The following is a 72,089-nucleotide window of genomic DNA, read 5'->3' as shown; positions in this document are numbered from 1 at the left end:
ACAGAGCAAGTGTGCAAGTTAATAAACTGGTTGTAGGTCACTTGTGAAGCATCTTCTGGTAGCTCACTGGAGTAAATGGAGGACATCTTGCTGGGGTCCTGCCATTACACAGATGGGGGCTACTGAGCTGTTTGACATTGCTTTACAGGGATTTGTGTGTTCATCTATATTCGTTGGGATATAAAGTCGGCCTCTTCAACAAAGAGACCTAAATAGTGATTTAAATGAAAAGTTAACTTCTTTTGTGGGTCAAAGTTCAGGGAGATGGTCCAGGGCTGGTATGGCAGCTCCATAATCATCAGGGCCTTAGTTCCTCCTATGTTGCTGCTCTTCTGTCCTTACGATGCGGCTTCCACCTCATGGTTCTAGATGGTACCTCCCGCTCCTGCCATCACGTCTGTATTTCAAGCAGCAGGAAGGAAAAGAAGGGGAAAAGGCGAGGTCTTTGCTTCTTTTTAAAGGTACAGCAGGGAAGGTGCACAGAACATTTCTAAAGTCCCACTGACCAGAACTTTGTTACAGGGCCACCCCTAGCTGCAGGGGAGGCTGAGAAGTACAGTGTTTGGCTCGGTAATCATGCACCCACTTAAAAATTCTCTCTCTCTAGGAGAAGGGAAGAATGAATATTGGATTTCAAATAGAAGTCTCGGCTACAACAGCTGTCTCTACTAGACTGGAAATTCACTAATGACCAGGTCTTTGGCAACATTGATTCTACCAAGTGCTAGCATAATATGTGTGTGCATAGTTGACGGCTCATTAACCAGATCCGCCATGAAATCTGCTCTTGCTACCTTTGTCCTACAGGCTAGTCATGGAGTTAGTGCCACCCCATGGCAATGTCAGGGAGGGGCTCTACCAGAATCCCCTAATGCACACCGCTGCTAATGAAGACAACAGAAAAGTTCTGGGTAGGTGTGTGTTTGCTCGAAGAAACACTATTTATTTATTTATTTATTTATTTAAAATGTTTATTTTTGAGGCGCGGGGGAGGCAGGGGGAGAGGCAGAGAAAGAGGGAGACACAGAATCTGAAGCAGGCTACAGCACAGCTATGTGGGGCTCAAACTCACGAACCGTGAGATGGTGACCTGAGCCGAAGTCAGGGGCTTAACTGACTGAGCCACCCAGGTGCCTCTGGGGAAACCCAATTTCTATTCATCTTTAGAAAAACCAAGGAGAAACCTCAGCCAGTAAAATCAAGAGACAGCTTGCGTTTCTCCACTGATTTATGGCACAGGTTTCCTCAGCGTGGCTCCTTTGCCACTTACCAACAGATAGATACCGGGAATGTCTTCTTCCATGGCCTAAGGCTATTAGTGGAGAGCAAAGAGCTTTTCAACTAAAGATTGTGCACTGCAAAATTCCAATCCTACAGGAGATTTGGCTGAAAGGCTCATTGCTTGAGGGTTTCCAGCCTTCCTTGAGGGCCTTGTTTCTAGACAATAAGGATTCCTGGCCCCAGGGCTGAGGTGTGTTTGGGGACTTTAGAAGGGTGAGTGTACTGACCTCTCAGTCCTCGCTTTAACTGTGCAGCCCGCCATTCCCCGAGGTGTTGCCAAGAATTTTTTTCTGAAGTACATGGTTTCGAGCATATCTTCTGTAAGAACAAGAGTCCTATTGACAGCCACGCAGCGACGTGGAAAGAGCATGGATTTAGAATAAGACTTTGTTTTTTGTTTTTTAAGTTTATTTGTTTATTTTGAGAGAGAGAGAGTGGGTGAGGGGCAGAGAGACTGGGAGAGAGAATCTCAAGCAGGCTCCACACTGTCAGTGCAGAGCCCAACACAGGGCTCAAAACCAGGAACCGTGAGCTGAGCTGAAGTGAAGAGTCAGACCCTTAACTCACTGAGCCACCCAGGCACCCCAGATTCACTTTGTAGCAAGCCCCCGCTCGACCACATAGGTAGGGGACTTCGGGCAAGTCCTCTAACTTTATAGACCCTCAGTTTCCTCATCTATAAAGTTGGATGCATGCCTCAGCAGGATCGTTAAAAGAATGAGATCAGCTAAAATCATCTATCAGAAGAGCACCTTGTACATAGAAAAACTCTGTGATGATGTTATTTTTATGCTGCTTTGACTGATGAGGAGGCCGTGCCTCGGATCCTTCCCACTGTGTGGGAAGGAACATTTGAAGAAGAGTCGCATTAGCTCCCTTCTGATATTGCAGCCCCCACGTCTGGCTCATTGTTTCCGTGGCTCTCCTCCACAGCCACGAATGGTCCATTCTCAGGTTAGTCAGCAGATTAGAGCTTGGCATTCAAGTCAGAGAGACCTCGCTTTGAAGTCTGCTCTGCAGTTCTTGAGTGAGTTACTTAGCTGTCTGCGTCAAGACTTCCAAGTGGGAAAATACAGCAGTGTATCAGTTAGGGTGGTTTTGGCTGCAAGTAGCAAAACGATACGACTCACATTGGCTTAAGCAGTCAGGACATTGATTATCTTACATAATAAGATGTCCCAAAGAATGCAGATTTCAGGGCTCTTTGACTCAGTGGCTCAACTGTGCTAGCTAGGAAGCCAGTCTTTACCTCTCCTGGCCCCTTCCGCCCTCATGCTGGCTCTGCCCGGTTAGCTATATTCTTGCAGCTGATCTAAGCATCAAATATTAAGGAAACTTTTCTAAGAAGTGCTCCAGGAGCATTCTCCTCCCAACTCACTTTCTAGATGAGAGTACACATGGCTGTGGTGTCTTTCTTGACTGGATGGGGGCCCCAAAACATGATGATCTGTGGAATCCAGTGGCGTGTGGCAGGTGGTGAAAGAATTCACCTGAGGCAGAACAAAGACGGTAGAAGTGTATTGAATACACCACAAGGGAGTGGCCGGCAGGACAGCAAAGAAGAGACTGTGTGCAATCTCTTGCACACAGTGCAAAAGTGCAAAAGTGCAAAAAGAGGCAGTGGGTGGGGCTGTTTTTAAAAGAGGAAGGTCAGGGGGTATGGGGACATACGGAATTTTTCCTTTTTTGGTAACTGCCTGGTTGTAAGTAGCCCATTGATCAGCTAGGGCTTAGGGGTATTTTGAGGTGGGTTGCCCGATGGGTCTGACAGTATTCAGCCAGGGAGTCACCGTGGATCCTTCTCCCCTACTCAGGTTTCCATTGCTCAAGCCTGTTCCCTAAAAGTGGCCTCTACAGTGGCCATTCCTGAACCAAGTACTGGGAAGGGGATAGGCTTACCCTGAGATAGATCAGGCCCATTATTGGAGCAGGGATGCGTGTGGTTTTCCGGAGGCTGCACTTGGGGAAAACAAAACTGACAGTGATAAAAGAGAGGGGAAAATGGATGTGGAGTGGTCCCTCTGCCAGGATTCCATCAGCCCATCAGGGTTATAAGAAATATGGTAATGAAAAGGAAAACGCTCCCTTTATTCACTACTCACTGAATACTTCTGTACTCCAAGTGTGTGGGGTGATTTTTTCCTTTATACCAAGCAATTCTCTGATTCTTAGTGGACACCAACTAGGTGTCCTACAAATTTAACTCAATTTCATTCTATTGGCACGATCTACCTGGAGACAGTATCAGATCTCACAGGTGAAGGGCACAGTCCCCCCCAGACTGTCCCCAGTTCCCATTTTGAATGCCAATCACCAGAGCAGGTGACCACCTGTGCCTCTGGGCTATAAATCTGGGGTTCTCATGACCCCCCTCTTGGGTTTGATAAGTTGCTAGAGTGATTCATTGAACTCAGAAAGACAGTTTACTTACTAGATTATTGGCTTATTATAAAAGGATACAACTCAGGAACAGCCATATGGGAGAGATGCACAGGTAAGGTATGGGGAAAGGAGTGTGGTTCCATGCCCTCTCAGGGCTCACCACCCTCCCAGCACCTCCATTTTCAGCAAACCGGAAGCTTTAGGGATTTTAACAGAGGCTTCATTACATAGGCATGATTGATGAAGTCATTGGCCATTGGTGATTAAACTCTGTCTCCGGCTCCTTTCCCCTCCTGGGAAGCGGAAGTAATGTGGATAGTGTGGGGCTAAAAGTTCTGACCCTCTAATCACATGGTTGGTTTCCTTGGCAACCAGCCCCCATCCTGTGGGCTTTCCAAAAATCACTTCATTAACATAAACTCAGATGTGGTTGAAAGGGGCTTGTGTGGAGCAAAAGATTCCCTTCCAGCCTTTATAGCACTTATCACTTAGCAAATTACACGGGTTTGAAGAGCTCTGTGCCAGGAACGCAAGACCAAATATGTACTTGCTTTTGTATCACAATATCACAGGTAGTGAGTGCTTAATAAAGAGTACTCATTAGTATTATTGCTCTCTTTTTTCCCTCTGCCATCAGGCTCTCTTTATTCTGGATCTAGCTGCCTCAAGATCCAGATATGTGCTCATATGGACATTCCTAAAACGTGGCAGCTTCTGGTATCAAGCAGAACTATGGGCACTTTTTTTTCTTTAAGTTTGTTTATTTTGAGAGAGAGAGAGAGAGAGAGAGAGAGAGACTCCCAAGCAGGCTCCACACGCTGTCAGTGCAGAGCCACGAACCATGAGATCATGACCTGAGCGGAAATCAAGAGTTAGATGCTTAACCAACTGAGCTACCCAGGCGCCCCAGAACTGTCGGGACTTTTAAACAGAAGGGACAAAACCCCTTCATGCATAACCATACAGAATTCTCCTTAGGACCTTTATTAGTCACATGTGTCCTTGAAGCAACCCCGTGGGCCTCTCGCTGTGCTTGCTGTGTTCGGGGAGCAGAGGGCCTGGCACAGTCCTCAGAGGTTGATGTATGGCTGCAGGAGCTTGGCCTAGCAGGTGACGAGCTCTCGGCCTTTATCACTAACCCCAAGGCCCTCACTCCTCTTTCTTTGCTAAATCCAGCGAACGAAACCATGTGCTTATGATTCACAACATCCTTTTTGGCAGTTATCCTGAGCAAAACTGACTGTAATAGGAACAATATTATGAAAATATTAATCTGATATAGTTTTCATTTGCCTGTAGTCCTTGAGTCATAAGTCTGAGCATTAAGCTTATTACTCAGAGAAAGAGGGCGTTTGCGTCTAAAAATAGCAAAATGCTGTTTCTCATAGTCCATTCTTGGGTATGGGTTTCCACTTTAGAACATTCCAAAGCATAGAATGGGTTATTTTTTACAAGGCCATCTGGCTCAAATGCCTGCCCTTAAGACACGTTCCTCACATTTCCTAGTTGGAGGTAAAGGAAAACAGCATCCCATAATAACTCCCTGGTGAGGGTCCTCTTACCACCCACTCCCCAAAGTAGGTTCCTTCACTCTTTTCTCTGGTCTCGTTGCTTTCATTGTACTATTCCCTCCACCTGGCTTTGCTTTCTCCTTGCCTACCACTTTTTTCACCCTTCCTTCAAAACACAGCTCAAAGTTCATCTTGAGGAAAACTTTCTTGAACAGCCTTGAATTATGCAGGTCATTTTGTTGCCGGGTGGACTGCCGGGCCCTGAGACCTCTGCCCAGCCCAGCCAGGGATGTCGCTGGAGGCTCCTGGTCGTCCTAAGAAAGAATTAGAGGACAGACCAGACACCAGGGGTGAATGGAGCAAGCGGGGATGTTTACTAAAATGGAAGTACACCCTCGAGATGTGAGAGCGGGTGAGCTCAAGGGAGGTCTGAAAGAAGATGTCTGGCGTGCAGTTGTTTACTTCTGCCATATGTATCTACTCCCAAGACAACGCTATAGTAATAGCACACGTGATGCGTAGAAAAAAATGGAGGCGCGACCAACCTTGTTAATTGGACGTTTCATTCTAATCACATAGATGGTATCCTAGTGAGGACAGAAGTGTCAGGTGACAGAGACAGAGGTGTTCAGAAATTTGTTGCTTCCTTTCAAAATGTAGTAAAACCTGCCAACCAACCAGGAGAAATTCCAGCCGTTGCTTCCAGAGGTTCTCTTGTGGCCTTTGAAGTTGATGACTAGGTGATACACAGCCTCATCAGTGTTCTGACCTTGTATAACACTAGCCAGGAGTACTGGTCATAGAGGCAAGAATCTGCTTTCTTATCTAGCTCTAGTGTTAAGAACAAGCCCTCACATGGGTAGGAAAACAAAGAAGCTGTCTATTAGAGGCAAGGCAGCACCCAGAACTCATCTTACTTGGCCCCAAAAGTCCTTGTCACAGATTCATTAGCCTCCCTTTGGGGTGTCTCCTTAGATGTAGCTAATGAACATTTTTAACCCAATAAATATAATTATATATATATATATATATATATACACACACACACACACACACGTACATATGTATGTATATTCCAATTATCCAATCTTTTCAACATGCTCAAAAATATACAGAGATTCCACAAAATTAAAACAAGACACCACCTATTTCTAAAGCAAACACTAAATATATATTGTGTTGAACTGATTAATTCACAGGATTTACCAAATCCAAAGAGGCAGAGGGGCACGTTAGAATAGCTGAGATTATGAGATACTGAAGTTATAGGATAATAGACTTTTGATTGAGGTTCAATATGGCTTCCACCCCAGATATTAGTAATCAGACTAGCATTTTTGGACTGGGTCCTTTGTTTTACACAGACTTCATTTATCCTGCCTACAGGATTGTCCAAACCTTCTCCCATCTGCTGGGACTTTCTATCTAATATTTTAAGTTTCCTTTTCTTTTAACCAAATGCTTTACAGGAATATGACCTTCTCAACGTTTAGCATTTGAGTTTCTTGTTTTGTATGCCTTTTTATGAGGAGTTATTTTTTTTAAATATCAGTTCTGTAATGCTTTTCATTTCTTTACCTAAGCATTTAATGTAATTAATAATCAATAACTGCCTATTAGGTAAGTTAGTGACTACTTCATCCCCTCCAAACCCTCTTGTAAGTAGTTAAGTCTTAAGATATTGTTCCATGAATAATTCAGTGAAAATCTGTCCTTTTGTTAAATGTAGATAGATGAGCATGTTTAATAAGAGAATAACATGGGGCACCTAGGTGGCTCAGTCGGTTGAGCATCCGACTTTGGCTCAGGTCATGATCTCACAGTTTGTGGGTTCGAGCCCTGCATCGGGTTCTGTGCTGACAGCTCAGAGCCTGGATCCTGTTTCAGATTCTGTCTCCCTCTCTCTCTGCCTCTCCCCCACTCATGCTCTGTCTCTGTCTCAAAAATAAATAAACATTAAAAAAATGTTTTAAAAAAAGAAAGAGAATAATGCACGTGGTTTCATCCAGTTCTCTCCAAAGGTCCACATAGCAGCTCTCAGCCAAGTGACCTTTCCCTTTTGTCTCACCTTGGCTCCAGAAAAGGAATGTGCCAGTGACAAATGATATAAGATTCTGATTTGCAAGTTTCCTAAACTTTCTGGAATGAAATGCTGACTCACCGTTAGAAATGACCATTTTTTTTTTAATGTTTATTTATTTTTGAGAGAGACAGAAACAGATCGTGAGTGGGGGAGAGGCAGAGAGAGAGGGAGACAGAATCTGAAACAGGCCCCAGGCTCTGAGCTGTCAGCCCAGAGCCCAATGTGGGGCTGGAACTCACGAATCCCGAGATCATGACCTGAGCCGAAGTAGGATGCTCAACCGACTGAGCCACCTAAGCGCCCCAAAATGACCATGTGTTTTTTGTTTGTTTGTTTGTTTGTTTTTTAATGTATGAAATTTATTGTCAAATTGGTTTCCATACAACACCCAGTGCTCATCCCAACAGGTGCCCTCCTCAATACCCATCACCCACCCTCCCCTCCCTCCCACCCCCCATCAGCCCTCAGTTTGTTCTCAGTTTTTAAGAGTCTCTTATGCTTTGGCTCTCTCCCACTCTAACCTCTTTTTTTTTTTTTTCCTTCCCCTCCCCCATGGGTTCCTGTTAAGTTTCTCAGGATCCACATAAGAGTGAACACATATGGTATCTGTCTTTCTCTGTATGGCTTATTTCACTTAGCAAAACACTCTCCAGTTCCATCCATGTTGTTACAAAGGGCCACATTTCATTCTTTCTCCTTGCCACGTAGTACTCCATTGTGTATATAAACCACAATTTCTTTATCCATTCATCAGTTGATGGACATTTAGGTTCTTTCCATAGTTTGGCTATTGTTGAGAGTGCTGCTATAAACATTGGGGTACAAGTGCCCCTATGCATCAGTACTCTTGTATCCCTTGGGTAAATTCCCAGCAGTGCTACTGCTGGGTCCTAGGGTAGGTCTATCTGTAATTTTCTGAGGAACCTCCACACTGCTTTCCAGAGCAGCTGCACCAGTTTGCATTCCCACCAACAGTGCAAGAGGGTTCCCGTTTCTCCACATCCTCTCCAGCATCTATAGTTTCCTGATTCGTTCATTTTGGCCACTCTGACTGGCATGAGGTGATATCTGAGTGTGGTTTTGATTTGCATTTCCCTGATGAGGAACGACGTTGAGCATCTTTTCATGTGCCTGTTGGCCATCCAGATGTCTTCTTTAGAGAAGTGTCTATTCATGTTTTCTGCCCATTTCTTCACTGGATTATTTGTTTTTCAGGTGTGGAGTTTGGTGAGCTCTTTATAGATTTTGGATACTAGCCCTTTGTCCGATATGTCATTTGCAAATATCTTTTCCCATTCCGTTGGTTGCCTTTTAGTTTTGTTGATTGTTTCCTTTGCTGTGCAGAAGCTTTTTATCTTCATGATGACCATGTGTTTTGATCCAGGGTCCAATAAACAGGCAGGGATCAGTTGGATTTCAACAACTACCTAGTATGTCTGCAAATAACTGACACTATCTGAGATTGCAAGAGAGATCTGAGGCAGAAATAGTGGCATATGGAGTTCAGAAAATAATTCCCCAATCCAAATTGTATTCTGCTAATCTGCCTCAAAGTACTCTATCTTTTTTTAATCATATATAGCATTTATAATAATTTTAATAACATGTTTGAGTCTTTAATTTGTTAATGGTCATCTCCCCTGCCCATCACAAAGCTCCAAGAGAGCAGGAACTGTTATTGTTATTATTTTTGAGGTATTACTTACATATATAAAAATACACAAATCCTAAGTACGTAGGTTGATGGAAATTTTTATGTGCATATACACTCACATATCTACTACCCACGTTAAGATATAGACCATTTTCACCACTCCAAGAAGTTCTTTTTTTTTTTAATTTTTTTTTATGTTTACTTATTTTTGAGAGAGAGAGAGAGCACAAGCAGGGGAGGGGCAGAAAGAGAGGGAGACACAGGATCTGCAGAAGGCTCCAGGCTCTGAACTGTAGGCACAGAGCCCAAGGCGGGGCTCGAACCCATGAACCGCGGGATCATGACCTGAGCTGAAGTCAGACTCTTAACCGACTGAGCCACCCAGGTGCCCCAGCCAAGAAGTTCTTTTATGTAAGCTCCCAGTCAATATTTCTATTTTGTATCACTGTAGGTTAATTTTGTCCGTTCTTGAATTTCATGTAAATGGAAACATATAGTATGTTTATTCTCTTTTATGTCTGGCTTTTAAAAATTTAATATAAATGGTTTAAGATTCATCTGTATTTTTCTGTCTTTAGCTTTATTTTTCCTATTAGCATATAAGATTCCATTCCACTATATATCACAATTTACATACCATTCTCCTGTTGATAAACTTGGGAGTCATTTCTCACTTTAGCCACAGTGAATAAAGCTGCTATGAAAAAGCCTTGGAGAAGTCTTTTTGTGATGTACACATTCATTTCTCTGAGGTAGATGCCTCGGGTAGAAATGCTGGGTCATAGGGTAAACACATGTATCACTTTGTGCATACTGCTAAGGAGTCTTCCAAGATAGCTGTGTCATTACACGCCTCCCCAGTCCCAACTGAGAGTTCTCATTGCCCCACATCCTTGCCAGCACTTGGTGTTGTCATTCTTTGGGTTTTAGCCATTCTGTTTGGCGCACAGAGGTATCTCATTGGGGTTCCAATTTGTATTTCCCTAATGGGTAGTTACGTTGAATGAACATCTCTCTCAGGATTATACTTTCTTTCCCACAGTCCATAAACACAGCTATGTGTTGGTTGAGCAGCAACTACTTTGACTAAATATAAATGCAGGTATAATGGAGTTTATACTTCTTGGGTTCTGCTGGCCCAGTTTGTAAGAGCTGTCTACTCTAAAAGCACAGAATTTCTATTAGAAGTTTTACCTTTCGGGGTGCCTGGGTGGCTCAGTTGGTTGAGCATCCAACTTCAGGTCAGGTCATGATCTCATGGGTTCGTGGGTTCAAGCCCCGTGTCGGGCTCTGTGTTGACAGCTCAGAGCCTACAGCCTGCTTTGGTTTCTGTGTCTCCCTCTCTGCCCCTCCCCTGCTTGTGCTCTGTCTCTGTCTCTCAAAAAGTAAATAAACATTAAAAAAATATATATATATAATTAAAAAAAAGAAGTTTTTACAGTAAATTTCATATATTAAAAAATAAAATAAAAAAAAAGATCCTAGTTTCAAAAAAAAAAAAAAAAAAAAAGAAGTTTTACCTTTAATTTCTGTGACATGTGGAGAGAGAATCTCACCAGAAGGGATTTTCCTTGTGCCATTATATCTGAAAGTTTGGTTCCACAGAGAGGTTTTGGAGGATGGTACACTGGGTTGAATAGTTTCCTCTTCAAGTTCATGCCCACCTGGAACCTCAGAATGTAATTTTCTTTGGAAATAGAGTCTTTGAGGATATAGTTAAGATGAGGTTATACTGATTTAAGGATGGGCCTTAAATCAAGTGATGTTATGTATATAAGAAGGCCGTGTGAAGACAGAGAAGCACACACAGGGGAAAGAAGACCATGGAGCAAAGACTGGAGCGATGCATCAGCAGCCCAAGAAACACCAAGGATTCTGGAGCTGCCAGGAGCTAGGAAGAGGCTAGGAGGGATGCTTCTCCAGAGCCTTCAGAAGGAACATGGCTCCACAGACATCTTGATTTCAGACTTGCAGCCTTCGGAACTGTGAGAGATTAAATTTCTGTTCTCTTGAGTCGCCTGGCTTGTGCTAATTTGGTATGGCAGGCCTAGGAAGCTAATACACATGGATTTATGGAGAATTTCATATGCAAGATGATGGAGCAGGTTCAGCCGAGAATTCTTAAAAGTACCACGCTATGGTGCACTGATATAGAAGCTATGCAATGGAAAGAGTAATGCTTCAGATGTGTATTTCTTTTTTGGTTAAACTAAACAATATGATGGGTGCATCATGGAAAGTATATCCTTGATGTGTCAAGATTCACTGACTATCCAGGAATTCAGTCAAGCAATATTTCTGCATTCCATGGGCTCTTAGAAGCTGACTCATTACTGTTGAAGACTTTCCATTTCATTTGCCTCAAAGTAGAATGAAATTTCCTCAAGACAGGGCACAGCACAATGCCTGGCACAAAGATGGATATCAAGGGGCGCCTGGGTGGCGCAGTCGGTTAAGCGTCCGACTTCAGCCAGGTCACGATCTCGCGGTCCGTGAGTTCGAGCCCCGCGTCAGGCTCTGGGCTGACGGCTCGGAGCCTGGAGCCTGTTTCCGATTCTGTGTCTCCCTCTCTCTCTGCCCCTCCCCCGTTCATGCTCTGTCTCTCTCTGTCCCAAAAATAAATAAAAAACGTTGAAAAAAAATTAAAAAAAAAAAAAACCAAAAAACAAAGATGGATATCAATAAATATTACTCAAAAGACTGTAGTAATTAGGTCTCTTTCAGTTGTAAAGCAGCAGAAACTAACTCAGACTTACTTTTATGGGCTCATATAACTATAAAGACTAGGACACAGGTTGTTTCTGTAGGGCTAGATCTGGGGGCTTATAAGGTTCTCTTTCCATTTCTCAGTTCTGTGTTAGCATCATTCTTAATTGCCTTTCCCCCACCACTCCTTGTAAAGGCAAAGAGAGCCACCAACCGTTCTAGGCTTACATAACTTTCACAGTTAAGGATCTTCATGAAAAAAGAAAGGAGTGCTTCTTTTGTTACTAGTTCCAGAAAAAGTCCAGGGGGCTCTGATTTCTCCTGCTTGGGTTACAATGACTGTGACCAGGGGAGTGGAGAACTCTGGACAGGCCCAGGTCACGTGTGGCTGAACCACAAGGATTGAGAATGGGGAGAGTTATTTCTCCCAAGAGACCTCTGTAAACAAAAAACATATCCATCACTTGCCTGAGCTGTCATTAGGAGTCATCTTTGGAATGGAATGCCACTGCTGGTAATTGCTCAGCCTTCTTATTTATAGACTTCCCTGGTGTCTCTAGAAGTTTCATTCCTATATCACTCAGCAGGCAGGAGAAAGAAGACGATCTGTGACAGTCTTTTTCTGGAGCAAACTTTCCTGGGCCACCCCATCCAAAATCCAAGTAGGCTACAACAGCAGGATCTCAAAAGGTAGAAAGACATGAATGGAAGTTAAAAGGAACAAAGCATTAACATTGAGCCTCATTCACTGCTAGCACACAAAGACCCACTTTAAGATTGGCAGAGCCAATGTAGCCTTGCAAGGACTCTCCAAACTTCTGAGCCCTGGATGAAATCAGATAGGGCGATCGGTTTGAAACAGAAAGGAATTCATGCCTGAGGAATCAAATTAAGCATGACCGAGATGCTTAGCCTTCATCTCTTTGATGACTGAGAATTTTCTTTCTCTGTCTCCATAGGACAAAAATCAATCAAACCAACATTTTAACTCTTCAATATAAGTAGGATTTAGAATATAAGCAAGTTTACGTTGTATTTTTTAAGGAGAAACAACTGAGTTAGACATTATTAGCAGTGTTGAAATAAGTTTCTAGGCTCCAGATGGAGTCACTCCTGCCCCCGGGGTACCACATCAGCAAACCAAAACTTACATAATTTCCATGTCCCTGTAAATGCTCTGCTTGACCAGAAACTCAGCATATACATCTGGTCAGCCAACCCCTAAATGCTAAGCCAGTTTTGAGCTGGCTTTATCCTCATTTCCTTGTTCCTTCATTTTCTGTTTTTCTCTTTCTTGTTCCTTATTCTTTATTCTGTAAAAGCTTCTTGCTTTCTGCCCCATTTTGCAGTTCCCTGAACCCCTGGGAACTGAGACTGACTGCTTCATGAGGTGTTAAATAAAGTTTGTTTGTAACCCCTAAACTGTCTTTTAAAATAATTTTTTTTAAATATTTATTTTTGAGAGGGGGAGAGAGAGAGAGAGAGAAAGAGAGCGTGCTCGCACACAGGTTGGGGAGGGGCAGAGAGAGGGGGACAGAGGATCTGAAGCTGGGTCTGTGCTGACAGCAGAGAGCCTGATGCGGGGCTTGAAACTCACGAACTGTGAGATCATCACCTGGGCTGAAGTCAGAGGCTTCACTGAGCCACCCAGGCGCCCCTTTTAAAATAATTTTTAGGGGTGCCTAGGTGGCTCAGTTGGTTAAGTGTCTGACTTCACCTCAGGTCATGATCCCGCGGTTTCTAAGTTCAAGCCCCAGTGGGGCTCTGTGCTGACAGCTGAGAGCCTAGAGCCTGCTTTGGTTTCTGTGTCTCCCTCTCTATCTACCCCAACCCAGCTCGCACTCTGTCTCTCTCAAAAATAAATAAACACGAAAAAAGTTTAAAAAAAAATAATTTTCAACAGCAGCAAAAATAAACTCTAAAAGATTGTTTAAAAATAATTTTTAACAGCAGCTAGCATTTATAATATGATTTATATGTCAAGCACTATGCTAATTTTAATAGTTAATATCCCCAACATTCCTGTAAGATAGTTACTCATACCATCTCCGAGATACTTCTAGGATTTTCCATGCAGCAGTTTACAAGGTTTTTTTTTTAAATACATTACAATTTTAAAATTCTATCTCTAGGGTTCTTTGAGTATAGAATGGGGAAGGAAAAGCCAGGTGGCTCCACATGGATCACAAAAGGATGAAACCCAATTACACACATAAGGAGAGGAGTCTTGTCCAGGGCCCCACGTAGCACCTTGGCGCGACCCCCCAATTCCGTGTCCACTTTTGTCTCCACGTCCCGTCTACCGGTCTAGTGACAGACCCCCAAGAACAGTGCGGGTGAGCAGCCGCAGTGATTCAGGAACAGACCAAAACGAAGATACTCTCTGAAAGGGCACTTCCTGGGAACCCTGTCACTATGGGCTCCAGAGAGTGACAGGAAACAGGCAGTGCCGGTGGCTTCCCGGTGTCCTCCTGTGCCATCTTGACATTTCTCAGAGGGCATGTGCCCTGTCTGACTTGTTTCAAAACATACGCTCAATCTCAAATGCTTCTCAGGGATCCTCGAGCCTCTGGCTTATTACAAGAAGTATTCCTGCTATTCCAGAAATAATTTTTTCAGATCTGAGTGCCTGCTAATTAATAGTTGAGACTTGGCCTGTGAAGCCATGTTGGACTACGTCACGACTGTGGAAAATTCTGTTACAGCGGCCTTTTCCCTGACGCTATTATTGTTTTTAAAATGTTATTTTTTGTTAACTGTACCAAAGGATATATAGTCATTTTATAAAAATTAGAAGTCAACAAGTAAAAGGGGGAAAAAAAAACAAAAAAACAAGAAACACAGTGCCACTTACTTAATTAATACACTAGCTCATGTCCTTGTAAATATTTTTGCCTTTCCCTGCAAAGGGTTCACACGATGCAAACTATTTTGTGATTTGCTTTTTGCATCTAATAACATTCAACTAAGTGTTTTCCCATGTCTGTAAATGCACTGCTGTAACTCATATACCAGCATAGCGTTCCGCTCGCGGATACAGCTACTCTTAAAGTGAACCCGGTAGGTGCCATATCTTCTGATAACTCCGTACCAAAGCAGACATTCAAACACTTGGTTGGAAAAACTAAGAAAATCATGTTTAATGGTTGTTTGATAACAGTACATCAAAGAATCGGTTTGGTTACTTTGTCCCCTGAGACCAGTGCCTTTTTTTTTTTTTTTTTTTTACTGCATTAACTTAATCGGTCAGGAGCTCCGAGGTTCTGCGTCTAGATCCTAAATGTCCCCGGAAAGCTAAACAAAAATGTGAGATAAACATTTGAGGTAGGTTTTCCTGACGACAGTCAGAGCTGTCTGCTTTGTACTCCCCTCGCAGTGCGGGTGCTGACAGGGACCCTTCGGCCTTGTTGACTGTTCCATCCCCCATGTGACGTCATTGGACGTGGGAGGGAGGCGTGGAGGGGCGCTTACAGCCTGTTGCTCTTCAGAGGGCTCGCTCCTTGAACACACTTTATCTTGTCGCCGAAATAATCTTCTGTCATTTGTAAGGAGACTTCCTGGCAGTAATAGACGCAGTGCCTTCCTCGGTTTTCTTTCTTGTTTTACCGCGTCATGTGTAAGAGGATGTTCCCTTGCTTGCCGCAGCATTAGGCTGTTGGGGAGGGTGGGAAAGAAAGACAGGAGACAGTTGGCTAGAGCTTTTGGCACAAGAATTATCGTCTTCCCTTTCAGGAGATGTAAATGGCCGTTGCTGCTGGAGGTGTGACAGGCAGCTTCAGAACCCATCACCCTGCAGGGCAGCAACACATCTACTTTGTGAGCTTTCTCCCCAGCCTTCCAAGTGTGTGCTGTTGACCCCTGCGCCACCATCCTGGAGAGCTCAAACAGCAGGGCGACAGGTTCCCTGGAGGTCTGTCCTCTCATCTTGACCCCAAAGGCAGATCCCATGCTGCCGTCTCTGCCTGGCGCTGGCTGTCACAGAGGAGCCTCTGTCTGATGTGGGTACCTCTGTTTCAGATCTGCTTAAGAGCTTTGCCTCTCTGGTCTTTTTTTTTTTTTTTTTTAACGTTTATTTATTTTGAGAGAGAGAGAGATAACAGGGGAGGGGCAGAGAGAGAGAGTGTGTGTTTGAGAGGGAGAAAGAAAGAACCCCAAGCAGGCTCCAGGCTCTGAGCTGTCAGTGCAGAGCCCGACGTGGGGCTCGAACCCAGGAACTGTGAGATCAGGACCTGAGCCAAAGTCGGACGCGTAACCGACTGAACCACCCAGGCGCCCCTTGCCTCACTAGTCTTTAGACTCCTTGTGGTGAAGTAGGTGAGTTGGCAGTGGGAACAGAGCTGACTGTCAGGGACAAAACTGATGGATAAATTCAGAGGCAGAGGCCATGCGAGGAACGGAACACTCCCTTACAGCAAGCTTTCCCCGACACCTTCCCCTGGGGCACACGGCCCATCATCAGGAATGGGAATTAGCTTGTCACTTCTGGTCTGGACCTCCCTCTGGCTGATGGCTCTCAACCTCTCCCTCTAGGTCTAAGCTCCATTCTGTCTTCTCTTAGCTCACAGGCTTTTGCTCTGGACTCTAAAATTTCCCCCAAGTGATATTTCAGCAACTGCCCTGGACTCTTTCCTGTGTTTTGACTGCGTCATATTTGGCCTGTTTGTCATTGCCACCTTTTCTGACCTTGCCACCTTGGGCTGCAACGCCTTGCTCCCTAGGGAGGGTCCTCCACCTCCAGGCCACCGGCTAGACACCCGATTCTCTGCTGCTCTCTAGCTGTCCCAGAGGGAACTGCAGCGTCTGGGTGCAGAATTAATTCCTGGTGGGCTGGACCCCCTTCTAAAGACCTACCAGGATCCAGGTTCTGTGCAGGCCCAAAGCCCACTAGGTTTTCTTAAAAGCACCACCCTGGTCTGAGACAGCAGTGCCCGGGCCTAGGGCTTTTCTGCACACGTGTTGCATAAGCCCTGGATAAGTTCCGATTACCGGCAACCCTTTCCCACACGGGATTCTGTAGGACAGAAATAGAAAGGTAGAAAGGCAAATGAATAATCATGGGAGCATAATCTTCTCTCTGAATAACTGAAAACCACTGGATTATATCTGACCTCCTTTTCCTGTATCAGCTTTTGTCCTGAGGGAGACCATTACACAGAAGGGAGGGAAAGATCCTTTGTTTATTGCGTTTACCGTGTGGAATCAATTATTGAGAAGTGGTACATTTCTTGACTGGACGGTCACTAACGAGTAGCACTATAGTAATCCTCATCACAAATGATTCAGAATTTTCCATGAGAAGAGCATGAGACTCTTTGAACCACCAAATTGGAATGAGGGTCCATCTATAATCTCAGTGAGAACGAACAAGTCCCCAGTTCCACCGATAATATGGAAATTACCCACTTAATTATGTCAGCCAGAGAGAAGTGGCTTTTCCTTAGCCAAATTTGCATTTTATTTTGTGCTCTGATGACTGTGGCGGAGGTCATGGAATGTCTAAGAAGCGTTCTGTTCTCTGTGTGCGGATGTTGTGACGGAATCACTTTTAGTTATTCACAAAACGATCTTTAAAAGTAATAAAGAACATAAGACTGCTACCCTCATCCAAAAAATAGACAACGATGTAAATGGTCTTGTGTTCGGATTCTGGGTCAGACTGCACTGTTAGCTGATGACTTGGGACGGCTATTACATCTTGTTAAGAATTAAAAGGAATAATGCAAGTAAAGTGAGCACAGAGAGACACGGTGGGCACAGCAAGCCCTCAACAAAGAATGAGTTGAGGCAAGTATATTAGCTTCCTATTGTTGCTGTAACCTTAGTGGCTTAAAACAACACAAATGTATTAGCTTATAGTTCTGGAGGCCAGAAGTCTTAAAATCAAGATGTTCTTCTGGGGGCGCCTGGGTGGTTCAATTGGTTAAACGTCCAACTCTTGAATTTGGCTCAGGATTCCAGGGTTGTGGGATCGAGCCCTGAGTTGGGCTCTGTGCTGAGTGTGGAGCCTGCTTAAGATTCTTTCCCTCTCTCTCTCTCTCTCTCTCTCTTTCTCTGCTCCCTACCTCCTGCTTGAGCACGAGTTCTCTCTCTCTCAAACAACAAAAATTCTTCTGGAGGTTCTGGGGGAGACTTTATTTCCTTGCTCCTCATAGCTTCCAGAGGCTGCCCGCATTCCTACCCCTGGACCTATGTCACTCTGACTGTGCTTCCACTCTCACATCTCCTCTGACTCTCCTGTCTCCTTCTTTCACTTAGAAGAACACTTTTGGGGCGGCTGGGTGGCTCAGTCTGTTAAGCATCTGACTTTTGATTTGGGGTCAGGTCATGATCTCACAGTTCATGAGATAAAGCCCTGCATCAGGCTCTGTGCTGTCGGAGTGGAGTCTGCTTGGAATTCTCTTTCCCCCTTTCTCTCTACCCCTCCCCCGTTCTCATGAGTGTGCTCTCTTTCAAAACAAACAAACAAACAAACAAACAATCTAAAAGTAATTTATTTTTATTTTTATTTTTTTTTAATTTTTTTTTCAACGTTTTTTATTTATTTTTGGGACAGAGAGAGACAGAGCATGAACGGGGGAGGGGCAGAGAGAGAGGGAGACACAGAATCGGAAACAGGCTCCAGGCTCTGAGCCATCAGCCCAGAGCCTGACGCGGGGCTCTAACTCACGGACCGCGAGATCGTGACCTGGCTGAAGTCGGACGCTTAACCGACTGCGCCACCCAGGCGCCCCTAAAAGTAATTTAAAAAAGAAGAACACTTGTGATTGCCTTGGGCCCATGCAGAGAATCCAGGATAATCTCCTATCTCAAAATCCTTGATTTAACCATACATGCAAAGTCTCTTTTGCATGTTAAGGTAACAAATTTACAGGTTCCGAGGACTGGGACAGGACATCTTTTGGGGCGGGAGTGAAGGCACTATTCTGCTCATCTAGCAACTTATTTCACTCTTAGGTCTTTGAGGATATTTTGACTGCACAGACAATGGCACAGCTTGGATAAAACATAGGTTGGAAATGTACAAATGCTCAAGGGTTTTTGAGTTTGGGAGCATAAATGAGAAGCTGTTACCGGCATGCAGGTTGACCACTTAATTCAAAAATGGTTATTTCCCAAACTCCAATTGCGAAAGAACAATGGGGGTGAGCAGATAGGTACAGAATAAAGCTTTTTTGATTTGTATCACAGTCACTGGATTGAAAATGCTGAAAAGTTAGTGGTTGGGCTTGACTTGTGAGTGTTACAGTCCTTGGCCAGGTTCAGCCCTCAAGCATATTCTTCCATGGCCAGTGGTGGCTATAACAGTCCTGACTCCACTCCTGTGATGTCAACCTCTCATGCACTCCTGTATTGTCAAAAGGCATCAGCCAGAGTGGAAGTCAATCAACAACATTAGCCTCCTATCTTTGTAATCGGCACCAAAAAGGAATAGTCATATTTGGAGAGCTGTCTCATTGGTTACTAGGACTATAATGAATGATCAGAATCCTGGGTGATGAGGCTGGGAGGAACCTTGGAAATACTCTGCTCCAAACGCTGGTTTTCTAGGTATGAAAACAGGATTTGGAAAGGTTATGCAACCTGCCCAAGTCACTCAGGATTCTAGGAACCTGGGCTTCCATTGAAGTGTTCCTTCCATTGCTACAAAGAGTTGCCAACCTCTCCTAATTTGCATAATTAATGTATTCTTCTCCTTTGCATTTTTTAGTATAGTACAAGCCCTATATGCTGGTCCAGTGTTTCTCAAAATTTAGTGGGTATCAAAATCTCTCAGAAGAATTGTAAAACTGGAGATTCCTGGGCTCTACCCCCAAAGATCTGATTCAGTAGGTCTGGGGTAAGGTCTGAAAATGTGCATTTCTTTTTTTTTTTTTTAATTTTTTTTTTTAACGTTTATTTATTTTTGAGACAGAGAGAGACAGAGCATGAACAGGGGAGGGGCAGAGAGAGAGGGAGACACAGAATCGGAAGCAGGCTCCAGGCTCTGAACCATCAGCCCAGAGCCCGACGCAGGGCTTGAACTCACGGACCGCGAGATCGTGACCTGAGCTGAAGTCGGACGCTTAACCGACTGAGCCACCCAGGCGCCCCTGAAAATGTGCATTTCTACAAGCTTGCAGGTAATCCAGATGATGCTGGACCTTGCTTATGGAAGCACTCCTCTAGTCCCTCCTCCACATCCTAGGAGAGAGGGTGGCAGAAATTAAACAGGGAGGAAGATCACGGTCAGTTTCCACCATGCAAAGTACAATTATGCAATAGGACAGCAGTCTTACAAGCCATGCTATAGTCCTGAGAAATAATTTTCAATAAATTTCAATATCTGGAAATCTCTTCTTTTAGCACATAAAAAACACTTAGCAGATATACCTGTCTATAGAGTAGGGGGAATTGCTCTCCTTACCATTATGACTTAGATGGAACACAGAGCAAGGAGGATATGAAATAAGGAAGCCTTGTCTGTTTCCAGGCCCAGTCATTGCCGGAAGAAGATGGAAAATGAGAGCTAATTAACGAATGCCACGCAAGGGACTACCTTCTCCAGTCCTAGAACATCCTGGGCCTTTGCTAACTTATGTGGTATCTTCGCGCATGTTAGAATAAGGTGTCTTTTGGATAAAGGGAAGACAACAGGTACCCCTCTGGGATGATCAGTTGGAAAGAGGAGCCCCTTCTCCAAGCTGATGCAGCTCTAGCCAGGTCATGGCTTGGCGAGCAAGGCATGGGCTAGAATGAAACCCCTACTCCAACCACACTGAGGCACCTTGTTCAAGACACAGACTAACCACAGCAGCTTACTGTGCCTCTTCTCTGCCACATCCCTCCCCTTGGATACCGTCTTAGAATTAGGAAGCATTGAGGCTATCTATGAGCATTATGATTCCAGAGAGACTCAATATACCTAAATGGACTATTTAAATGATGAGAATGCACTAAGCTTTAAGCTGAGATAGGCCTATGATTAAAATTTTTATTCCTCCTGCTTAAAGAATAGGAACTTGGGGAAAAACCAGGCTGGCAATAGACTGAAATCTTTGGGAGATTGTTTGCAAAGATGGCCACAAGGACTCCTTCCACCCCTGTATGGAGGCCCCTCTGCCTTGTGACTTAGCTTCTCCTCCCCTCTAGAGAAGGAGCCTATTTTCTACCCCTTGAATCCGGGGTTGGCCATCTGACTTTCTTTGGCCAAGTTAGCAAACATGAAGCAAGCAGAAGCTCAAAATGTACTCGAGCACTGGGGCTTACCTTCTCTTTCACCTGTGGACTTTGAACACCATGTGAACAAACCAGATGAGCCTGTTGGAGGATGAGACACTAGGTGCAGGGACCGCTGAGAACTGCAAAAACTCTGCACACAACTGACTCAGACCAAACCCCTGCCCGAGTTGACTCGACCAAATACTAGCATGGCTTCTAGCAGGATCCTGCTCCTCTTGAGTTTCTATCTAGAAAAGCTCAAGGCTGCCAAAAGAATTGATGCTTTGTTCCAGCCAACACCCAAAGATAGGTCCCTGACTTCCCTTTCTCAGAGCATTTATTTAAAAAAGCTGATGATTATGAATCCTTCCACTGTCCCTTGCAGATGTACAGACATCTGGCCAACTCTAGAGTATCTTTCTCAAGGATCTGAAAGTCATTCCTTTACATTAAAAACATTTCTTTTTTAAATGTTTATTTATTTTTGAGAGGGAAAGAGACAGAGCATGAGCAGGGGAGGGGCAGAGAGAAAGGGAGACACAGAATCTGAACTGTTAGCACACAGCCTAACCTGGGCCTCAAACCCATAAACCGTGAGATCATGACCTGAGCCGAAGTCAGACACTTAACTGACTGAGCCACCCAGGCACCCCTAAATTTTTTTGGGGAGGGGGTTTGTTTAGTTTGAGAGAGAGAGATAGAGACCAAGTAGGGGAGGGGCAGAGGTCAGGAGAGAGGGAGAGAGTCCCAAGGAGGCTGGGTGCTGTCAGCCCAGAGCCCGACCTGAGGCTCGAACTCGCAAACCGTGAGGTCATGAACTGAGCCAAAATCAAGTCAGACGCTTTACCAACTCAGCCACCCAGGTGCCCCTAAAAGTCATTCCTTTAAAATGTAATTATCAAGAAGAATAGGACCTCTGTCTCCCAGTCTGTGGAGGGTGGGAGGCTAACTTTGCTAAACCCAGTTAGCAGACACAGGACCTAACCGCCTTTGCACGAACCACCCTTCCTACCCACTTTTGGTAATTTTTCACTTCCCTGACTCTACCTTAGTCCCTGCTCGCTTCCCCTCCCAATTTCCTCATTTTCCCTTTTATATGCAAACCAGAATTGAAAGCTCTGCTCTTTTCCCTACTGCAGTAGTTATTTAAAAAAAAAAAAAATGTTTTTACTGCTTTTAACCAATGTCTGGCTTTGTTTCTCTCTGATGGGCCCACGCTGTCCTGCAACCCTACCCTTCCCAGCTGAGATCCCAGACACGAGAAAAGCTATCTTAGACCATATAACTCCAAGGGATCAAGCCCAGATGAGAAGAACCACTCAACCAGTAATAAATATTTGAGAAACAATAAATATTTGCTCTTTGAATCTAAATTTTGGGGTGGTCTGTTGCATAAGAAGAGCTAACTGATACAATTTAAATTTTTTTTTTTTTTTGGTGCAAACTCAAATTTTAGAGTAGGTTAAATTCATGACTTCATTCCACTTGTTATAATATCTTGTATGCCAATCCTAAGAACGCAACTAAAAGTATGCAAACTAAGTCCATTAGCGTGGTTGGATTGCATAACAAAATACAAGGCAGATGGATTTTTACAACCGTTAATTTAACCTATACTCTGAGTTAAAACAGGCAGACAAGTTCACTAAGGGAGATAAATATCCACCCTCCAGGCAGGTGAAATGGACTGGCAGCAGGCTGAGCGCTCCAGGTGCCTATCTATTCTATTCAATTACCTCAACATTTCTTGAAGATTCTTACAGAGATATGACACCTGAGTGGGTTGCCGTGGCGTGCAGGCTGGATGGTAAGGAATTAATTACTATCAACTTGTTCCTAGTATATGCTAATATTGCCAATGGCTAACTTGCAAATTAGAGTGGTCCCCAGGTTCTCCCACTAGAATGACTATTCTGACCCACTTGCAGAGTCAGTGCTTTCAGGAGTGGGGAAAGAATGGGGCTGCCAAGAGGGCAACAGGACCTGCATGCTATTTCATGTCACAATGAAAAAAAAAAAAGATTCAGAACTTTGGTCTGGTTGGACTGATAGCCATCTACAAATCGACTGATTTACCAACAGTGAGGCAGGAATCTCTGTCATGGTCTCCTTGACTCTGAGCTGATCCATGCCTGAGCCTGTCATTTTCTACAGGGCTGGTATAGTCTTATTCCTTTATTTTTTAAAAAATATTTTTAACATTTATTTACTTTTGAGAGACAGAGAGACAGAGCGTGAGTGGGGAAGGGGCGGAGAGAGAGGGAGACACAAAATCTGAAGCAGGCTCCAGGCTCTGAGCCATTAGCACAGAGCCCGACGTGCGGCTCAAACCCCCGAACTGTGAGATGATAAACTGAGCTGAAGTCAGACGCCTGACGGACTGAGCCACCCAGGCACCCCTAGTCTTATTCCTTTTAATGTATGCCTTTTACTGTCGGTGGGAGGACCTTAATGGTTTTTGGTTTTTTGTTTTGTTTGTTTGTTTTAGCAAAATTCACAAATGCTATAAGTTAGATGTACCTTGTTCCATACAGATTCTTGGAATGTTCACTCATAAAACAGGTTCAGCTAAAAATGTTACAGGACCTGGTGACTATTTGGAGGGGAAGAGGTGACGGGGATGGGTAGTAACCAACTTGACGTGCTTAGTAGGTGCTGGTGAGGGAAACCCCTTTATTTATGACCCGGAAGACCAGTGCGCTAATTTATGAAGTTAACCAAATTTGGAAATATTTGTGACAAAGGTGAAATAATGCAAATGATGTTGACAATGGAAGAATCCTGGAAAAAAAAATAAAAATTATTTTCTACCTCAGGAAACATGGGAACCAATACCTGGAAGACACAGCAATCTAAAATGCTGACTCTGTAGATGGGAAAACCCCCAGAAATTGGCAAGTACGGGAGAATATTAATAAATGTATACATTGGCATAAAATATGCAATTTGTAAGCCACTTGCTTTCTGCTTACGAAGATTCTTTACAGCATTACTGGAATGTTCATTACATTGAAAATGGAAAATTATATCTGTAGAGTGTCATTTTTTGTGATTAGGCTGCTATGTATTGCAAAACCTATCAACCTAGCACACATTTATTAAGCACCTACTATTTTCCAGTTCCTGTTCTGAGGAAGCACTGGAAACCGGCCATAGTCATGCAGCAAAATTAGTGCTATAAGAAAGGTAAATACTTATGCGAGAGGAAAAAAACACTTTTGCATTCATTCCATCCTTAATTCCTTATACACATGTGACCTGCCAAACAATTTTTGCAGCCAAGGAGGCTCAAAAAAAAGCTGATTTTACATCACTATCGTCATTACCATTGTCACCTTCCTACTCCTACTTCCTACTCCTGTGGCGTGTGGTCTCACCGGGTTCGGAGGCACCACTCCAAAATGGACGACGCTTTCCAGGTCTGACTGACCACAGCCCCTCCCCCCTGCTGGAAAGGAATGCTCCCTTCCTCCCTCATCCTTGGCTTCTTTTCCCTGGGCTGCCTGCAAGACGCCAGAGACTTAAGATAGGTTTTATTTATTCTTGTCTCCTTGAGGTTTTGCTTATGTGTACTTTCCAGTTTCTAAAGTGCTGAAAGATATATTGTTTTTTTTTTTTTTTTTTAAACCGGCAGCTGATTGCCGAGCTACTCACCGAAGAACACATCTTAAAAACAGATTGTTGCACATGTAGCATCTGCTTCAGTTTAGGCTTGTCCTTGTTCTGCTGTTAGAGCAATCGATCTTGACCTCCAGGATTTGTCTCACCTAACGAAGGTTGCGGCAAATGTGATTTTCGCCTCAATTTTTACATTTTTAGAAGGAGGTCTAGGATTGCTTCAATACAGGTTAAATCCACTTAATTGAGCAAGCATTTTAAGGTCCACTGCATCAATAATGAAATCTCCGAGGTTGGAGGCCGAGGGGACAGCAAGGATGAATAAGGCAGTCTGTGCCCTCTGGGAGACTTTGATTTAATTGGAAGGTAGGTTGTTTCGTGTATGATTGAGAGCAGCGTTCGGCAACCTTTTTCTGAAAAGAGTCAGAAAGTAAACATTTTAGGCTTTGTGGGCCATAGGGTCTGTCACCAGTACTCAACCTTGCCTTTGTAGCATGAGAAGAGCCATAGACAATAGTTGGGAAAAAAAACGGGTGTGGCTATGCTCAAATAATATTTATTTACAGGGGTACCTGGGTGGCTCAGTTGGTTGAGCGACCCACCCTTGATCTCAGCTCAGGTTTTGATTTCAGGGGGTCATGAGTTCAAGACCTGAATTGGGCTCTCCATTGGGGGGTGAAGTCTACTTAAAAAAAAAAAAAAGTTAAAAAAAAAAAAAGTTTATTTCCAAAAATAAGCAGTATGCCAGATCTGGCTAACCAGTTGGAGTTTGCCATTTCCTAGCTTAGAGCAAGGTCTTTGCCATCAGAATGCTCATTTTATAGCCCTCTGCCTCTAACTGTGGTGGGACTGTGGGCATTCCACTTAACCCCCCCAAGTCTTGGATTTCATATCTATAAGTGGGGATGGGAATAAAAGCTGCCTCCTGGGATTGTTCTAAGGTTTAATGAGATAGGGCTCACTGGCTCCGGGTTGGTTCCCAGTAAGAACTCAATACATGTTGACACTTACTGCTAAGCCAGGAGCCCAATCAGAAGCTTCTTCAGCAAGGACATGTAGCAGTGATAACAGCTACAGGAGTAGAGAAGCGGACTCTAAACCATTAAGTGTTGTAAACAAATTCTCTTTGAAGTGGGAGACTGATACAAGGCCCCCCGGAGAGGGGTATGAGGACCAGACAGCCTTCTGAGATGGTCTCAGATCTTTCCAGGCAAATATGGCTGGCTTTTGCTCTGTTCTTATTATATTTTGTGCAGTCCTCCATTAGAGTCTTTGGAGGTACCCCTGAGGTCACCGACAGCCAATGTCTGTCCCCATTCCGTTGGGAACCCCTCCTTCTGGGATCCCAGGACCGAGAACAGGACTGGGCTCACGTTAGGTGATTAGTAAGTATCGCTCCCATATATTTTTCAGTGTTTAGGATTCCATACAGGTATAGAAACAGCTCTGCTGTAACAACCCTGAGCTCTGCAAAGCCGGTCCAGTTTCCAGGGAGTTTTGGATGGACGCTCCAAAAATGCTGCTGTCATCCTTCTTTTCACTGCCGCTCCTAAGCTGGATCTTCACCATTCCAAGGAATGTCTGTTTCCTTTCTTTCTCAGGGTCAAGGACCGATCCCTGTAATGCTTACAGGATGTTCTTGAATAGCCAATTGTCCTCTGATTATTAAGTGAATAATCTTCTTTTCATTTCACAGAAATGAAAAACAAGTTAAAATGTCAAAGTCAAACAGTCTGAGCACGGCAATTTTCTACGGTGGATGGAGGCCATGCCACCGTGCAGAGACCCAGATAAACAAAGTGAGTGCAAGCCAGACAGCCAGCTTTCCATCATATATATATCCAGTAGGCATTCTCTAGCGCCTTCCTGGCACAGTCTGGAAGGAAAGTGCCAAATGGGGACACGGCTGACATCCACCTCAATTCTAACAGACACAGATCAATGGACCCTGGCACCTGGTTCATCTCTTATTTGAATTGCTTTTGAAAGCTCAGGCTAGGGAAAGCCAACAAAGTCTGTGACACAATGTGCTATTGGTCTTTGCCAAATGCACTTCAGCTGTCTGTCTCTCCGTTATGGTGAGTCACTCTAGACTGGGGTGGGGTGGGATGGGAGGGGGAGGAAAGGAGGCTTCTTTACAAAGAGTGCAGAGGAACTGGGGTCACCACATCCCAGTTCTTTGTGCAAGCTGGGCATTGTTGCACGCTTCTATCTAAGTCACAGAGTCAGGAATGGAGCAGAAGGGAAGAATGGGGGCATGGGAGAGGAAGAACAAAACTAGCATATGTCAGCACATGGGCAAGGTTAGTGCTTGATGCTGATACACACGATTGCAGTAAAGTCCCACAAAAAAGCCCAGGTTCTTCATACCAGAGCACTTCTCTACCCCAAATCCTAGATGTGAAGGCAATGACCAGGTTTTAACCAATCTGCACAAACTTCATTGCCTCATGCTGTCCCCAGCGTCCGTCAGCACTTGCTATGTCGGCTTTCCTCAGACTTGGCATTCTCTCTTTTGCCACAGGACCTTTGCATATGCTATTCTCATGATCTGGAACTCTCTTTTGACCTTCCAGCTTTTTAATCTAAGTAACTCATTATTTAAATTTTTTTAATGTTTATTCATTTTTGAGAGAGAGACAGACAGACAGAGTGTGAGCAGGGGAGGGGCAGAGAGAGAGGGAGACACAGAATCCGAAGCAGACCCCAGGCTCTGAGCTATCAGCACAGAACCTGACGTGGGGCTCAAACCCCTGAACTGAGATCATGGCCTGAGCCGAAGTCGGACGCCTAATTGATGGAACCACCCAGGTGCCCCTAAGTAACTCAATATTTAGATCTCAGTTCCAGTTTTTCTTCACCAGGAAAGCCTTAGCTAACTCTGAGGTATAGGTCAAGTATCATAGTTTTGGGCTGCATTTCTTCTCTTCAAACCACAGTTTGTGATCACATGTTTATTAGTGGTAAGTAAGTAGTTAATGTAGTGTTTTATTCCTATCATTAACACAGTTCCTGGCTCCAGAGCTGAACTACTAGGATTTGGATCCTACCTCTAACACCTACCAGTTTTGTGACATGGGCAAATCACTGCATCTCTGGACGCCTAGTTTCTGCATCTATAAAATGGGGGTTAGAGTGGAGTCAATGTCATAGAGTTGTTGGGACGATTAAGTGAGTAACACATTCTTAGGTGTTCATGCTGCTCTTCTCCTTGGTGTTGACCTTGCTTGGATTTCTGCATTCACAGATGTAGCAGGACCTTGGCTTTAACTGTTCCCAACTCCCTGCTTTGACCAACTGGATTTGCTGTTACATTGGTTCATTTTGGCCTGGTCCGTCTATGATTTTTTCTCTTCTACCCCTGACCCCATCTCCAGCCCCAAAACTCAACTGAACTGGCGCTGGCTTGAGTCCAGATTGTGACCACTGCTCTGGAAGGAAGGGAGGGAGAGGGGATGACCAAGTGGAACTGGACAGACTCAAGCTCTGACCTGCAGCTGCCTCCACCACGGGCTGCAGTCAGTGAGGGGCGGGGAGCTGACAGGCAGACAGGACGCGGAGACTCTCCAACACGCTGCCCTCGTGGTGTCTTCTCTCACTCCCCTCCCTGACCTGGCAGTGTTCTGTCACTGCTCTTGGTGGATGGCCTGAGCCCTGTGGTCCTGAAAGCAGCACTGAGGGGAATTATGTTGGTGGAGGGTTTTCCACTATAATCACTCTTCTATTACCATGTTAGGATTGCATGTTTACATGATGCAATTATTTCATTTCAAATTAGTTTGTAATAAATAATTTTTTTTATTAAAAAATTTTTTTAATGTTTATTCATTTTTGAAAGAGAAAGAGCACAAGCAGGGGTGGGGTGGAGAGAGAGGGGGACACAGAATCGGAAGCAGGCTCCAGGCTCTGAGCTGTCAGCACAGAGCCCGACGTGGGGCTCGAACTCACGGACCGCGAGTTCATGACCTGAGCCGAAGTCGGATGCTCAATCGACTGAGCCACCCAGGCGCCCCTGTAATAAATACATTTTTTAAAAAATTTTAAAAAGGGTGCCTAGATGGCCTCAGTTGGTTAAGCATCTGACTCTTGATTTCATCTCAGGTCATGATCTCACAGTTCCTGGATTGAGCCCTGTGTTGGGGTCTACACAGCACTGAGCTTGCTTGGGATTCTTTCCCTCTTTCTGCCTCCCCTGCACTCACTTGTATGCTCTGTCTCTGTCTCTGTCTCTGTCTCTGTGTATCTGTCTCTCAAAATAAATAAATAAACTTAAAAAATTTTTTTAATTAAAAAAAATTAGTTTTTAATTATAAAAGCAATAGAAATGTCCATGGTTTAAAAGTTCACAGTGATTAGATGCACAGAAAAGTTATTTTAAAAACTCTCCTCCAACTTACATATAAGTGCATATCCCATCCCTCCTTGGGGGTGTCCACGGTGTATTGTGTGTTCTTCTAAAAAAAGTATTTGCTAAACATGCAATTTATGCAAAAATATGTATTAATACATCCCTTTCTACACAAGTGATATACATATTGCCCTGCACAAGGTATAACTTTGTTTCATTTTATTTATTTTATTTGAGAGAGAGTGAGCATGGGGAGAGGGGCAGAGGGAGAGAGAGAGAGAGAGAACGAAACCCAAGCAGGTTCTAGGCTCAGCACAGAGCCTGACACAGGGCTCAATCCCACAACCCTGAGATCATGACCTGAGATGAGGTCAAGAGTTAGACGCTCAACCGACTGAGCCACCCAGGTGTCCCAACTTTGTTTCATTTTAAAAGATGAATACAGATTGAAGAAAAAACAGACATTCAGAATACCACTTGTCAACCTGTATTGATCCTTCACATATTATTGATATATGACACATTCTTTTCAAGGTAATAAAATTCTGTTCAGAAAATTCAGAAAAGTCGTCACTTTATTTTTTTTTTTTAATTTTTTTTTTCAACGTTTTTTATTTATTTTTGGGACAGAGAGAGACAGAGCACGAACGGGGAAGGGGCAGAGAGAGAGGGAGACACAGAATCGGAAACAGGCTCCAGGCTCTGAGCCATCAACCCAGAGCCTGACGCGGGGCTCCAACTCACGGACCGCGAGATCGTGACCTGGTTGAAGTCGGACGCTTAACCGACTGCGCCACCCAGGCGCCCCAAAGTCGTCACTTTAAAACCAAAAGGAGTTTTGGCCTTAAATGGATATTAAATAGTACTTGTACAGGGTATGGATTTACCAAATGTTAGATATCGTCACTGCCACTCCTGTTATCATCATTAGTATAGTCTAGAAGGGAAGGCTGTGTGAGAGCAGCTGATTACTCCTTCCTACGTGTCACTACTAACCCTTGTATATATTCTGCAGTCACATCAGCAGTTCTAGATTTATAATTGTGTGTTTGTATTTATTCCTTTGGAGTCTTATTTCTCTTTCAAGCCCCAAGGGCTCAGTAGTGCCTGGGATATAATACACAATCAGTCTTTTCACTGTCAATCCCTTTGTAAACATTTGGCTTCCACTCTTAAATATATATAAATAGGCAGCCAAGGATCATCAGTTTGAAGAGAGCTAAGTCATGGGCTCCAGGAAACAGGGAACCCAACACAGGAAAGAGATGAAGAGAATAACCAGTATGATGGTGGAAGTTAGTTCTGCTGTTCTACAGCAGGCCTAGAATGAAACCAGGGGAGATAGGGCAAAAGAACAGAGGATTGTCTCCCAGGGAAAAGTGTAATTAACAGGTCAAGATGAGCTTGACCATATTGAGGGGAATTTTACAGTGTTGTAAGTGAATCTGCTATAAATTAATGGTAAGTACTTAAAAAAAACCCTAAGGGAATAAAAAATAGCACAAGCCTGAACTCCAGGAAAAACAAGATCTATAGGAAAGCAAATTAAATAAACAATGCTTGCAGAGTAAAAAACATGTAAACACACAGTAGTAATTTAACCAAAACTTGGGATATAAATATACTTGGAAGATAGTAAGAAGGGGAAATCGAGATGGGAGAGAATAAAGCTTTTTTTCCCAGAGTGTGTAAAGTCAGTAGATAATGTCCATAAAATTGGAAGGAAAAAAAAGTAAGAAATATTTGTAAAAGCATATTACTTAGCATGAATTTTCCTCAAAAAATTAAAAATAGAATGAACATATGATCTAGCAACTCTACTTTTGGGTATAATCTCAAAAGAATTGAATGGATCTCAAAAAGATATTTGTACACCTACGTTCACTGCAGCATTATTCACAATAACCAAGAAATGGAAACAAACCAAATGCCCATCAATGAATGAATGGATAAAGAAACTGTAGTATATACATACAATGGAATAATAGGCAGCCTTAACAAAAGAAGGAAATTCTGCCATTTACATCAATATGAATAAGCCTGGAGGACTTTATGCTAAGTGAAATAAACCAGTTACAAAAAGACAAATATTGTATGATTCTACTTATATGAGATATCTAGTCAAAGTCATAGAAAGAAGTAGAATTATGGTTGCCAGGGGGCTGTCAAGGCACTGGGGCAGCAGGGCAGAAATGGAGAGTTGTTCAACGGGTATAAAGCTTTAGTTTTGCAAGGTGAAAAAGTTCTTACGTATCTGTTGCACAGCAATGTAAGTATAGTTAACACCACTGAACTGTACTTAGAAATGGTTAAGAGGATGAATTTTATGTTGTGGTTTTTTTTTTTTTTTACTCAATTAAAAACCCTCATTGACAGTTAAAATTTAACAGCACAGGTAAAATATGTACATTTTATTGTGTGTAAATTATAGCTTTATTTACTTGAAAAAACCAGAAAAAAAATCTCGTTACTTAGAGAAAGCACTAGAAAAAACAGCTCTTTAAAGAAAACTCTTAAAGAGGCATTCTCTGGTGGTGGGCAGGGGTAGGGCAGGAACTACCTGTTCATATTACAATTAACTATGTTATGTTCATACATTACACCCCCCCAAATAATAAACATTTAATTTAAAAAATTCATTCAAGGAAATGAGTCAACACTAAGCTTTCAATGGAAAAATGGATCAAGGTTATGAGTCAGGAAAGAAATACAAAAAACTAATGAAAATAAGGAAAAGTGTTCAAACTTATCAGTAACCGGAGAAACTCAGCAACATACTATTTTTCTATGAAAATAGCAGATATTAATAAAAAATTCACATAAAGGCATGGATGGCCTCTAATAGGACAACAGTTCCATACATTGTTGGTATAACCCTCAAGACAGCACGTTGAGAATGTGCAGTGAAATTGTTATGGAAATTGGTCTGGTTTTGTTATGGAAATTGGTCTGGATCACCAGAAAGAAGAACCAAGCGGTACTCAGAGATCTTGGGAGGAAGGAGGTTTTGGAAGGAAGGAGGTTTATTTTACACCGGTGGGCCCAGAGGAGATCATTCTCCAGAGATGTGAGCCCAGAGCATCTACGGAGGGGACAATTTATAGGCTGTTACTTCCGTATTCCTCATTAGTAGTAATTTGGCACCTGAGGCAAGCAGGGTGGGAACAAGAACCTGGAAGGGAAGTTTTCAGGCAGGGACTGAAATTCCCTTATCAGTTCTGTCGGCCACCATATAACAGGGTATTCCCTAACAAAATCTTTAAAGATATTCATGACTTTTGACCCAGTGCCTCCTTTTTAAGAATTTGGCATAAACACAAAATTGAAGGGTTAGATCAGAGAAATGGACAAACGAAAGTGTTCGTCACGGCACTATTATTTATAATGTTTTATTATGAAAATTTCAAACCCAGAAAAGTTGAAAGAAAAGTACAATGACCTCTCATATACTATCTACCTGGATTCAACTAGTGACAGCATTTTGTACTGTTTGAAAGTAAGTTGCCAATATCCTGACACTTCATCCTCAATATCTTATGCCAGTGATATTTATAATGGTAAAGTGTTAGAAAGAACCAAAAGTATAATGACAAAGGAATGCTATATAGGTTATAGGATATTATGCAGACATTACAATGATTTTCATGATGCATTTGCGATTATCTTGAAAATACTCAGAGCTTGTGGCTACATAAGTAAAGCAGAAGTCAAATTGTATGACCCCAAATAGAAAACACCAATAGTTAACAGTGGGTATGTCTGGGTATTGGGATTGATGAGGGAACTTGGGGCCAGCTGAGGGCAAAGTACAGGCTAACAGCACCCCACCCCGAGGTGGGATATATGTGGTAATCCCCAGATACTCCTGGCTACCCAAGAAAAAAGGAATGGTGCTTGCCATGGTGATGTGGGAAACAAACGAAAAACTAAAGGCAAATGAAAAATTAAATTCCCTTACTGCCTACGGCCCATTGACAACCCCTTGAAACAGGCAGAGTGATCCTCTAGGAGCTCAGATGCCTCGATGATGACACTTTACTAGGCGCAAAAGGGAATTGTGGCTTAACTTTATCCTGACCCCAGGATCCTGTAAGTCTACTTTAACATATAAAAATACCTTTGGAAACTTCCTTTATCTCAACTCCCCCAGGGTATATGCTGGCAATCATACTCCAAGCTTATGGCCCCTTGATATATATCTGAAGGGTCTCGTGTCTGAGGTTTTACTAAACGGTAATAAATGACCTTTTCCTAATAGCAGCTAGCCTTTCAAGGTCCTGGAAACCTTGCTTCCAAAATTCCTTAGAGACTTACTGAGGGTATATAATCAGTTACCCGCCACAACCCTAGTGCAGCTCTTTCTGCCCACGGGTCCTGTCCCCGTGTTCTAATAAAATCACCTTTTTGCACCAAAGACGTCTTTAAGAATTCTTTCTTGGCTGTCAGCTCCGGACCACCCAACCATCACCCCAAAACCCCATCAGGCATTATAGGCAATTTTTACTATATATATATATTTATTTATTTATTTAGTGTTTTATATACATATATATATTAACACTATATATATATATATATATATAGTGTATATATATATATATATATAGTATATATATATATATATATATATATTTAGTGTTTAGCAAAAACAAAGAACAAAAATTCCCAAATGACATTTTATTTTATTTAAATTTACTTATTTTTAAATAAATTCAAGTTAGTTAACATATAGTGCAGTCTTGGCTTCAGGAGTAGAACATAATGAGGGAGCATAAGGGGAGCTGACAGGCCACAAACACCCCCCCCACCACCACGCCGGGTGGGATGTGTGTGACATTCCCCAGGCACTCCTGGCTGCCCAAAAACAAAGGGAAGGGGAAAAAACAAATGGAAAGGGAAAAAACAGAGATCACAGTCCTTCAGGACCTAAGTCTCCATCTTCCCTCCATAGTGATGTGGGAAACAAAGGCAGAAGGAAATGGCAGATAGAATTAAATTTCTTTATAACCTGCAGCCCATTGGCAAATACTTGAGGCTGGCAGCGTAAAATGCTTCTCCAGGAACTCCCTACTGTCTTATGTTAATGCTTCGCTAGAGGGAAAAACAACCTGAGCTGGACAATAGTTAGGCCTCCAGTATCCTGTGAGTCTTCTTTAGCATATGAAAATCTCACTGGAAACTTTCCCTGGACTTTACCTCCCCCCCCCAACCCCATAGTATATAACCAGTTTCTCCTCATGGTCCCAGGGTAGCTCTTCGTGCCCATGGGTCCTGTCCCTGTGCTTTAATAAAATCACCTGTTTGCACCAAAGATGTCTTCAAGAATTCTTTCTTGGTCGTTGGCTCCGGACCCCACGAACCCCACGGTCACCCCATAAAACCTCATCAGAACCCAGCGATTCATCTCTTATATATGCAAAAAAGAAATTCCAGAGAAGCGATTTGTCCATTCAATGAATATTACATAGTGAGTTCTTTCCTATGTGTCCTGCCATATGAAATGTGTCATGCTGTCCCCACGACAAACCCCATTTCTGGCATCAAAACACCAGGGGCTGTCTGCAGGGGCTCCTGGGTGGCTCTGTTATGCCCAGAATTCGTGATCCCCAAATACCGCCAGGGAGCCGAGTCCGATGTAAAAGCAAAAGAGCCTTTATTCAGGCTAGCTCGAGCTCAATCCCCTCCCTGCACCGAAGCAGCGGTGAGATACCGGGGAGAGAGAGCAAGTTTCAAAAGGACAAAGGTTTTATTGGGGCCTAGGGGCAGTTGGTGAGGTAATGGCTATGGCCTCAGCCGATTGGCTGGGGAAGGGTCCGAGTCCTGTTAGGCATGTGAGGGGGGATTACTCAAGGGGAGGAGGTGTGGTCAAGGTGAAGGACACAGAACAAGATGGAGTCGGCCGGCGTAGGCCCGCCCTTTCAGCTCCATTGTTTAAGTGTCTGACTTCAGCTCAGATCTTGATTTCATGGTGTGAGGGTTCGAGCCCCCGTGTGGGGCTCTATGCTGACAACTCAGAGCCTGGAGTCTCCTCAGATTCTGGGTCTCCCTCTCTCCCTGCTCCTCTCCTGCTCACACTCTTTCTTTGTCTTTCAAAAATAAATAAATGTTAAAAAAAATAAAAATAAAAAACAAAATCCAAACAGTAGTCTGCAGAGGCCTTAGTGAAGTCTGCAGTGAGTTCTTCCAGCCTTTTGTTGACTGTTTGCCCTTTAGAGAAGTTTGTAGGCTGCACATCGTGTATCAGAAGATATGAGGAAGTTCCTATCTGGGTCAATCTGAGACTGTGCTTATTACTATTTTTCTAATTTCTGATGATCCTGGAAATTATCCTGAATTCCAACTGCTTGTGTCTCTCTATTGGTCTTCCATTTTTTTTTTTAATGTTTATTTATTGTTGAGAGAGAGAGAGAGAGAGACAGAGCTCAAGCAAGGGAGGGAGGGCAGAGAAAGAGAGGGAGACACAGAATCCAAAACAGGCTCCAGGCTCTGAGCTGTCAGCACAGAGCCCAATGTGGGGCTCCAACTGACAAACCGTGAGATCATGACCAGAGCTGGAGTCAGACGCTTGACTGACTGAGCCACCCAGGGGCCTCCGCTGGTCTTGATAAGGGAGCGTAAGGCAAGCTGAGGGCCAAGTACACATACCCACGCCCCCTCACCCAAGTGGGACGTGTGTGATATTCTCTGCACACTCCTGGCTGCCCAAGAACAAAGGAAAGGGAAGAAAACAAGTGGTTAACTGATAGCGATCACAGTCTTGCAGGACAGGAGAATCCGTCAGTTTACAAATATCTTAGTAAATTACAAAAAAAAAAAAAAAAAAAAGACAATCTTATCAATAGCCTAATCTCCAGAAACCTATAGACTCAGTTTCCTGGAACCCCAACATCACCCTCCCCTCCATAGTGATGTGGGGAACAAAGGCGAGAAAGAAATGGCAGGTGAAATTAAATTTCCTCATAACCTGCAGCCCATTGGCAAATACTTGAGGCAAATACAGAGTATAATGTTCCTCGGGGAACGCCTTAGAGTCCTAATGTTAACGCCTCACTAAGGGAAAACAGCCTGAGCTGGACAACAGCAAGGCCTCAGGTGTCTTAGGATCACATCTCTTCACATCAAAGTCCTCCTGGAGGCCTCCCTTTTGACTTTACCTCCCCCAACTCCATAGTATACAAGTGTCACTCTCCACAACCCCAGTGCAGCTCTTCCTGCCCACGGGTCCTGTCCCCGTGCTCTGATAAAATCACCTTTTTGCACCAAAGACGTCTTCAAGAATTCTTTCTTGGCCGTCAGCTCTGAACCCCCACCATTCCAAAACCCCATCGATCTGAATCTCTCTCCCTTGCTCCTGCCTGTCCAGCTCACACAGGCCCCCTGGAAGGTCTTGCCTGAATCCTGAGCACCTGATACCCCTGGGGAATGGGAAAAGTGACTCTCTCACCTCAGGCCCCAAGTGCTGCATATGCTGTCGTAGACGGAGCTTCCACAGTCTCTTTTCCTGCTTCCCACCCTGGACTTTTAGCTCTAAAGAACAGAGCCTGTCTAACCTCGGTGTCCCCAGGACCTAGAAGAGAGTGGGGCTCAGCCACCAGGAGTTTGAATGCCTACTCTGTCATTCTTTTTTTCCTGGAAAGTATTTACAATGACTCCAGAACATCCCCTAGCCCATTACGGTTTCTTAGCCTCACTGAGAGAAATTCTGGAAAAAGGGGTGTATTCCCATCTGATCAGTGAGCGAGAGCTCAGGATTTTGGTCCTGTCTCTGGTCACGGGCCTGGGTAGGGGCAGCATTTTGTCTGTCAGAGAGAGACAGTTTGGGACGACTCGGATGGTCTTCTGGTGGGAGGAACGCAGCAGGGGAGGCATCTGAAATGCAAGCTCCTTCCCACCAACGGTGAGCTGAGTCCACTATCAGCAGGTTCAACTCCTCCCTGGGCTTGCTTCTTCATCTGTGAAATGTTAAGTCTGGACTGGGTGACTCCCCAGGTCTCTTCAGTGTGAGTCAGAGCGGGCACCCCACACCTGAGCCCACATGGGAGCACAGAGGATGCCCTTGGCCCAAAAGCCTCGGGAGTTCCCAACAACCCCGGAGAAGAGAAGTTCAGAGCCGGTCCCACCCTGGTCAGGTCTCCTCCCACGTGGGGTGGGGGTGGGGTTGGGGGGAGCTCCCTTCCAGAACATAGGAGGCCCCTCAGACTCCATCCCCCGCCCCCCGTTTGGTGGTGCGACCGACCGTGGCTGGGGGTTTCAGCGTGCAAGCCTGCAGGCCCAGTGTGGGCTCCCTGCCGCAGGGACTGCCAGGATCATTTCGGCGTTGTCTGCAGACCCCGACGCACACAACTGCCTAAGGAGGAAGGTTCAGGCCCCAGGCCTCTGTTAGCTGGGACCTGCTCTCCGGCCTTTGCCCCAGCCCCCCACAGCAGCCCCCAGCCTGCCAAGCTGCTGGGTCCCCCGTGAAAGGACGACTTCACTTCAGTGGAGCCTGGTTTGGGGTTTGGTGCTTTTGAATCATTTTCAGAAACAGAAAATGGACATCGCTTCACCCTCCCCTCCCTCCCCTGGCACATCCTCTGCGTCTCAGCCCCCCGTCGCGAACGAGTAGATGTAAAATCGGGCAGGAAGATCGGGCATCATTTAGAAGAGAGCAGATTTACGTAAAGGTCCCTCCAAATGTAGCTATTTTGAAACACTTAGGCTGCTGCGGGGTTTGAGAGGATGTCGTGTTGGAACGAGCACTTCCTGTGACAAAATGGGAGAAATAATTACCCTGCGGTTCTCCGGCCGACAGCGCTATGGAAACCAGTGACCTGCTGCACATGGCCTGTGACTAATGCCGACTGAATTCTAAAAGGCATCATTTTGCAAAAAAAAAAAAAAAAAAGCAGGATAATAATAAAATTCAGAAGCTTTCTAATATGACGTTTATGACTTTTCTCCTCATATGCCGAAAATATTTTTCATTGCTGAAACCCAGGGCTCAGAGACTGAGGACCCCAACTATTAAATATCCCGAACTTTGAATATTACTGATTTGTGAAAGAAAAAACAAAACAAACAAACAACAGAGGACTGGGGAGGGGAGGGAATAGAGTTCTAGCTTCATACTCTAGAGAAAAATAAAACCAAGAACATAATGCAGTGTCCTTACTAGTGGTTTTATGAAAACTCGCTCACCTGGCTGGCACAGATGCACACTGGCCGACACTTCCGGGGTGAAAGCCTGGGAGAGGGGCCAGCCCCGACCTGTGGTATCAGTGTGTATCCCGTGTTGGTGCCCCTGCACTTCCACACTGATTTCCTGCGACCCCTAGCGCCATTTGAAAACGGATGACGTTTTGCCGTGGAAAGTTCCGCTCTTGGAAATACGCCCAAACTTTTGACATGGGAAAATTTTTACATCTATTGCTTAACGATTCCCAGCACACACCATAACCCCCTCACCAACACACACACACACACACACACACACACACACACACACACACACTTTAGGGTACTTTAGTTCACCCTACCGAAAATAAATTAATTAATGAAAAACAACAAAGGGGCTTTATTTCTCACAGTAAAGTAAGAGGAGGAGAAACCAGCAGAGCCCTAGTTCCCTGAGGAAGAAAGTGGTCTTTGCTCAGCTCTTTCCCCATAGGGGAAGCCCTTCCATTCACTCCCTCCCTCCCTCGCTCCCTGGGAGTGGCTAATCTGGTTGTGCAGCTCTTAAGACACCAACCGACTGGGTCGTTCACCAGGGACAAGGGTGCTGGGAATTAGCGGCTCTCTCTTCTTCTGTGTGTTGCTGAAGCGGTAAACAGATTCAGGGCAGACCTCCTGCTCATCCTCCCTTCTCAGTGGGGAGATTGCTGAGGTCTTGGCCAGCTCAGGGGGGGAGCTTCGCAATCTCTCCTCATCTCATCCTCCAGGGGCCGTGTGGGGTGCTTCTCTCCTGTGCTGCCAGCTGGAGGGTGATGAATACCTGAGAGCTGGATTTGCACTTAGGAGGAAACTGAGGGGCTGCCCCTCAGGACCCAGGTGGTGGCCACCTTCTCCGATCCTTTTCATGGTCATTTTGCACAGAGTGATGCTTCTCCAACTTTCACAGCATCAGGATCACTAGAGGGCCTGTTAAAACACGCACTGCTGGGCCCAAGCCGGAGTATCTGGTTCAATAGGTCTGGAGCGGGACCTTAGAATCTGCATTGCTATTATGTTCCCAGGTGACGCCAATGCCACTGGGCCAGCAACCACATTTTGACAATCACAGAGTGTCACAGACACGAGCCTGGCTTATGATAGGTAGTATTTTTTAAGTTATTATTTTAGAGAGAGAGAGAGGGAGAGAGCACACATGAGCAGGGGAGAGGGGCAGAGGGAGAGAGAATGTTAAGCAGGCTCCTGGGTCAGCGCAGAGCCCAACATGGGGCTCCATCCTACGATCCTAGAATCATGACCTGGGGCAAAATCAAGAGTCAGACGCTAGGCTGACGGAGCCACCCACACACCCCTTGCTTTCTTTTACAAATTGTGTGTTCCTGGGTACCTAGCCGAGTACCATCAAAACCTTCCTCTGACCACCTGAACCCTTTCCTCCACCAGCCATCACTTCTCTCCAGGACTCCGCTTAGACGTCAGGTCCTCCGGGAAGTCTGTTGGATCCTCGTCTAGTTCTGAACCTCTAGGGCTCTATGCCCCTCCTCTGCGTTCCTGTATCTGCCCAGCAATCCTCCTTCACAGCACTCGTCATTCGTCTTATTTGCTTGAAGCCAGACACTGTCCTCATGCTGACTTGTCTCTAAGCCCGGATCATAACACAATGCTTCATAAGTATGTGTTGAGTCCACTTACAACTCCAAGAATCAAATTGAACTTGGCACCTCTCTCATGATGCACCTCACAAACTAGGACTGAACAGAGTAGAGTCAGGTCAAGGCCAAAGTCATTCCACAAACATTTGTTGCGTGCCTGCTCTAAGACTGGGAATGAGGTAGGTACGGAAGAGCAAGCCACACACGCAGCTAAGAATTCTCACCAACGGATGAGCCCTGATGGCCTTCTCCCTCCCGCAGGGAGTTCTTCCTCCTCCCAGGGCCTGGAGGTAATGCTTGTGAAAACCTAATGCCTGCATTGCACCCCAGCTCCCTCCTAGGTCTGTGTGGAGGACAGAAGGTGCACCGAGCAGCTGGCTTAAGAGGACACTCAGGTCTCTGCACTTCTCCCCACTGGTTCAGGTTTCGGCCTTGTCTCCTGAGAGGAGCATATGGGTTCCGTGTCCTGGCTCCATGCCTTTAAATCATGTCAGGGCCTTTCGTTCAGTTCCTCAATGATGGCATTAAATGCAAAGGAAAACCCCACCCAGCCATTCACAGATAAAGATGATGTCCTGACCCAGTTTAGATTTCTGTCTGGGGTGCCTGGGTGGCTCTGTCGGTTAAGTGTCTGACTTCGGCTCAGGTCACAATCTCACAGCTCGTGGGAGCCCCATGTGGGGCTCTGTGCCCACAGCTCAGAGCCTGGAGCCTGCTTCGGATTCTGTGTCTCCCTCTCTCTCTGCCCCTCCCCCACTTGCACACACACACACACACACACACACACACTCTCTCTCTCTCTCTTAAAAAGTAAATAAACATTAAAAAAAATTTAGACAGATATATGTCTAAGTTCTTGTTTGTTTGTTTGTTTTTTGGGTTTTTTTTTTTTTTTTGCCCCTTAGTATTCCTCAGGCACAGAAGAAAAATGTATCTCAGTTCTGGCAGGAGATCCAAATCTGTGTCCCGACGTATCTGGACTCCAAAAACAAAAAACAAAAAAAGGTCACATTATTTGTTTCCATTATTTGCATAACCTAAGAACTAGGCTTCCTTGGCCAGGAAAGAGCTCTGCAGAGAGGAAGACCCCCTCAGAAGGGGACCAAGGATGGGACATTGATCCTTCATAGGGGCAGCTTGGCTTCCAGCCAGGCTTCACGTGTAGGCACGTCAGGGACAAAGATCCGTTGTGTCATGCTTTCACCAGCCAGGGCATGACACACGTACAAGGATGTAAACTGCAGCACAGTTGACCGTAATGAAAGACTGCACACAACTTCAATGTCCATTGTTATCAGGCCACTTAGATAAATGATGGTCTCCCCATACCATGGAGTGTCAGGCAGCCATTAAAAAGAATGTGCTAATGTGCAGTGATCTCTAAGGTATGTTGTCAGGAGAAAAGAGAAGAGACAGAACAGTGTTCGTAGCTTCAATCAGCGTAAAAAAAGAGGACCAATCTACTTATCTATCTACTCATGCATATACAGGAATGTGTATGGTCTTAAATACTTGCTGGCTTAAATGTTCTGGGCAAGGGAACTAGACATTCGAAGGCGAGGGGAAGACTTAACCTTCATGATATGGATTTCAAGGCACAAGCCTCCACCCACCTCCAGTATTCATGAAAGCTCCCGGAAGGTGGTTCTTCGCCGTGGAACCCTTGATTGCATTGATACCCACAGGCGGGCAGCTCAGCAATGCTCCTCGTGCAGGCTTTGCCTTCTTCCCCGCCCCTGTCCTCGGTCCCCTCGCCCCTATTCCCTGCCATTGCATTCTCTGATAAAGTGGTAGCCCATATGGCTTTGCCTCAGGCTCCGCCTTCTGCAGAACCCTGACGGAGACACCAAGAAATTCTTTTTCTTTTGTTTTGATAAAGTGCTGTTTGAGGAAGACAAATTGTTCTGAGACAATAGATAGTCAGTGCAGGTTGGGGCGGTTACAGAGGTTGACTTGCACGATGGATTTTTCAAAGGAGGCAAATTTAATACAGATTCAGTCATAAGGGGATAATACAGTCATCTAGGGATAATACAGATTTAGCCATAAATCTAGGGATATGACTTCACAGTAGCAAGTACTAGATATCATTGAAAATGGATTTTTTTTTTAAGGATCATTTTATTTTATTTTTTTTTATTTTTATTATTTTTTTTTTTTATTTTTATTTTTGGGACAGAGAGAGACAGAGCATGAACGGGGGAGGGGCAGAGAGAGAGGGAGACACAGAATCGGAAACAGGCTCCAGGCTCCGAGCCATCAGCCCAGAGCCTGACGCGGGGCTCGAACTCACGGACCGCGAGATCGTGACCTGGCTGAAGTCGGACGCTTAACCGACTGCGCCACCCAGGCGCCCCTAAGGATCATTTTAAAAAGCAATAGTGATGGGGTTAGTTTATAGATATCACAAATACACATTTAGAGGATGGGTGAAAAAAACAACTGTACTAAATATTTTTTTTTTAAGTTTATGCATTTTGATTGAGAGAGAGAGACAGAGCACATGTGCACAAGTTGGGGAGGGGCATAGAGAGGGAGAGAGAACCCCAAGCAGGCTCCACACTGTCAACACAGAGCCCAATGCGGGGCTCAGACTCATGAACTGTGAGATCATGACTTGAACTGAAATCAAGAGTCAGATGCGTAATCAGCGGAGCCACCCAGGTGCCCCTCAACTGTACTAAATCTTATGGAAATGGATATTTGGAGCTTAGAGTAAACTTTCATTAATGGCATACTGTATGGATTAAAAAGCAATGTATCTCAAAGCAATATAGCTGGAAATCGGATCCATGTGCTTTGGAAAAGTCTTAGATGGCTCAACGGTGACTGTACTTGGGATAAAGACCTTGATGTCAGTGGGAACACGAAGAGTTTATGAAAGATTGTTTCCTGAATGTGAGATTGGGAATGTTTAAAAGCAGCGTTTCTGAATTACTAGAACTTTTATAATAAATGTGTCTGCATAATTAAATTAATAAATGTAACAGACATCTGTGTATTGCATTTGCATTTCTAAAAGAGCGTATTCTCATTTTGGTCAAAATCTTTTTAACGATCTTCAACCTTTCAAAAATGGAGACTCACCTCTCTTCCAGTGTGCTGTCTATTCAGACACTTGTGGCTTGTAAGGGTTCGGCAGGAAGGAGGGAGTTAACAAACCCCAGACCCTTTGCCTTTCTCCTCCCTAATTAATAGCTCAGTTCTGCTTGCTCTTTGCTGCTCAGGTTCCACCAGGAGCTTGCTTGTTTTGCTTTGCTTTGTTTCCTCTAACGAGAGAGCCAGCCGTGGGTCTAGATCAGCGCCTGGCTCTTCTTACCCTGATATGTCCTGGCTGGTTTTCTGCCATACAGCTGATAGGGTGGGCGGATCTAGTTTCTGTTGATGAAAATCATCTCAGTTTGCCCAAGAAGGAGTGCCTTTCAGGTTGCCCTGCAGGGGCCAAACACCTGCCAAACACAAGTCAGAGCCACACAGAGAAAGGGCGCAGGGAAGTATTTTCTTGTGAATGTTTTCTCCCTGTCATGGAGGCAATGGTGCTCAGTGGTGGCTAAAACCAGGTTGACGCTAATGTGGCTGCTTTGGGTAAATAGATCACTTGTCTTCGCTCTAATGAGGAAGGGATCTTAATAGGACAATAGGTCGATTCACGATTATTATTATCAGTATTAGCACTCCCACTCCTGGTCTTCTCCTACACCCTGGCTCCTCCACAGCTTGTCATCACAGACAGGACCTAGACATTGGTGCCACCGTGTTTTTAGGGGCCAGCAGGCAGAAATTTGCCATTTGGGTGTCTCCTAACAACTGGAGAAGGAGAGCTGTTGATACGTGCGAGCACTGGGACCAAGCTCGCAAATGGTCTCTGGGTTCCTGATCACCCAACAGATGGGCCTAGGGCAAGGCTCTGAAGCCAGCACCAAAAGGGAATCGAAAAATGGCTTCTTATTAGCCAATCAAGCGACCAGTGACAGCAGAGTGGTAAAGGGCTTGAGTGTGGGGAGTTAGACAGACCAGATAAGAATTTTAACTCCTCTATGTACTGGCCGTGTAAACTTGGATATATTTATTAACCGTTTTCTTTCCATTCCTTTCATTCAAAATGGGATAATAATAAACCCTCTCCCTCTCCCCATAATGTTGGGAGGATTAAATAAGATAAATATGGAAAATTCTTGGCTTGTTGTCTGGCATCAAGTAGTCCAAAGATGTGTTATTATTAATGAGTATATTACAGCCATTCCCTTTAACTAGCGTTTGATCATGTACTACCAATATGTCATTCAGTCCTTCTCTGACCTATCCTTGCTCTCAGTGCACTAAACACAGCATGACTATCCCTGACAAGTTCTTAGAAACTCCTCCCCGAGTCACTGCCCATGAACAACAAGAAAAAGAAACACTAAGTCAGAGCTAAACGTCGAATACTTCACATGGGCTTAGGGAATGAATTAATAGGTTGAAATAGGCTGACAAGAGATTAGCTAAGAAGCTCTTGAGAGAAAAACAAAGGATGTGGTAAAAATAGGCAGACTCGTTTATTATTGTGGGTTGTTTTATAGTGATCTTGGTGGTAAGGAAATAAGGAGGCAAGGAGAAAAGTAGGCCCAATTCTTGGACAAGTAGAACACTTGTCTTCATTACCCTCAGCAACACAGATATCATTCCGGAGACTGTAGAAATAAAGTATTCTAGAATCTGAGTGAGGCATTGCAAAATGAAATACTACCCAAACAGGATAGCAAAAGCGAGTACTGTGTTACTCCCTTGGATTCTATTCCCCAGCCACCAATTCCTCTCCCTAGAAGCAACCAGGGTGAACTGATTTCTTTTTTTCTTTTAATTTCATTTTTTATTTTTAAAATTTACATCCAAGTTAGTTAGCATATAATGCAACAGTGATTTCAGGAGTAGATTCCTTAGTGCCCCTTACCCATTTAGCCCATCCCCCCCTCCCACAACCCCTCCAGTAACCCTCAGTCTGTTCTCCATATTTATGAGTCTCTTCTGTTTTGTCCCCCTCCCTGTTTTTATATTATTTTTGTTTCCCTTCCCTTATGTTCATCTGTTTTGTCTCTTAAAGTCCTCATATGAGTGAAGTCATATGATTTTTGTCTTTTACTGACTAATTTCACTTAGCATAATACCCTCCAGTTCCATGCACATAGTTGCAAATGGCAAGATTTCATTCTTTTTGATTGCCAAGCAATACTCTATTGTATGTATGTACCATATCTTCTTTATCCATTCATCCGTCGATGGACATTTGGGCTCTTCCCATACTTTGGCTATTGTTGATAGTGCTGCTGTAAACATGGGGGTGAGAGTGAACCGATTTCTCATGAACCTTTTTGGTGACATTCTCTACATAATCAAGCAAAAGCTTTTACCTTTTTTTTTTTTTAATCTTTATTTATTTTTGAGAGAGAGACAGAGTACAGGTGGGGGAGGGGTGGAGAGAGAATGAGACACAGAATCCCAAGCAAGCTCCAGACTCTGAACTGTCAACACAGAGCCCTATGCAGGGCTCGAACTCACTAACGGAACCCACGAACCGAACCATGAGATCATGACCTGAGCTGAAGTCGGATGCTTCACTAACTGAGCCACCCAGGTACCCCTTACCTTTTTTAATTCAAATGGTAACAAAGCAGATGCATTGTTCTTCATTCTAGTATTCCATTTGACACTGTATTCTGATAATCACTGTAACGTGAATACACGAGAGCCTCCTCATTCCCTTCTCATTCGCGCAGTATTGCATCACATGCATATGCCGTAATTTACTTAAGAAATGCCCTGTTGGTGGATATTTAGGTTGTTCCTGGCCTTTTGTTGTTATAAAGAGTGCTGCAATAAATAACTTTAGACCCATAGCATTTCTCACCTGTAGAGACAGCATTTTACAAAGTGTATCAGGGCACCTGAGTGGCTCAGTCGGTTAAGTGTCTGACTCTTATTTCGGTTCAGGTCATGATCTCATGGTTCGTGGGTTCAAGCCCTGTGTTGGGCTCTGTGCTGACAATACAGAGCCTGCTTGGGATTCTCTCCCCTTCTCTTCCTCCCAACCCCCCCCCCCCACACACACACACTGGTTTCAGCGCGTGCACACATGCGCTCTCTTTCTCTCTGTCTCGAAATAAATAAAATGTAAAAAGAAGTATATCAGTGTTTCTTCATCTTTTGCAAGCAGGAGTCACAGATACTGAGAGTCTTGTGGAAACGATGCTTCTATAAGTGATGTCCCTCTTAGATCCCTTTTACCAGGCCAGTTATAAGCCTCCAGCTACAGTGATTGTGGACTGCTAATGGCGCATGGCTGCCCCTTTTTCCAGAGGTTTGGCATTCTTCTCACCCTCTGCAGCCCTGACTGACACAGGGGTACAAAACAAAGACCTACTCTATGATGCAGTTATCTGCCAGAGTGTCCCGCAAGGTCAGATGAAAGCTGGACATCAGCTGAGACTACATCTTCTCTTGGTTTTTTCCTGTGCTCTACCCTACTTTCCTTAATCCTTTTTCCCTGAGGTAATTCTCTCATGCTCTTGAATCCCTGTTTTAGGCTCTGCTTCAAAGGAACACTACTTAAGACAGCTTTTGTCCTCAGAAAAATGTACACACAGATAGCCGAGAAAACTTCACAGACAATTTCAGGGAGTTCAATTACTCTCTGAGTTCCAGATTGAAAAACTTTGGGTGGAATAGCACAGGGCTCTACCTCTAAAATCCTAAAACACCCCTGGTCTCACAAATAGAAATAGCCCCTCACATGTGGTATTACATCATATCCAACCATTTCTTCTGTACTTTAATTTATCTATTTCCTTTTTGGTAGAAGATGTCAACTTGATTAATTTCCTTTAGAGCTTCAAATATCTTAATCAATAGTTGGACTGTTCACAATCTGTGGGTAAGAAGTGGAAATTTTTACTCCAAAATAGGCTCCAGTTTGCAAATGCACATCCAGGGAAAAGTGTTTTCACCTCTGGGAAATGGGGGAAATGAGAAATCTTTCCAAGTAGTTTGAATACCTGATATCCATTTGGGAGGAAATGTGGGGGCTATCTCCTCCATCTTTTTTTTTTTTTTTAATCTTTATTCATTCTTGAGAGACAGACAGAGACAGAGCATGAGCAGGGAAGGGGCAAAAAGAGGGAGACACAGAATCCGAAGCAGGCTCCAGGCTCCGAGCTGTCAGCATAGAGCCCGACGCGGGGCTCAAACTCAGGAGCCATGAGATCATGACCTAAGCCGAAGTCAGACGCTCAACCAACTAAGCCACCCAGGTGCCCATATCTCCTCCATCTTTTGAACCTAGATCTCCAATTTTCTTAGAAGTTTATAGAGTTCTGGGGGACACGTTCTTCTGGAATTTACCAGTTTCTGTCACCCAGTTTTTGAAACCTCTACGAAAACCTCTTCTTTAGTCATTGGTAAACTCAAATGAACAGATTCTTCCAGCTGGGCTTAGTGAATCAAATAGGTCACGAAGAATGACTTCAACAAAAATGGCGTCTAAATCCAGCAGTCCAAGTCTCCACAGACAATTATCAGAACCTCATTTTTTGGGCACTGCTACCTATGGGGAGAAGTGACAGATAGGGGGCTGAGTAATAATAATAACAACAATAACAGCAGCCACAGCATTCATAGCAGCTATTCTTCAATTCACCTAGCATTTGCTACTAGCACTATGCGAAGTGGGCATATTGTGCGAGCCAGCTTATATGCATCATCTGATTGAAATCTTCCCAACAACCCCATAAGATGCGGCTTACGTATGATGGGAATGAGGTACCAAAAGGTGTTCTTTTTCAACTTCAGCAATATTTATTTATATCAAATCAAGAATCTCCAAGAATTTCCTGATAAAAAGTAAACTGCAGCCCTATGATTGCCTACAGCAGGGGTGGGGTAGAATGGAAAAGAAATAAGAAGAGACGAAGTAGGGAGGACTGGCTGAAAATTAAAGTTGCCCACAAGTTTGCCACTAACCATGGAGAGGGCCTTGAGGTGGCTGGAGGTGGCTGACACAGGATCATCCTCGTCTGTTGAATGGGATTTCTGAGGTGTGAATTAATCACAGCCTTCTTTCTTCTGCTCTCCAGATTCTGAATTCATTAAGAAGTAGGAGTTGTGTAGGGAGCAAGGTATCCACTTATTGATGGCTAAGGTGATTGGAGAGATGATTTGGACCCTTGGACAAATTAGTGGTTAAATCTGGGGTGGGGGGCATGGGAGAGCAGCATGGAGGACCAGGCCTGGCCTCACAGCTTGTGAGTTTATGAGCTTGAGAGATAGGAGCAGAGAGAGAGAGGCCTCTAACTCATTAACCTTCACCAAAATAGAACACGAACATCCAGGGACCAGTGGATGTCAAACTCTAGTCATCTCAGCAACCAGATGAATCACTCTGCCCACAGGAGGAGCATTGACAGGTTAGGAGAGGAAACCAGAAACATTATTCCAGAACTCTTTCCTCTGGGGGATAGAATGGATGTTCCCTCTCCTTTATAGAAATGTCAAGACAGGTTACTGAACCTCCTCTCTCAACCCTCTTGTTATCCCTATCCCCAGCATGAACCTCTACCATAAAGCCCCATTTGCTAAAGTTTAACTTGTTTTCCACTAAAGGATGCCACATATCATAGGAATATCAAGATCTAGACTTTAATAACAAATAGATAAAACAAGAACAGAAGCATAAAGAAACAAAATGCTTTAGGCAGATTCTTCACTACTGAAGAAAGAATAAACACACTTGGCATGATATGACACTACGATGGATTTCTCCTGCTCACTTCACTTTTGCTCCCCCTTCTGGATTAAAAAAATTAAGCCCCTGAGGAGGAAGAGCATTTTCATAATGCTATGTCACATCTTGGGTCCCACGGGAAAAGGTCCAAATGTCAAAAAAAAACAAAAAACAAAAACAAAAAAAACCCAGGTAATGTCTGGAACACAATTGCTCTACTCATACTTGGTAAAAAAACTCTCCATTCCTTTTTGAGATTTCCCCACACAGAAACTGAGAGGCAATGAGCATTGTCTTTTACATGTTTGTAAAACAAAATGAAACAAGACAAAAAACACGTAAGACAAAGCATGGAAGTGCATTACCTCCCCAAAGTAAAATTTGACCCTTTGGGAGAAAAGAATCTGGAATCTGAATGTTGCTGCTCAAATATGTATGTATGAAAATGGTATGTAAACATGTATAGAACATATAGCCCTTTATGGATGATAATGTTTTAAAGGAGAAAATCTAGATGACCTTGGGTATGGTGATGATTTTTTAGCTACAACACCGAAGGCACCATCCACGAAAGAAATAGCCGATAGGCTGAACTTCAGTGAGAAACACTGTTAAGAAAATGAAAAGATAAGCCATAGACTTGGAAAAAATATTTGCAAAAGACATAACTGATACAGGACTATTATTCAAAATATCCTAAGGACACTTAAAATTCAACAGTAAAAAAATAACCAACATGATCTTAAAAATGGGCAAAAGATTTGAACACATATCTCACTACAGAAGTCAGTAGTGTCTCTCAAAACAAAACAAAAAAAGCCAACAATAACAACAACAACATCTTTTAGGATGGCCAAAATCCAGGACACCGACAACACTAAATGCTGGCGAGGATGTGGAGCAACAGGAACGCTCATTCATCATCCACGGGAATGCAAAATGGTACAGCCACTTTGGAAGATGGTTTGATGGTTTCTTAAAAGAACGAAACATACTCTTACCATACAATCAAACAATCATCCTCCTTGGTATTTGCCCAAAGGAGCCAAACATTTATGTCTACACAAAAATCTGCACATAGATATTTCTAATAGCTTTATTCTTAATCGCCACAACTTGGAAGCAAACAAGATGTCCTTCAGTAAGTGAATAGTGTGTAAATAAAAGAAAACCAACCTGTGTGATTGGTGACGGGTGCATATTTGGCATTTTCTGCCTGGTCCTAAATTGGAAGCAGGGACAAAATTTAGGGAAACTGTCATTGTAAGTCCTAGCCACTTTGGGAAGATTGTTACAGAAGTTATGGTTTCACTCTGTAGATGGTCTTTGAAGATAGCTTCCCCAAGTCTATCATAGCAGGCTGGCTTCCTAGGTTATTTATTGTAGATATAGAGGTTGGCTTCTTGGGTAGGTTACAGTAGATTGTGGGCCCAAATTCTTTTTTTATATATGGTCTGGTCTGTTTTTATATATTTCCCATTTGTAGTCAGCTTCTCAATGGATTAACTGGTACATCTAAACAATGGGATGTTATTCAGTACTAAAAAGAAATGAGCTGCCAAGCTATGAAAAGACATGGAGGAAACTCACGTGCATATTACTCAGTGAAAACAACCAGTCTGAGAAGGCCACATACTGTAAGATGTCAACTGGATGACATTCTGAAAAGGGCAAATCTATGGAGATAGTAAAAAATCATGGGGCGCCTGGGTAGCTCAGTTGGTTAAGCATCTGACTCTTGATTTCAGCTCAGGCCACAATCTCACGGTTCATGAGTTCGTGGCCTATGTCAAGTTCTGTGCTGACAGCACCAAGATTGCTTGGGATTCTCTCTCCCCCTCTCTGTCGCTCCCACCCCTTCTCCCAAATAAATAAATAAACATTAAAAAAATCAGTGGTTGCTGGGAATTAGGGGTGTTAATTAAACAAGGAGTCATTAGACTGAGGTGGCTGTAATGCCACGATAGCCTAAGTAAGCAAAACAAAATCTAAGCCTGTAAATGCCTTAAGTTTATGAAATCAAAGCTTAAGGACAACCAATCACAAATAGCCAGCTATGGCTTTAAGCCATAGCCAATTAAATACTTTCCTTTCTTTGTTTTACACCTTCTCTGTGTAAGTCTGTCCCCTGGCTCCTGATTACTTTGCAATTTGCCAAGAGCGAACCCTAATGCCAACCACGGACTCTGGGTGATAACAATGTGTCCATGTAGGTTCATGGGTTGAAGCAAATGTACCACTCTGGCAAGGGATGATGGTAGTTGGGGAGGTTGTGCATGTGTGGGGGCAGGGGGTATATGGGAATTCTGCGGTTTCTGCTCAATTTTGATGCAAACTTAAAATTGATCTAGAGGGGTGCCTGGGTGGCTTAGTTGAACATCTGACTCTTGATTTTGGCTCAGGTCATGATCTCACGGTTCGTGGGATCAAGCCCCCTGTCGGGCTGTGTGCTGAGCATGGATCCTGCTTGGGATTCTCTCTCTCCTTCTCTCTCTGCCCTTCCTCTGCTCACATTCACCCATGCGCATGCTCTCTCTCTCTCTCTCAAAATAAAGAAATAAACCTTAAAAAAACTACTCCTGGATACAAAGTCTATTTGAAATGAATAAAATGTCTTAGAACTAGACAGTAGTGACAGTTGCACAATGCTGTGAAGGTACTAAATGCTACTGAATCACATTCTTTAAAATGGCTGATTTTATATTCTGTGAATTCTGCCTCACTTTTTTTTTTTTTTTCTTAAAAAGGACATATACTAGGGGCACCTGGGTGGCTCAGTTGGTTAAGCGTCCGACTTCAGCTCAGGTCACGATCTCGCGGTCCTTGAGTTCGAGCCCCGTGTCGGGCTCTGGGCTGATGGCTCAGAGCCTGGAGCCTGCTTCAGATTCTGTGTCTCCCTCTCTCTCTGACCCTCCCCCGTTCATGCTCTGTCTCTCTCTGTCTCAAAAATAAATAAAGGTTAAAAAATTTTTTTTAAAAAAAGGACATATACTAAAAGCAAAACCTATAGTGAACATCCTACTTTTGCTGAAGCTGGTTCACTGCTGGGATTCAGACATGTCCAGGCCTGTCTGGAGACTCTGACCTGGCCTGCTTGAGGGACTGAGGCCCCACTTGGAAAAGGATCTTCTCCTACAGGCAAAGAAAGAAGGCAAACTTTGTCTGGTAAGTCAGGGGAAGGGTGATTCAAAGGTTACATCTGTTTGTGAACTCTACCTTTTGCCCATATAACCATGTGTCTCTTTGTTCTGGTGACCTACTGGGTGGGTGGCCTTTCTTTGGGCATCATGCACCGACTCTGCCTTGACAGTGGCATGTCCTATATACTACCTAATAGTGCTGGCAGTCCCAGGGGTTAGGGCCATTAACACATCCTGGTGGGGGGTGCCTCTCACCACTTATACCAGAATTGTGCTCTGGTTTTTCTCTACACCACCTCCAGCGGGCCCACAGCCTCTCCATGCCATACCATTTCTTCCAAACATGTTCATAAAACTTTCTGAAGTCTTTGGTAATAATGGAATTACATTATTAAACAAAGAACATGGTTGGAACTGAGGCATCATTTTCCCTAAAGCCCTAGGTCAAATCTGCCCAAGACAGTTTCCTGACAGAGGCCTTCCTCTGGCTCTAGCCCATCACCGTGATGTTCCAGCCTGTTCTCTCAGAGCAGGGATCCATTGCCAATTTTCTCTCTCCCTAAAGTCTAGAAATGTCCCCACCTTTCCCCCTTCCCTTTCCTCCTGGACTGGCTGGAGAAAACCAAAAGTCAGTGATCACCAAATACAGGAGAAGCTAGAAGTAAAAACATAACATTCTTCCCAGAGAAGGAAATACTAAAAAACGATAACAACAATCAAACTGCAAAAAGAGCTCACCTTATTAGCAATTGGAGAAATACCAAACACCACCTCCATTTCATACCTATCAAGACTGGCAAACATAAGTGTCAAAATACCAGCTGTTGGCAAGTATATGGAAAAACAGGTGCTCTGTCATAGGCATGTTGGGAGAACTCAATGAAATCATGGGGGTAATCACCCGGCACAAAGCAAACAGTGTTGCCGGCCTCAATCTCCCTCTATTCCTTTTACTTTATAAGGCAGAGCAGATTAGCCTCTCTTTGAAGCAACAGGAACAGGAAGGTCTGGCCTGCATATATTCTCTTTGACAAAGCAAAGTCTCCTTAGAATGGATCTGCCCCATCCCCTTGGGTAACCGGCATAAGATCAAGCCTGTAGCTCTTCCTGCCTCTGGTCTACCTTGTGGATCTTTGTGCTCCTATCCTGGGTCAGAGCCACCAAGGTGGGTGAAGGATTTCCAGCCCCTTCTGCAGAGCTGCTGGAGGCTTTCCTGGGCCTTGCCAGCTCCAGGGCTGGCATTCTTCATGCTAGGGGTCAGCAGTAGCACCTTTGGCCTTGGGCACAGCAGGGTCACCAATGAAAACTGGAAGATTTAGAGATTCTCCAACGTAAACGGTGCTTCAGTGTCAATGTTGGAGACAGATGGCCACCCATACCTTGACACCGTGCCTGTGATGGCCTTTAGGTGTCTCCCAGGGTTGTGTCCCTGCAGGGAGCAGAATAGGAACAAGGACGTGCAGACCTCAGGCAGATGAGGTCTACACGTCTACAGGTCTACACAGAATTGGGGCCAATTCTGTAGAACTCACATAAAGCAGTGCTTCTCAAAAGGAGGTCTTCAAACCATCAGCATCAATATCAGTGGGAAATTTCTTTAAATGTGGAGGCTGAAGTCCTAACCTATGCCTCCTGAACCAGTATCTTTGAGGCAGGGACACAAGAACCTGCATTTGAAGGAATTTCTCAGGTGACCTTGTTTCCCCACCCACGGAAATGCAGGAACTTCTCTGTGAAGACAGCTGTGTCTCTGACAACAGAAGGCTCTGTGGTCTCGGCTCAGCCTTCTCACTGATGATCAGGGAGCCCCATGCACCAATGTGGCTCAAGAACTGTTTTCAGGCACATTCAATCATCAAAACTCAAGGTCCTCGTGTCAAAATCCCTTTTAATGGGATTTGCTTTGTAAAATGTCTTTGAGCAGTCCTTCAAGGCGGCGGTGGGGAGGGGGGGGTTGCGGGGTTCATATCCCTAAAGGGCATCAACACCATTTTTTCCTTAACTGTGATTTTGTGAAACATGAGATTTGGGATGTATCTTAACACAATTTAGTCCATTTTATCCTGGAAGTCACTCTTGTTGACTTGTCCCCTTCGCATATGTATCATATAGAGGAAGGGAGAGACCAGGGTCCTGTGCAGAGTTTCTGGCTCCTTCCCCCCACCTCAACCTCCTCCTTACATGGGGCTCTCACGGAGGTGGGCCCCAGGTCAGCTTGGCTTTTATAGTGGTACCTGGCTTTTCCCCACGGGTATTCTCTGTAGTTTCTTCTCTCATGTTCCTCCCTCAGCTTTTACCAAAGTGTCTCAAAAGGTACTAATGCAAAAGATAGACCCAAACCAGGATTTGACACATTGGCTGGAATCTCTTGTTACCCATGGTTTAGAAAGGTTGCCTGGTTACCAGGAAAGTCTGGCTTGAGCTCCGAGAAAATCAGTTTGACACTAAAAACTTAAAAATGCCAGGTGCACTTAAATGTTTAGACGGGCTTGGCAGATGAAACGTTCCAGAACTGGAAAACGATACAAGCAGGAAACCCACCCCAAACGCACAGACCTCTGCATTTACACTTTCCCTCAATTCTCCTCTTGCCTTCCCCCCAGCCCTTCACTTGTCTGTGGGTGGGCAACAAATCTGCCTCCTGCCAAACCTTCCTTCACCTGTCGTCAATGATGAAGCACGTCTCTTCAGTGCAAAAGAGGAAGGCGGAATCCAGATGGAGTCCCCTGTATTTCTATTTATAGAAAAGCATAGACAACGGTGTGTGGCAGTTTGTAAATACATACGGTGTGCCTCCCCCGCTAAACATGTTTTCCACCACAGATGGAAGTTTGAGCCAGTCTGCCTGGGGTGGGGCCGGAGAATTTGCATTTTTAACAAGTTTCCGGGTGGTGGTGCTGACTCTGTGGGACTGGGGACCGCACTTTGAGAACCACTGGTCAAAGCGATGATTCTCTCCACTGTGGCTGCACACTAGAAACCCCTGGCATGCTTTGAAAAAATGCACAGGCCTACCTCAGAAGAACCAATGATTTCTAAGAGTCACATCAGCACTTTTTAATCAGTAGGTCTGTGGTTCTTAATCTTGGCTGCACATTTGATTACTTGGGGAGTTTAAAAAACCCTGGTGCCCAGGCTTCCCCCAACCTCAGACTTACCGCCAGGCATCAGTGGTTTTTCAAAACTCTGCAGGTGATTCCCACATGCACCCGAATTGCAGGACTTTTATCATGAAGCAGGCGTCTTAGCATTGGGAGGGGCTTGTGGGCCTCAGAGCGGACCCTAACAACCTCGGGAATGGTTTCTTTTTTTGTGTTTCTTCTCCTATTAAATGGGTTTTGAAATAGAGGCTCTAAATCCGCTTGCGTTAATGCTGGAGGGGTGTGCTGGCATTTTAATATTCACAAAAGCAAAGAGGATCACCATACTATTTCGAGGTCAGGGAAGCCACCACGTTGAAGGAGAAAAGTCCATGTGGTCTTGACCTGGCTATACCCTCCTTTGGAGGTGGGAGTGGAGGTTGACACTTTAATCAGAGTAGACTGTATGGCCTCCTCGGGAAGGAGACATTTGAGGGACGCTAGATGTGAGGGTGCCTGTTGGTGGGAGATTAATCCAAGGTTTGAACCGGCCCCACCCCTGTGGCTACAAGCTGGGAGAGGGGGAACAGGATGCCCAGCACCAGCAGAAACGAAACTGGGAGGGTCTGGGGAGGCCCAGGTGGGTGCTCAGGACAACTGAGGCATGGGGATGGCCAGGGTGCTTCAGGACAAGTCAGAAGGGGACTCAACAGGGACTCAGGGAAGTTTGGAAAACACCATGTGGCTTAGGCCTAGTGCTGGATGTGCCTTTTTTGATGAGGGACCCAAAGGGCACACTTTACCTTCAAAGTAGGTGGTGTGGACTAAGTTACTTTCTGGAAGTATTCTTGACCACACATGGGCCCTTACACCCGAAAGGGACACTAAAGATCATCACAAAGGATTCACAAAGGATCTTTGAGGGGTCCCATAGGAGACCAGATGGGAGGCAAGAACCGTGGGGAAACCACGTAGCAGCTTGAGAGGACCTTTGACCTCTCTAGACATAAAATCACATTAGCGATGCACTTGCCATGCAGCCTCAAGACGATAAAAGACAATTTAATGCCCGCTCACTCCTGCCATGCGCTTTTGTAAGCACTTTACATTTGAACTCATTTATAGATACACTCATTCAATCCCAACCCCCACGCCCGTGATGTAGTTTTATCTCTCTCATTAACGAGCAAAGAAGCCTAGAGAGGCCAGGGAAATTGTCTTAGGTCAGAGTCCTAAGTGACTGAGCCAAGACTTGCATTCTGGCATCCGGGCTCCAAAGTCCACGCTCCGCCACGGTGCTGTTTCTGCTCCTGACAGCCCTGCCTCCCATAGGCCTCCGGGTTGCTGCCGGTAAGCCTTCTAGAGTCCTCTTGGCCACCCAAGCAAGGTGCAAGGCTTCCCCATCTATGGTTCAACCAGAGTTCACTCCAGAGTTGCAAGACCCTCCTCTTCATCTCCAAGTATGTACTTCCCTCTTTGCTCCTACGAATGAGTGGAGAGTCTGCTTGTGATTCCGCAGAGGGAGCGGTGCCCATGCAGCACTAGCTCCTTTTGACCCCCTCCCAGAGAACTGGTACAAAACCCGTACCTTCCCTGGGCAGCTTGCCTTACAGGCCTCCTCCAGACCAAACTGGCAAGACCATGGTGGAGGGATTCTTTACTAAAAGGCCAGGTAGGTATCAGGGCGGAGACAGGATAAAGACAACCCTCTCTCGAGCTCAGATGTTCTTTACTTTGCCAAAGACGGTCCTTCCAGTTCCATCCCTCTGCAAAGAGAGAGACACCCTGGGTGTCACCTCCCTCCCAACCTCACTTTCTCTCCAGAAGAGGACCGCTCCTTCCTTTACTCCTTCAAGTGCTTACTCTGGGCTTGCTGTCCCACTTAATTTACAAAAATAAATGAGGAGGATGAGGCTCTGATCTTGGGTTCTGGTAATTTGCCCTCAAATTGTCCATGGGCCCTCTAAGGTTCTCTGAGCTTTGCAGGTGGAGGCTGGGAGGTGAACTAGGACCCCTCCTCCAGATCAGCCTCCTATTAGAAAGAGCCATTCTGGGGGAGGGGAGTCGGGAAATAACTTTGCCAAGGAGAACACTAGTTAACCAGACAGCTTCAGATCAAAGGAGGTTATTGTTCCTCTTAGCAGACCCTATGCTTTGTAGAACAGCCTTTCCCCTCTAAGCTTGGCCATGGGCTTTGCTACTTGGGGTACACGAGACCCTACAATTACAATACTCAGAAGTGTTTGTCTTTCCTGTTCCACCTGCAGCTGCTTACCTTGTATGTGAAGCCACACTCACTGTAAATGGTCCTTCATTTCAGGAGGAATGGCGCTGGACTCTGAACTTAAACCAAAGACCCTCCTTGGTTTGGTGAGAGCGGCACATGCCCTTCACACTGACATAAATTTACTGGAGCACCATGTAAATTTCAGTTTCAGAAACAGAGCCTGTGCTTAGGGGTAAACAAACATCCAAAACCAGATGTTGAGTCTTTGCTCCTCATTTTATGTTTAAGAAAACTCACTCCAGGGGCGCCTGGGTGGCTCAGTCGGTTAAGCGGCCGACTTCGGCTCAGGTCATGATCTCACCGTCCGTGGGTTCGAGCCCCGCGTCGGGCTCTGTGCTGACAGCTCAGAACCTGGAGCCTGTTTCGGATTCTGTGCCTCCCTCACTCTGACCCTCCCCCATTCATGCTCTGTCTCTCTCTGTCTCAAAAATAAATAAACGTTGAAAAAAAAAATTTTTAAAGAAAAAAAAAAAGAAAACTCACTCCAGGAACACCTGGGTAGCTCAGTTGGTTAAGCGTCCAACTCTTGATTTTGGCTCAAGTCATGATCTCACGGTCGTAAGATTGAGCCCTGGGTTAGACTGGGTTGACAAGGTGGAGCTTACTTGGGGTTATCTCTCCCCCATCTCTGCTCCCCTCTTGCTCATGCTCACTGTCTCTCTTGTGTGCACTCTCTCTCTCTCTCTCAAAAGAAATAAATAAACTTATAAAAAGGAAAGGAAAGGAGAGGAGAGAAGAGGAGAGAAGAGAAAAGAGAAAAGAAAAGAAAAGAAAAGAAAAGAAAAGAAAAGAAAAGGAAAAGGAAAGAAAAGAAAAGAAAAGAAAAGAAAAGAAAAGAAAAGAAAAGAAAAGAAAAGAAAAAAAAGAAAAGAAAACACAGTCCAAGAAGATGAGACTTCTCTGACAGGGTTTTTGGGCTCACCTTTACAGAAGAAGAATGAGCCTCATGTCTCCTGTGCAACAGTTTTTTCGGCTGTGATTCCTTCTGGAATAAAGTGCTGATCCCTTGCCTATTTCTTGTCCCTGTTGAGGACCTCACTCCGATCAGATTTCTTTCCTTTCTTATGGGATATGTTAGGTGGGAAGTGTGGCATTAGTAAGATTTAACGTTACTGTTTCAAGGCTATATATAAAGGCACAGCCCCTGGAGTTTCAATCATTCCCCCTGCTGGGCTATTTCAAGGCCCATGCCATGAATGTCTATACTCTACAAGGCAAAATTGGATCCTCTGGAGTGTAGCTGTCGTTCTTTCTAGACTGCGGGGCAGTTTGTTTAAGATAGGGGGATGACAAATGGGCTGATGTGGAGTTGCTGAAGGCAAGACTGCGAGAGCAATTGCACAGCCTATACCTCTGCTGGCGCGGTGACATCATCCCTCCCTCTGTAAGCCCTGCTTACCACATTCCACAGAGAAATTTCCCTTCACTTGTTTTCTTTCTTCCTCTAGGTGATCCTATGCAGCTAATCCTTGCTCCAGGGAGCTGTGGAATTAGAGGGTGGGGTGGAGTGCGAGGCAGTAAAAGAAGAGAGGCTAAGAACTCAAACTGAGTCAAAGGCTACTCCAACCCTTAGTGACCTCATGATCCCAAGTCTCCATATTTGGATCTTTAAATGGGGTGAAAACAATGCCTCCTTCACATCATGATTATGACAGTTAAATAGGATAATGTTCTACAGTCCTGGGTCAACTTCTGGGTCCCATTATGTCATCACTCCTCTTCAGCCAGTTTTCTGTCCCCAAACTCTCTACAGGCAGCCTCTGCCTTTGTCTAGGTCACCAATGGTCTTCATGTAGCATAATCCAGGGGGCGCTCATCCAGGACCATCTTCCTTGGCCCGTGTGCCATGCTCAACACAGCTGTCTCTGTCTCCTCCTTGAAACGTTCTTCTCTCTCAGTGTCCCTGACATTCCTTCCCCTCCTTCCTCCTCCTTGGCTTCTCCTCAGCAGACTTGGTCTGATCCTCCTGCTTCTCCCCTTTCCCCTCTCTCCAGGTGATTCCTTGTCTAGTCTTAAGGCTTTAAGGCCATCTGGAAGCCAATAATGCCCAAATATTTATCACCAGCCTTGACCTCCTTGAGAAATCCCACACTTACATATCCAGCTTCCTACAGGACATTGCCACTTAGAGATGCCTAGTGGTCACTCCATACTCATATGGCCAAAACAAGACTCTTCAGTCATGCTCTCCCTTCCCCTAAAAAGGTCTGCTTCCTAGGCATGCCTTTAGGAGTTATCTTAGATTGTTCTTTTTTTCTGCAACCCCTTCCCGCCATCATCATTTAATCCATGGCCTGTCCTGTCAACTGCATCTCAAAACTTACCCCAAATCCACCCCCTCTCTCCATCTCCCCTCCTACCACCCTAACCCAAACCCCTTTATCTTGTTTTGGAACTGCCCTCATCACCTTACTCTTCTCCCTGCTCTTACTCGCATCCCCCCCCCCCCCCGCCATAATCACTCTCCTACCCTGGCAGGAGTGCCCCCTGGCCTACCTCTATAACCTCACCTTGTACCTTCTCTTCCCATCCATTCTGCTGAGGCCACACTGACACTATTTCTCACACATGCTAAATTAATCCTCCCTTTAGAGCATTTGCTGTAGAGATTTCCTCTGTCTGAATGCCCTTTGACAGGATAGTCTCAGCCCCTCCCAAAAAAGCACTCAATATTTGAAGGCAAAGGGAACAGACATCTTAAAATTATTTGCCACTTTAGACCATCTACAGCCTGACTGTGTTTCTCCACCTGGGATGATTGGCAGCTGGATATAATCTCTGTCGAGAGAGAAACAGAGACTGAGGCAGACACCTTTCCTGTTGATAAGGTGATGTGATTCCAATTTGAGGAATTCTATGAGGTTATGTGGTTCATGATTCACAGTGACTCACATCCCACCCTGAGTTTGGTACAAATCCCTTCCTGGTACCAGTGGGAAACTTCCGTGAGTAATTAAATCAGTTGGACCCTGTTACTATATTACTGTCACATTACCTCTTGCTAAGATTTATTTCCCCTCCCTCAAAATGAAAAAAAATCTAAATACAGTCTCCTAAACTCTTAAATTGACAGTGGACAATACCTCTAGAGCAGACATCGTAAGGAAAAATATGAGGGTCATCAAGGCTGAATCCAATTCTCTTTTCTAAAATAGGACACAGAGGAAATGGGACAAAGGAATGATATGACAGGCCGAGTTGTTCTTCTGAAAGGGGTCAATGCACATACCATTTTACCAGAGGTGATGGGTGAAGCCAGAGGGGCCTGTAAATGCCTTGATCACCATTAGACATCTTTGTCATTTGTCAGTGACCTTGGAAGCTCCCTTTTCTTGGGCCCGAGTGTACATGGTTGCACTTCAGGTTGGGCTGTTGGCAGCTGGGAACATGCCCACCACACTGGGCGTTTTCACAGAGCTGCACGTCTGCCCCGGGAAGTAAGAGACACGGCATAGATCGCTCATCCGCTCCTCACAGACTCTGTGGCCACCCCATTCCCCAGCCTGTAGGGAGCTCAGAGACCAAGAGAGAATAGGGAACACTTTGATAGAGGGCACATGTCCTCTTGATTAGCCAAGACATTCTGAGAAATTCCCCAGTGTTTGAGCCATGCCCTCCTGGCCACCCTATGTTATCTGCGCTCTACCTTATTGACCAAGGAGTCAACGGCTTTTGGTGCTTTTGGTGGTGAACAACACACTGCTCCCTGGCAGGATGTTCTGAGAATAAGCTAAAGTTCTAAAACAGCCACAGGAGTGAACCAGAATTTAGCACAACACTAGACTGTGGTCAGCAGTGGTACAAACCTGGATTTGCAACTACTATGCAAAACCCTCAAATGCGTGTTTTTACCTTTTATTCTGGATTTTTCTAAAGAACAGAAGCAATACGGAAGAAACAGACAAGAGTAAAATGAGACTAATGCTCACAAGGTTTTCCATTTCAGCACCAGGCTGCCGATGACCTGTCACCTGATAGCAGCCGAGCTGGGCAATGGGGCTCGGAGAGGGCTCTGTTCAAGTCCAACTCCCTCCCTCGTGTTGGCACCAGTCCTTGTCCTGCTCTTGCCTTTCTCGATGGGAAACTGACTGTCCCCCACTCCTGCCCCTGCCCCAGGAGAGCCCCTCTGCCAGCCCTGAACATTCCCTTCAGCCTCCTGAGGATGACCCTTGTCCATCAATCGTCAACAGCAACAGCTCCAGCTTATCTGCGCCTACTAGAGGTTTGGCACAACATGAACACACTACCTACGTTCTCCTCTAGAGTCTAATGCTGAAACCAGCCCACTCAAATAGGGGTCACTGCCCCCACTCAACTGATGCAAAACAGGCAAGAAAGGTGAAGTAATTCTCCCAACTCATCCAAGGTGGGGGTCTTCCTGACCCCTAGCTCTTTGCTCTGTGCACTGCTCCACACTCCTTCCTTCTCCAGGTTTACTCCCTTCCTCTCCTCCCCACCCTCCTCTTCACGTCGTGCAGATTCAAACATCTTCTGTCCCAGAAAAAGCAAAGAGGAAGCCACAGCCTTAGCCTGATGGCTTCTTCTCTTCTAGCCACTGTCTTATCACTCTCCTTCCTGTCATTTACTTATTTGTCTTTAATGAGATAGACTTTAATATATGCACTCATTTTGTGCTGACTTTGTGCTCTGGAGCATGAGGCTTTCAATTTCTCTGTGTTGTCAGTAGGAAATGATTCTCAGATTAATCCATGAAACAGAATCATATGGAGGAACTTGTAAAAATACATATTCATGCGGCACCTGGGTGGCTCAGTCGGTTCAGCATATGATTCTTGGTTTCAGCTCAGGCCATGATTTCATGGTTTGTGAGTTTGAGCCCCACATCGGGCTCCGTGCTGACAGTGCAGAGCCTGCTTGGGAAACTCTCTCTCTGCCCCTCCTGTACTTGTGCGCTCTCTCTCTTTCAAAATAAATAAACTTAAAAAAATAAAAATACACATTCATATTTGTTACTCTAAACACAATTTTGTTTTTACCCTAACTCCTTCAAATCTTAAGAGCCATTTGTTAAGCTTTTCAGGCTTTGCTAATATCATAAAGATGAGAGAGTCAGCAAGCTTCTGAAAATCTAGGTATGAGGTAATAAAGGGAAATCCAGACTCTCAATCACAGGGCAAAAACACTTTGCAGATTCCAAATTTAAGCATTTTAAAGGCCCTGAAAATGTTAAATGTCGTACTGTTATAGGCCAGGCAGAATTTGACAATTCTTTTCATTTTCATCATATGTGTGTAAGGTTAAGAGAAATTGTGAGCCATTTTTGGAAAATGTCTGAAGTAACACAGAGACATTGGGATACAAGAGTGACAAGAGAGTCCTTGAGAACTGAGAAGATGGAGTTACACCTCACCCCACCGTCTTCCAGTATTTCCTCAGGATCAGCAAGCTCTTTAGGTTCAGATGGGTAAGCAAGGATGATATCTGAGCTAAACCAGAGGCAGAAGGCCACAGAAGGCAAGGTCTGTGCTTCCTAATTCTGTCTCTGCTGTTAACCTCCTGCAGAACTCTGTGCATTATCTCATAGGAACATAAAAATAAAGGTTCAGCTGAGCTAACTACAAAGTGGTTTTAAATAATAAAAATAGTTACAAAGGAAAGCTAATACACATAGGGAGAGATTTGAAACATCATCTTAATGCTAAAAAAGACTTAGGTTAATCCTCTTGTTCAATCGAAGAAGAAACAGGCACAGAAAAGGTCCAGTGACTTGCCCAAGGTCACACAGTAAATTAGCGCTGGATTGCAGATTAGAACATAGGTCTCCTGATGCCATTCCAGGATACTTTGCTCCTTAGTACATGGCTTTCAACGTACATGGCACAGGTAAGTCAATGGTCAAGTCTAAAAATGGAAAATAAATGGATATGGTTGGAGAATAATTATGCTTATAAGCTCTTCTTATGAAAAGTAAAGACTGATTTTTTTTCCTTTCCTTGATAAGGGTTGAACGGTCAGAAAATTAGTATAGATTTTAAGGCTTAAGTAATAGTACAAATAATAATAGACATTACATAGTATGTTAATTAGTAATAATAGTAGTATTTAACAAAATGCGCTAAATATCACATGCCAGGCCCTGTGATTGCTACCTCGCTTTATCTTCATGACATCTCTATGCTTATGAGATTGTAACTACTGTATCATTTTAGCGAAGAGAAACCTGAATTTTATAAAGATTTTCCAATGAAATGGCGTATACTGTGGGTGATCAGACGCGCTTCATTTTGTAGCCTCACTTTTGTTGTTGTTGTTGTTGTTGTTGTTATTTTAATTTTTTTTTTTTTTGAGAGAGAGAGAATGAGAGAGAAAAAGAGAGAATCTTAAGCTAAGCAGGTTCCATGCTCAGCACGGAGTCCGACATAGGGCTCAATCCCACAACCCAGGATCGTGACCTAAGCCAAAAGCAAGAGTCAGATGCTCAACCGAGCCACCCAGCGGCCCCTATTTTGTAGCCTCACTTTAATGCACACTGATAGAAAGGAACTTAATCTGAGAAGCCAAAGGATTTAAAACCTGTCATAGCAGAGGGAGCCGAGGGACCCCTTTTTGAATGCTCCTTGCTAAGTTAAATACATATACAAACTCATTTAATCCTTCTCAGCAACCATAAAATCTCGTTACCAAGGCTTCATTGGGTCCATTTTACAGATGGGAAAACTGAGCAAAGAGAGATCAAGTAAACTGACAGGGGTGCAGCCAGGATTCGATCCTACTTCTGCTCACTTCTGAGTCCATGTTGTTGACCCTGCTTTACTTCCTCCTGATCCTTAGTTCTTCCGTCTGTAAAGTGGGCATTAACTCTAATCATAAGGTTTGGGAGAGGATTCCACTGCATGGTGCTGGGTGAATGAAGGAGGCTTGTCAACTATTAGGTGCTATGAGAATGCGATTATTTTGTGGAGATGAGAGGGAAAGAGAAACTTTGTTTGGAACAGTAGAATATAAATCTTGCTTTTCCTTGGAACATTTGCTTTTTTTTTTTTTTTTTTTTTTTGTAAATTCTGGGTGCTAAAGTTCTAGATGCCTCCTTGCAGTTTTCCTTCTGCATACATTATTAAAATATGCATGAAACCCCAAGATGCAAATTCAGCTTTCTTAGGAGAGCCATCACCAGCTAAAACACGTTGTCAGGTTGATGAAGAGGAGAATTAAAAATCAAAATAGCAAGCCAGCTCCCAAAGGGTTGTTCGTGTTGACCTTGGGATTCTGAAAGAATGTAATTAAAGCAGGCCCCGTGCAAGGTTCCCACCAGATTTATGGACAGAAACTTGAATACCTCAGCAGGTCTGCCTGTTTAATTGCTCCATTGTCAGTGACCTCCACGGTGGAAAACGTGAGTCAGATGGCGGGGGGGGGGGGGGGGGGGGGGGGGGGGGGTTGGAGCGGCGGGTGTGAGGGTGGGGGCGGGGGTGGGGCCCTGTGAGTGTCCACAGAAGCTGCGCCGCCACCGCCCAGGAAGTGAGATGCCTCTCTCGCCCAGGGGCACTGGGACACCTTTGTGGCCATCGAAGTAACAGCTCTTCAATTGAGTTAAAAGGTCAGGCGTGAGGGAAGAAGACCTGGCCGCCCACAGATATCTTTTTCATGCACTGAATGTCCCTGTGCGCATCGCTTTAAATGGATATTTCCTGTCTCAATTTTGACCACCGGTTCTTCCCCCACTAACGTATAGACGCAGGTACGTGCTTACCTTTCCAGACTAAAACAGTACCCAGACAGAACTCTGGGACATTTGTTGTTTGGAAAAAAACATCCATTTCTTAGAATGAGTACTGCTCAAAGCCAACAGTGACTTAATGTCTTAAAACTGCCCCAGTGAGAGGGTCCCAAGTTCAGACTACACGGCATTCACGTGGTGGCAAACGGAAAGGTGGCAAAACGGAAATCTGGGACTCCAACCCAGATTGTCCCAGTACAGGTGGTATGTTTTAATTCGGAGGCGTGACCCTAAGCTTGGTTAGTACCGAACCCTATTTTTTCTGTTTTTCTAATTTTCAAGATTTGTTCCAAATAATGCTTACATGGTAACCAATATAAATAAATAGACACCCGGCTGAAAGACTTCCCACAGGGAAAACGAAAATAAGGGCTGGCTTGTCCCTGTGGAATGGTTTCATATATGTACCTAAATGAGGCCCCAGGGCTCATACTTACATAGGTACACAGGTCTCTCGCCCACAACTAAATCCACCTAACCCATCCAAGTGAGTTCACAGTAAGGCTAAGACCCTCACTGTAAAGAAGAGGGGCGTAGGGGAACACTCAGGCCAGCCCCCTCCCATCTCCCTGGACGCCAGCTTCCTTAGCTTTGACCAAGCCCCATGTGTGCGGGTGGGTGTCTTAAATCCTTCCGTAGATTTTTAGTTAAAAGTGGTGATTGGTTTTCTCCTTCAGCCAATTGGCAGAGAGAGTCAGGGGGGCTCAAACGGGAGCATCGGAAAAAGAATCACACGTGGCGATGGATGAGCAGTAATTCCATTTCCAGGCATCCTCGCGAAAGAATTGAATACAGGGGCTCAGACACGTGCTTGTACGCGAACGATCACAGCAGCATTCACCGCAACAGATGAAAGGCGGAAACACCCCATGCCCATCAATCAGTGAACAGATAAACACAATGTGATTATGTACGTATACATCCATATAATGGTACACTACACAGCCTTAAAGAGGGGTGAAGTTTGACACACGCTACATCATGGATGAACGTCAAAGACGTTATGCTTAGTGAAAGAAGCCAGAGACAAAAGGTCGAACAATGTTTGATTCTCTTTATAGGAAATATCCAGAATGGGTAGCTCCATAGAGACAGAAAGCAGATTAGCGGTAGCCGGGGGGCTGGGAAGAGGGTGTAACTGTTTAATGGGGACAGGATTTCCTTGAGAGGAGATGAAAATGTTTAGGAACCAGATAAAGGTTGATGGTTGCACAACATGTGAATTACTAAAAGCCACTGAACTGTACAGTATTAACTTTATGTTATGAAAATTTTACCTCTTTTATTAAGAAGAAAACAATGGCCAGGGAACAAGATACAGACCCCATCACAGAAGAAGACCCTTTGCTACTTACTCACTGTCCTTTCTCCAGCCCCTGGGTCTCTCTGCAAAGGGCCTCCCCTCACCGAAGATGTCCCTGAGTGGCAGGGGGTGTGAGAAATCTCCACCCCATAGGCTCATCCAGCCCATCGGCTGCCTTCCAGCAGCTGCCCTGCCCCCTCCCCCCCAGCCAGGCACTCATCCTTCACCGCTGAGGACGGCTTCTGCCCTCAGCTGCTCTTCTCAGGGAGGATTTGCCGTTGCCCATCAGATGGCAGGTGCCGAAGCCCCTGGGGATGCTGTCTTTACACCAGGGCCACATGCTATCTGGTTTGCCTCAGCACCTGCCGAGGGGCCCCAAGAGTTAAAGGGCATATGGGGATTTTAACGCGTCCGTCTTGTTGCCAGAAGTTTCTGACCTACATATCCAGGTGGTTTTCCTAAAACAAGAAAGCACTTTCAGAGTCAAGGTAATGAAAATTAGGTTGTTGTCTTTGCCTGGGTGTCCCAGAGAGCAGAGCCTGAGACAAATGCATGGGTGCAGTTAGTTTATTTGGTCCCAGGGAGGAGTGAAGAAGGGCAATGTGGACCGAGGAACAAGGACAGAAGGAGTGCCAACATAAGGGTGCATTATCAAGCTGGCTCCCGCTGTAGGTGACTGCTGCTTGATCTCACCTGCTGCACTTTCTGAGGACCCTCATGCAAAGCATCGTCTCAGAACTACTGGTCCTGATTACAAAAGGGGGAAGCGCTTGTCCATTGACTCCCCCACCCCGTTTTGATCAAGGGTGTTCCTGTAGTGCTCGCATTATTGAGTTGCCCATGCATGAGATGCCCAGAAGGTTCCTGAGGGTGTGTCACACGCTGGAATCAGCGAAGCCCCAGGCAGGAAAGAGAAATGCGCTTGCTGCAGGCGTCTGCAGGGAACCGTGTCTGGAACCTGTCTGGGCAAACAGCAGCTGGAGCAGATGTGAGCCTAAGAGGACTCGCCTTGGCACGAGGCATAAGTGCCATCGGGGTATTATGAGTGTCGGACTGAAAGAAACACACATCTGAAATGCTCACTACACCTTCTGCGAATGGCTGAAGTATTCTGGCATGTGTTTCTGCAGTTCCCATTCACAATCACCAACGAGTAAGCCATCCCCAAATCAGCTCTGGCTTGAACTTCACTCAACCTTCAGTTCTTGATGCAGCACCTTCTTGTGACCCACAGGACTCTAGGAGCCGGGGCACTAGCCGTGACTAAGACCACAACATCCTTGCTCTTCAGAGGTTTATATTCCAGTGGACTGAGACATACAATATAAAGTTTAGAATAAATAAATAAGAAAACTTTCAGATGGGGTAAGCACAGGAAATTGAAATGGGGTGATAGGATGGGGTTGAAGGACAACAGCTTATCTTGGTGCCTTTAAAGGTTAGGCAGGTGGGTGGTTTGGCTTCTGGTTCCTGTCTCCAATAGCTCTGTGACTCGGTCGCATTTTCTTTAAAATCCATTTTGATTGCTTAGTCAGACACAATAGCACAATTTTAAGGTCTAATGTTTTAAACACAATTTCCTGATTCATAAGATTCTATGACACGTACCAATATCAATGGTGTCTTCTTTGGAAACACGGGAGAGTCATTTTCTATTCACTGCTCTCCCTTGTATATCACACACACACACACACACACACACACACACAACACATGTGTCATATGTCCCAGTCTACTTCCTGCTTTTTCTCACATCCACTCTCCCTTCCAGTCTTCACCCCTACAGCACATGCGGTCCAGGCTGCTCCACCTTTTGTCCAGGCTCTGTCAGTGACCTTCTGATGACTGTCCAAGCTTTGCTTTGCTTTGCAGCCTCATTTCCTGGTGTCTCGAAAACATTTCCTCTTTGTAATTTTTACCCCCTGGTTCTGGTTATGCCCTTTAGAGACCCGGTGAATAAATGTAGGCATTCGACCACACAACTCTCCTCCCGATGATTAAATAGGACAATACTCCCTCTTTGTCTTCTCTCCGGCCTGCACCTCCCCCATTCCTTACCTTTCTCATTGCATCCTGGCAACCGATAGTTTGATTTATTGTTTTTAAGATGTGTTCAAAACTGAACATAGTATTTCAAGTGTGATCTGAACAAAGCACAGTGGTTCTATTTCTTCCTTTGAACTAAAACTGTTTGTAAAAATAGATTTTTAAGACTGCAGTTCTGAGTTTTGACAAATCAATATACCTGTGTAGTCAGCCTGATCGAGATCTAGAACATTCCCATCACTCCAGAAAGTTTTCTCATACCCTTTCTCAGCCCAAACCTGCCACCAATAGCAACCCTTACTCTGATTTTTATTATCATAGATTCGTGTTGCTTATATCAGAATTTCATACACATAGCATCATGTAGAATGTACTCTTTTGTGATTGGCTGCTTTCAGTCAAAATAATGTTTCTGAGACTCATCCATGTTATATGTGACAGCAGTCCTTTCTTTTCTATTGCTGAGTAGTATTCCATTGAATGGATGCACCACAATTTGTTTATCTGTTCTCTTACTGATGGACATTTGAACTGTTTTCAGTTTGGGGCTATAACAAATAAGCTTCCAGAAACAAGTAGTTTGATAGAGTTTTGTTTTAATTTGTCTGGGGTAAATGCCCAAGAGTGGAATTTCTGGATCATAATGCAAGTATCTAAATTTATAAGAAATTGACAAATAATTTTCCAAAATGGCTGTGCCAGCAATGTATGTATGAGTCTAGTTCTTTGCTCCACATTCTTGTCAACATTTAGTATTAGCAGTTTTGTTTTTTCATTTTAGCCATTCTCATGGATGTGAAATCATTGTGATTTTAGTTTGAATTAATTTAATGAACTTGATCGTATTTCCTGTACTTATTAGTCTTTTCCAAATCTTCCTCTGTGAAGTGCCTGGTCAAGTCTTTTGCCCATTTTTTTATTGGGTTGTTTATCTTTATATTTTCCTTACCTAATTATAGGAATTTTTTTTATTTTTTAATTTTTTAAAGTTTATTTATTTATTTTGAGGGAGAGAGTGAGAGGGAGAGAGTGTGTGAGTGAGGGAGGGGCAGAGAGAGAGAGGGAGAGAGAGAATCCCAAGCAGTTCCCTGCTGTCAGCCCTATGTGGGGCTCGAACTCACAAAACTGTGAGATCATGACCTGAGCTGAAACCGCCAAGAGTCAGATGCTTAACCAACTGAGCCACCCAGACACCCCATGATTATTTTTTCTTAAGTCCAATATAATTTCTTTTACAGTTTAGTGCTTTTTTTTTTTGTCTTGAGAAATCTTTGCCTAACACATAGTGCAAAGATATTCTTTTAGGTTTCCTTCTAGAAGCCTTATATTTTCAGCTTTTATGTTCAGACATATCTGTGATCACTGTTGGATTAATTTTGGCATATAGTTTGAGGTAAGGGTTAAGGTTTGCTTTTTTCCATACACTTATCTAGCTTTTGAGCACCAATTTGTCTTAGCAATTTTCTTTTTTCCTATTGAATTACCTTGCGTGTTGATCATTTCCTATTCCCTGCTAGACGAGGAGCTCCTCCAAACCCATGTCTCTCTCTCCACCACCATTTAAAAAATAAGTTTTGTACCCTTTGATTTATTTCACATGGCCTTTAGCCTTTACTGAATGAACACTCCATGTCAGGTATGAGATGAAGAGCTAGATCCAGAGAATTTTTTGTCCTGGGGGAATTTCCTTCTGTTAGGAGGAGTTAACAGAGAGGTGAATGGCTTCCATTCCATTTTTTATTTTTTTATTTATTTTTTATTTTTTTATTTTTTATTTTTTAATTTTTTTTTGATGTTTATTTATTTTTGAGACAGAGAGAGACAGAGCATGAATAGGGGAGGGGCAGAGAGAGAGGGAGACACAGAATTGGAAGCAGGCTCCAGGCTCTGAGCCATCAGCCCAGAGCCTGACACGGGGCTCGAACTCACGAACCGTGAGATCGTGACCTGAGCTGAAGTCGGACGCTCAACCGACTGAGCCACCCAGGCGCCCCAACCATTCCATTTTTGAAGAAGGTACGTGCAGGGAGGCAACCTATCATAGTGATTAGAAACCATCAGTTTTGGGTTTAGCACATATGACTTAAAATCTAGGCTCCAACGTATCTTAGCTGCTAAGGTAGACCATGAGCAGGCCACTCAACTTTTTGAGGGTTCTGTTTCCTCAGAGTTGTTGAAGTATTACATGATGCAAAGTATAGAATGCTTATTCCATTTGTCTGGTACTCAGTTAAGTGCTAATTAATTGGTTGCTATTTTTATCCCATGGACTCAGGGAAGGCATCCTGGAGGAAGTGATTACTCAGCTGAGCCTTGAGGAATGTTGAAAGCTGTCCAGGTGAAGAAATGCAGGAAAAGCATTGCAGGCTGAAGGTTTGGGAAGAACAAAGATATGGAGGCATAAATCAGCATGGTATAAATGGGGATATCATCAAAGCTTAAATTGTGAAGAAGAGCCTGGCTAAAAACATGGGGAGAAGTCAGGTCATGGAGAGACTTATATGGCAGTATTTTTCAGTCAACACAAGTTGTGAGCGACTAGGGGAAGTGTCAGCTGCCTCCTGGTTCCCCCAAGCTCTAAGTCAATTCTCGAAAGTCGCATTCAGTCCCCACCTAAACACTTGAGCAGGAAACTCACCCTGAGAACTGGAGGGGTGGGTGGTGGGGATGCATCATGGAGACTCCGACAGGCCAACCAGCATAATACTCTCCCTTGCAAAGCCTCAGGCATCCTGTCACATAGTACAAGAGACAGGTGTCTGAGAATTTCCAGATGAAGCCTGATATCCACATCCTAATTCTGTCCAACAGCATGGCCACCTTGAGAACAGAGCCTGAGCCCGTGCCCCAATGGCTAGGCTGGGCTTGTTGGCTCTCACTAGTACCCATCGCAAAGAGAGAGCCTGTCCCTCTCATCTGTCCTCTTATGGGCAGGGATTCTACCAGGAATGGATCCATCTCCCCAAACTCTGCTGTCTTCCAGCTACTTGTTTGCTTTGAGCTACCATTTTTAGGCACTTGCTACATATTAAGCCCATTGCTAAACTCTTGTCATGCATTCACTCCATTACTTTAAGCTTCTCAGCAACTCTCCAAATAGATTTTATTGTTCCAATTTGCAGATGAAGAAAATGAAGCTTAAAAACATGAAATAACTTGCTGATAGTCACAGAAATCCTGAATGTCAGGTCCGAAATGGGAGCCATCATCTCAGCACCTGCACATTACTTCCTCCTGTTTCCCGAGTAGCCACTGAGGGAGGGGTCCCCCTACCCGCTGCTCCAACAGCTTGATGGAACATCAGCCTGGGTCACCTCTGTGCCTTTTGGGCACAATTTAGGCTGCCCTTCCGGGACTGCCTTCTCAGCTGAGTCACTTTAGGGGGTGCTGGGTCTTGGCAGTGTGGCAGCTACACCTTGTCCTTGCTGACACGGTGGCAGTGCTCTCCTAGCCTACTGTCAACCTGAATCGAATGCTTTATTAGCCCCATTCGCAAATTCAATAACTTAGGTTGAGAGAGGACAAGAACACATAACACCAAATCACAGCATCAAGACTCAAAAACCTCCCAAACCAGCCACATCCCACAGGCTGTATTGTCTTTCTCGATGGTCAGTCCCATGGCCAGGAAGCATCCTGTCAGAGGCATAAGGACTATCTGAGAGAAGAGCTGTACCAGCCCCTTCAAACTACCAGTTTACAATTCTGCTGGATGACTGGGAATGTAAGATAAACTGTAAAAAGAGAAAAAACAATGTAGAAAGGCCCTTCGTGCTAACAACATAACTCATAGCCCGTCTACTTCTTACTCTCTTCTTATCAAGGAAAGATAGAACAGTGGAGGGATGAGTGGCCAAGGTGTGGATTCAGCCTCAAATGACCCAAAACAAAGATAAATGTCCGGAAAATGTGGAGCCCTGATTCATATTCTTACAGGCAAGAATTATCCTGCCAAGCCACCAGTTTTTCTCTTTACCTGATCAGGATGAAACCCCATTTGCAAGGTGAGATCATCTTGGAAAAGAAATGGAGCCACGTGAAGCCTTGCAGATCCACAAGAGTCTGGTTTGCTGGGAGTGAACCAGATAGAATCTGACTATTGCTGCTGTGCCCAATTTGCTGAATTCATAAAGCAAAAAATCAAAATCTAGTCTTTCTTC

The 72,089-nt window shown here is 44.5% G+C and overlaps 3 long non-coding RNA genes across 3 annotated transcripts in view; 1 reads left to right on the top strand and 2 right to left on the bottom strand.

Annotated features, from left to right (window-relative positions):
* Positions 1 to 13,529: 13,529 nt before the first annotated feature.
* LOC131494312 (uncharacterized) lies at positions 13,530 to 38,119 on the bottom strand. The gene is made up of 2 exons (XR_009253322.1): positions 37,959 to 38,119; positions 13,530 to 15,269 (listed from the first exon to the last, which is right to left on the bottom strand). It is a non-coding gene; the product is annotated as an uncharacterized LOC131494312 (long non-coding RNA).
* Positions 38,120 to 64,316: 26,197 nt separating this feature from the next.
* Positions 64,317 to 70,280, top strand: LOC131494311 (uncharacterized). The gene is made up of 3 exons (XR_009253321.1): positions 64,317 to 64,541; positions 65,258 to 65,490; positions 70,205 to 70,280. It is a non-coding gene; the product is annotated as an uncharacterized LOC131494311 (long non-coding RNA).
* Positions 70,195 to 72,089, bottom strand: part of LOC131494310 (uncharacterized) — a 1,996-nt gene continuing 101 nt past the window's right edge. The window contains exons 1-3 of the long non-coding RNA XR_009253320.1: positions 71,906 to 72,089; positions 70,568 to 70,661; positions 70,195 to 70,296 (exon numbers count right to left, since the gene is read on the bottom strand). The exon at positions 71,906 to 72,089 is cut by the window's right edge and continues 101 nt beyond it. This is a non-coding gene — a long non-coding RNA (uncharacterized LOC131494310). The remainder of the gene's footprint in view (positions 70,297 to 70,567; positions 70,662 to 71,905) is intronic.

Source organism: Neofelis nebulosa, chromosome 14, assembly GCF_028018385.1.
Source record: "Neofelis nebulosa isolate mNeoNeb1 chromosome 14, mNeoNeb1.pri, whole genome shotgun sequence".
NCBI classification, from domain to species: Eukaryota; Metazoa; Chordata; class Mammalia; order Carnivora; family Felidae; genus Neofelis; species Neofelis nebulosa.
This window is presented reverse-complemented; position numbering and strand designations above follow the sequence as displayed.